This window comes from Calypte anna, chromosome 1 (assembly GCF_003957555.1).
Source record: "Calypte anna isolate BGI_N300 chromosome 1, bCalAnn1_v1.p, whole genome shotgun sequence".
In the NCBI taxonomy this organism is placed as follows: Eukaryota; Metazoa; Chordata; class Aves; order Apodiformes; family Trochilidae; genus Calypte; species Calypte anna.
The window spans coordinates 87,454,552-87,514,314 of NC_044244.1; the positions used below are offsets into that span (position 1 = coordinate 87,454,552).

Below are 59,763 nucleotides of genomic sequence, written 5' to 3' on the forward strand. Positions count from 1 at the left end.
CACAAACCAGAACAGACAGTCAAGAACTCACCAAGTCAGCAGTAAGCAGTGATGCAATTTCTCCCTGTGCATAATGGATACTCTTCCATTTGAGAAGGTCGTAATAATGAGGAGCCAAGAAACCCTTCATGTATTACAGGTATGTTAGGGAATCCTGTTGGACTGTGGCATTTCCAGTCAATCAAGTCACAGTATCTTACTTGTGTAGCATAGGAAAACAAAGCGGAGGATGATTGTTTGCAAATACATAGTATTATGTACAGGTTCACATCACACAGCTGAGGGGTGATATGTATTTAAAAAAAAACCTAGGTAACAGAGGAATATATTCCAGGAAAAACATACTAGTAGTGTTATATCCACCAGTACTCTTACCTTCACAAGATCGCATCTACTGTGTAAATAAGAATTATTTAACCACCAGTGAATCACTGATAACTCAGAAGCAGAAGTAACTTAACAATGCATTATAAACTATATCAGGGCATAGATGTCCTTCAAGGATCTACTAAATATTATGAAACTAATGCTGATGTGTAATTCCATGAACCCATCTCCTGGTCTGAAGGAGTGCAAGAGGCTCAAGTCAAGATGGTTTTAAATAGAATATTACACCAAATTATCTGAATTTTGTTGTGTGCAAACATGTGTGTGTAGTAAGCTTGGTTAAGAAGAGACCTAAAGTGGAGTGCATCTCTGCTTCTTGGAGTAGGAGAAGCAAGATAGTAGAAAGTAGAAGCAAACTACATGTGGTGGAGAATAGCAGCAGAGGCACAGACTTTCAAAACATGTATTTGTAAGGTACTGATGAGTTGGATGAGGGATCAGCAATACTTCCATTGGCTGTTACAGAAAATACTGCAGCAGCAGCACGAAGATCGCTAGACTTCATAAAAATGACCCTACTGACTTTGGAGTTAGTAGGGGTAATTTTTATGGGTAACTTTTTATGCAACAGACTTTGTCGCGTTTTCAGCAAAAGTCAAAGGAGCAAATAAGAAGAACTGACAAACTCTGGTGAGTGCAACTTAAAGGAGAGTTTAGTGAAACAGGATTACCAATTCCTTATTTAAAAGTAGCCTTGAATGAGTGAGTCAGAAGGGTTCTACCTCACTGCAGAGCCCCGGCAAGTGCCCTGGCTATTTTCCTACTGTTGTGATTGCCTGTCAGAAAGTTTTTTGTTGATTTAGGAAGCTTTCCACAGGCTTAGGTAAGAAACCAATTCCCCAGCCTCCTGTTGAGGGAGTGTCTCAAGGACTCATGTACTCAATAAAAGCAGAAGCAATAATAATTTGGGAAGAGATGGAATGAGTGAGCATCAAACAGATATTCTAGTCCTGCACATAAGAAAGTGATAACAGGTTCTAACAAAAATATGTAATGCAGAAGTAGAAAAGGGCTTGGAACCTCACCTGGACTGTAGACTGACAAAAATTGTGACAGTACGATTTGAAGCTACATGATATTTAAATCAAGCCATTGCAACCTTCTCATCTGGGTTTCCTCAGAAGAGGTGTGGGATTTTAAGATAACCCAAGGAATCTCTAAACCTGCCTTCACCACAGTGGGACAAAGCTTTAACAAAAAGAGTACCTCACGAATTACCACTACCTTCTGGCCAGGAGTGCCATACTAACTTAAGCCTTTATTTCAGTAACTACTGTAAAGTTTTGTGTCTGAGTCTTCGAATTGGTAGGCAGGCCCTCCCTTTATTCGTAGTTTTCCTTGCTCCTGAAGACACATAAAAGGGTGAAAGCATATATATCTACAGGAATCAGTCGCCAAGTGAAGCTGCTCCGCAGCGGGGCAGCAGATGCCAGCTACCGGGCCCTTCCCTCTTGACTTTCCCTCTCCCCAGAGTTTCTCTCCGGCCGGGAGACCCCCGGGACGCGGCGGGACACGCCACGAGGCAGCAACCCTCGCGAGAGCTGCGAGCGAGATCTGGGCGTTGCCGGGGCAACCGCGGGAGAGTTAAAAGCGGCGTCAACGACCCGACCTCCCTCCGCTGGGTGGAGCGGCCCTGAGGCAGGGGGGAGCTGCACATTCCGGATTAGGGGTCTTTTTAAAAATAATAATAATAATTATTATTGTTGTTGTTGTGTCTTTTTTTTTCTCCCGAAGGTTTCCCTCTGGCAGGGAGGTGACAGGGGAGGGGTAGTACAGGCGACGAGGCGGCAGCCAAAGCGACGGCCACCGCCCCCGGTTATAATGAGCGGCGCCGGGGAGCGCGGCGAGCGGAGCGGGTACGGCGGGAGTGGCACCGTGGCTGAGGCGTGGGGCGGCATCTTGCGTGGGTAGGGTGTGTGGGCAGGCCAGGAGGTGAGGTCAGGTGAAGTCATCTCCCTCCCAGAAGGAAGCTTCGCCATGGTGTCCACTCGCCCCAAAGCCGTGGCCAAAAAGAATGTGGCGACCCAGACAGAGCTGCCCGGAGGCACAAGCAGAATGTCTGAGCCTGCCACTCCTAGCAGCGGGAAGCAGTGACAACACCTGTGTACTCGGTCATCAGGTGAATGATCTGCTCAGACCAGTGGTAGAACTGAAAGAGGAGGTGGAGAGATTGAGAAGTACCTGGGAATGTGTGAGAGAGAGATTAGTGGAACCACACCCTGCACGCCGTGAGGCAAAGGCAGCAGGTGGAGGCACCACAAGAAGCAAATCGTCAGCCCTCTTGTCACCAGGCAAAAGGAGGGGACTGCAGAGATGGGGTAAGCAGGTTCCCGTTCAGTGCAGCAGGCGAATCCCTTCCTGGCTTCCCCCTGCCATCCCAGTTGGCCTTACACAGCAGATACAAGGCTCTGGAACTGGAGGACCTGGCAAATGAGAATATTGATAAAGGTCCATCCAGGGAGTCGCTTGAAGCAAGCTGCCCCATGCATTAGCGCTACTGCTATAAAAAAATAAAAGGAAAATAATTCTCACAGGACATGGCCCTCCGAGGGGAAGAGTATACCAGCCAGACCCATCCTACAGGGAAGTCTAATGCATCACTGGATCCTGGGTCAGAGCTGTCACTAGGAAGCTCCCTGGTCTGGTATGACTGATTACTGCCCATTACTGGTTATGCAGATGGGCTGTGATGAGATTACCAAGAGAAGTGCTAAGGCAGTATTAAGGGACTTCAGTCTGGAGTTTAGCAACCATGAAATGGTTAAATTCTCAATCCCTAGCGAAGTAAGGAAGGGAGCTTAGCAAAACCTCCACCATGGAATTCCAGAGGGCAGACTTTGGCCTGTTCAGGAAATTGGTTGAGAGAGTGCCTTAGGAGAGTGTCTTAGGACTGAAGGATTTAATGACCTGCTATGGCACCTGGGTAATCACAAATCTATGGGGCCAAATGGAATTCACCCAAGTGTGGAGAGAGCTGGCACATGAGCTTGCCAAGCCTCTCTCCATCATTTTTAAACAGTCTTGGTTAACAGGGGAGGTCCCAGATGACTGGAGGCTTGCCACCTATCTACAGGAAGGGCCAGAAGGAGGATCTGGGGAACTATAGGTCTGTCAGCCTGACCTCAGTGCCTGGAAAAATTATGGAGTTCATCTTGGATATGCTTACATGACAACTGCAGGACAGCCGGAAGATCAGGCCCAACCAGCATGGATTCAGGAATGGCAGGTCCTGCTTGACCAACCTCCTCTAATGCTACGACTAGGTGGTCCACCTAGTCAAAGAGGGAAAGGCTGTGGACATTGTCTATCTGGATTTTAGTGAAGTCTTTGACTTTACTATTTGAGTACTTTCTCCTACAGCATTCTCCTAGAGAAACTGGCAGCTCAAGGCATAGGCAGGTGTAGTCTTCACCATGTTAAAAACTGTCTGACTGGCTGGGCCCAGAAAAGTTGTGCGTAACAAAGTTAAATCCAGTTGGTGGCTGGTCACCTGTGGTGTTCCCCAGGGCTCAGTTTTGGAGCCAGTCTTGTTCAGTATCTTCATCAGTGATCTAGATGAGGGCACTGAGTGCTTCCTCAGTAAGTTTGCAGATGACAGCAAGTTGGGTGGGAGTGTTGATCTGCTTGAGGGTAGGAAGGCTCTGCAGAGGGACCTGGACAGGTTGGATCAGTGGGTGGAGGCCAGTTGTATGAGGTTCAGTAAGGCCAAGTGTCAGGTTCTGCGTTTCAGTCACAACAACCCCATGCAATGCTACAGGCTTGGGGAGGAGTGGCTGGAAAGCTGCCTGCAGGTGCTGGTTAACAGCCAGTTGAACATGAACCAGTAGTGTACCCAGGCTGCCAAGAAGGCCAGCAGCATCCTGGCCTGTGCCAGGAACAGTGTGGCCATAAGAAGGGAACTAATCATGCCCTGTACTCAGCACTGCTGAGGCCTCACCTCAACTACTGTGTTCAGTTCTGGGTCCCTTACTACAAGAAAGACATTGAGGTGCTGGACTGAGTTCAGAGATGGGCAGCCAAGCTGGTGAAGGATCTGGAGCACAAGTTGAGGGGAAATCTTATTGCTCTGTACAACTACCTGAAAGGAGGTTGTAGTAAAGTGGGGCTTGGGCTTTGCTCTCAAGTAACTAATGATAGGACTAGAGGAAATGTCATCAAGTTGCACCAGGAGATGTTCAGACTTCAGATATTAGGAAGAATTTCTGTACTGAGAGAGTACAGGCTTTAAAAATTCTCAGAAACTCTTGAAAATTAATCCATGCTGATTTGATTTCAAGTGTTTTTGAGTCTTAGCCTGTACTAATTGTGCTACGATGTCAGGACAGCAAACAGGAAATCAAACTTGGATTGTGACTATTTTATTTGTGTGGCAACAGATGACACCACATAGAACCTGGAACACAGCTGTGAGTTATGTTGTTGTCTAAAGCACCTTTAGGGAAATCCTGAATATTTTGGTGGAAGAGGGAGAATTCTGAAGGAATCTGCTGATGACAAGGGTTCAGCTAACATAGGAAATCTGGGCCCTGCTAAATGTTGCTTGCTACTGGCTTGATAGAGCCATTCAACTATACAGCACTGATTACAGGGCATGCTAGAAACACCTGTGACCTGTGAAATCCCAAAGCAGAGTAAAAATATTTTACTTCTTTTTATTTCCCTCTCCCACCTTGGTCAGGTCCCTGTGTGTACTAAAAGGATTTAATATCCCTGACCAGCCTCATCTGGGGTCTCCCCTGACATACTCATCACAGGCTGGAAGCCTGTCTAGCCTTCCAGGTTTCCTAGGAATAGCTGGGACCCTTCACCTGCCCTACTCTGCTCTGCCCTGTCCCTCCTCCCCACCCAAGCTTGTCAGGGATTGAGTGGCTTTCTGTCCCACTCATCCCATCTTGCCTTTCAAAACCACCTAGCCTCATAGGCAGCCTGAACTCAGATACCCAGTTCCCAGTCTCCCATGTCTTTGCTTTCTCAGCATTCTTACCTCTGTGTCCTCTGAAATAATCCTACAAAATCCCTGTGAAAATTCCTGTATGGTGTGAGAATGCATGTTCCTGGGAAGCGATACTAGTGTTAGGTTCCTGAGTGCACTACTGGACTCTGATGGCACTGACCAGTCTAACCCAGGGCCTTCACAAACAAACAAAGACACACGCACATATATGCCCTGCCCATAAGGATAAGAGCCTCATTTAACATCTGTCTTGGTCCTTTAGTTCCTGCTTGAGGTGTTTTGTAGGACATAATCTTTTAGGTCAGCTACAGCTATGCTTGTGTTTGGTCACGGGCTCCAATAATCTAGAGCTTGATTTGCTGACTGGCTGCTAGCTTGACTTCAAACTTGCCTTGTTGAAATAGACCATTGTTATCATCTTTGGACACCATTGTGATCAAAGGATTAGCTTCCAAGATTGACCTGAGACCTGTTTCATCACCACAAAATTGCCTGACAAGCTAGGCTCTTTCTTGAACTTGACCATCATCACCAGCTCTGCCTGCTCACCATATTCAAGTACTGTGGGCCTGTATCCTAGCTGATGAGGCCCCCGTACTGTCTGGTGTAAAGTCACATTCAATTTGCTATCCTTTTATGTGCAGCCAGCCCTTGCTGCTTCCTAACACTTCCCTCACAATTTAAGAAGTCCTATTATTCAAATTGCAGTATTGAAGATTGGCCCACTGAAGTCTTGATCTGCTCTGAAAGTTTTGGCAGTAGAAAGAGATCATGGGAAGAGGCCAGATCTGACTTTTGTTCTACAAAATAACCTTCATCCCCAAAATGACCCACTGCTCCTAGAAGTATTAAAGTATAAATAAATATATCTGCTTATGTGAACTTTTTCAACAGAAGAGAAATAATCACTGAAAAATGGTGGAGTTCACTTGCAGTATCTGAAGAGCTGCTTATAGAATTTTCCTGGTAGAAAAGTGAAAAAGGAGCCAGTGGTTTCTTGAATTAACTATTGGAAGGTCTTTAATTAGGTGAGTATATTAGAGTTTGATCCCAAGAGTTGAAAAAGTTCTCCTCTGAAAAAGAGCAGAGAAGCTAGAAATGTTCCTCTCAAGTAGGTTATCCTGAAGGATATTCATCAAAGGACTTGCCCATAGGCAGAGAAAGTATTTGTCTGTTAGTCATCTTTGGTAAGGTTACTCAGGGAAAGTTCAGGTTACTGCATTACTGTGTGAGTAATCCTGTGCAGGCATGGTATTACAATAGTTAAGATACTCAAAGGCTGCAGCATTCATCGTCCTGAGCTTCTGGGAAAAGGACTGTTACACACCTCATGGAAAATTTTATGGTAGAAACTGAAGAGTGCTATATGCAAAGTGGGACTGATTCAGGGAGAAGGCAGTGAGCCAGACTTTAAAGGACTAAGAGAGGAAATGACAAATCTCCTGTAAAATGGAACTGGTTGATTTCTATTTGATGTATTTATAAAAGTAACTGCTAAAACTAAAATAATTTATTTGTAAATTTAGTTACTTATTAGCAATTAGTAATTAAAATTAAGTAAATAAATTAAACATTACCTTCTCTTCCCCTGGAGAATGTTGAATGTACCAGAAAGCTGTTCCCTAAAACAGACCTGCATAGATTAAAAACTGAGTACAGAACAAAAGTTAGTCTGAAGTCAACTCTTCAGGTACACAGTCCATACTCCAAATAATGAACCTGTTATCTTTGGGTCCTTTTTTTTTTTTTTTTCTTGCCAGGGACAGTTTAATATTTCAATTATGATCTTCTGAAGCATATGAAGCTTATGTTTGCAGTGACTACTAACTAGGTTCTTAAGGGGAAAGGATTTCCTTAAACTACATCTTAACCAAGGACATTTCTTTTGTTGCTTAAATGATCCAAAATGACACTTTTCTTTAAGTAAGCAAAAATATTGCGTGTTGTTGAAGGGAGTATATGTAATGTGACATAAATGTCACAACTTAACTAAGTACCACAAATTTAATACCGTAAAATGTTATTAGAATAGAGTAACCTCACTTTTCTCTGATTTAGTCCTTACGTCTCAATATGGAGGTGGCTCCCAATACATCCACTATCAAGAAACACAATCTCAAGGCTAAATCTCATGCTCAACAATTGAATAAAACCCATAAATGCATATTTTATTGCAGCTATTCCCAACCATCTCCATAGAGCGTCCTAGTTTTTAGCCTACTTGCCCATGAAACACAAGAGTTGGTGTAGACATGGTACGTATGGGTTGACCTTCCTCGTGCCTTGTGTATTAATCAGCAGAGGCTGACTGCCCTCTACTGGACTGATGAAAGTTCCTTCACATTTTTTATGGTATCACAAAACATTCAAAGGACACCTTCGATCAGCTTGCACATGACACCCAATCGGTTGCCAATCGGGAGAGCAGGGCTGCCATTCTAGAGCCGCTTGGCCAACAGGCCAACACAGTGGAGTTCAACAAAGACCTTTATTCAGTCCTGGGTCTGGGAGAGAAAATTTTCTATATAGCAGTAGAGCCTAGGGAAAGATTGGCTGTGGGCCATCTCTGCAGAAAAGAGTCTGCAAGACAAGCGTAAGCCTGCAGTGTACCCTTGCAGCAATGGAGATCAAGCACATGCTAGACTGTATTAGCAACACTTCATATTAAAAGAAATCTTTATTCCTTTCCATTTCAGAGGGGGTTACATGGTAAATAAGAGACTGCATTCAGGGCTAGGTCCCCCCTTGCAGAAGAGATACTGGCAAACTGGAACATGTCAAACAGAAAACCACTAAGATGGAAAAAGCTATTCAAGGACAGACTGAGGGAGCCAAACAAAGTGAGGTTTTGTTTATCATTGAGATAGCTAAGGGGCAGGGGGATGGGCAAGGGGAAAGCACACATCTTAATTATGGTTCTGACTTCAGGGTCATAGAGAAGACAGAGTCAGATTCTTTTCAGAGGTACCAAGGACAAAAGTTATTAGCTTTCAAACACTGCACTGTCAAGACAGAATGTGAAGTCTTCATTCTTTGAGCTTTTCAAAACTCAGTTGGCACTGCTCTGAGCAAGGAGAATACAGTCTTTTAAAGGCCATGAATCTATAGAAGTGCTTTTAAGAATTAAAAATTTAAAAACACTTCAAAATTCACGTTTTGTTATTTAAAGTATGATGTTCCTGTATCATTATATCATCCTGATCTATCCTGTATCATTACCATGTTAGTGCATGTTAGAGCTGTGCAGCTAGCAAAATTATTCCACTGTCATCTTCTTCAAGTATTAGCCAAAGAAGATAATGGAGGTGAACCACTATCCAGTAAATGTGACTGTTGTTCTTCAGGGTTTTCTGTTTGTATTTTCAGCACTTGCTGAGACCTGAATACTGTTTATAAACACACAAATTTGTGATACAGTCATGAGCTGTTATAATTAAATCAGAGTTGTACTTACAAGTAGCAAAGAGCTAAAGCTGCATCTCTTCTTTCTACTGCAAAATAATGTTTAAAGACTGACCTTGGGAAACAAGAGAAAATTCACTTTGTAGTATAACATTTTTAAATTTAATTTTTAAATTAATCATTTAATTTGTGAACTGAAATGTATGAGGTTTGGAGGATTTGAGTTTTGCTAATATATACTTTCAAGATCTCAATTTGCAGTTAAAAGAGAGGAATTTGCCTTTTATATCATATGGAAACAACTGTCTTCACAAGATGTACCCTCTACCAAATAATTTTAACCTTGACTTTTGGAATTGTTTGGAATATTTACATCAAGGGTAAAACCACACTGTATTCATCATGTATATCTCTGGATACTAGCTAAAGCATTTTGTGTGAGAACATCCTACTGAGAAGCCACAGCAGTTCAGAATTCAGTGTAAACTGATATTACAGATAACTAATTTAGAGCTAGCATGGGTATCTCACCATTACAAACTGGAGGGTTCAACAAGGACCTCTGCATATGAAAGTCCCCTATGAAACTTTCTCCTTACTAAGATATGTTCATATTAAGATCTGTACAGACTAAGATCTGGTCTCCTGAAACACGCAAGATCTTTTGCATTTATAGTTAGGGAGCAGCAGCTTTGCATCTGCTCCTTGTGATTTCAAAGTCAACTTGCTGGAGGTACTGGAGGTCATTGTTCTCCAAAAAACCTGAAATGGTAGCACTGCATTTTCTGGGAAGAGACCTCTTGAGATATCTGGTGTAAAACACTAAATCAGAACAGCCGAAGCTTTTAAGTAGTTGATCTTCCATTAATACGGCACAGTAATCAGCATTCGGGCTCAGATCTTTGCCCATCTTCTGGTTTTAAGCCTAAGATCAGAGGTCACATCTCCAGAACTGCTGCAAGAACATTGTTGACCTTCATTCAAACCCTGAGGAAAAGACCACAAAGTATTTTTCCACCTGAACATCCCCTATGTACCCACGGCGTTTTTCCATAATTTGCCCTTTGGAGTCACCAAGTTTACTGAAAAAGAAATACTAACCAAATACTTATTCCATTTGGCTTCTTCTGCTTGTGCAATTGCCAAGGAAAATTGTTACATATTAAAGACTTCTCTGCCTCTTAATTTCTTTCTGAAGGCAACTGTAAATATTGGCTCCCAATCTATTTTCAAGTGAGGCTATATACAAACTTTATTTGAAAACTGATTATTTCTATGATGGGCCAGATCAATTTAGTGTTTTGGTTACAGTCCTTTAGAGGTACAATGTCATCACTTCCTCTTTTCTTAGACTATGTAGTGTTTTTAATCTTTCCTCATTTGCCAATTTTGTTTTCCCAACAGTTTGAGATATTTTCATTTCCACTATCTAGTAATAAAACTGTGATATATGTTTATTTTACAGAAATATTTTAATCACAACTTGAGGTGTGGGAATTATACACTAATGCTTATAAAACCTGTAGGAATTACTTTGTTAGCTCTTTTCCACAGTTCAGAAAACTGCTAATTTACAGACCCATGAGTGCTCTGCAACTCTAAAGCTATTTCATGGACACTCTTAGCTCCATAACATTTTCGTTAAAAGTGACTTTGAAAAGGGTTTATTATCATCAAGGAGAAGTTGAGGACTGGTAGCTACTTATTATTAAAAAAATATGGAAGCAACAACACCAACAGTATAAATTTAAACTGTATAAATAAGCTTCTTATCTGAAATGGCAGTTCCTTTAGCTGCTGTAGTTATGTCTGGAACTATGTATACTCATTTTTTTCCCATAATATGATGGACACAAACTTTGAGCTGCATTTTAAGTTTGCATGCTGACATACACTGAGTGTTTCATAAAGGTAATTTGGTGATGACTCTAAGAAATGGGGCTTCTTCGCATTACCTGCAGGAGATACCTTAAGAATAAATAGATAAATTATAATATGCTACTAAATTTCAAGCTAGTTTAACACTAAATAATTTAATAGGTCAACAGTTTGCTATCTGCCCTAAGGGAGTGATATACATAGAAACACTGAAGGAGTAACTTACCATTGGGCTAATAAAATATAATTTTATAATTTTAAGAATGCTTATCACTACCAGGAAGCAAATATAATTTCTACCATTTTATCTTTTCTGTCAGTTCTTTAATACTGCCTACGCTCTGTGTAATATATTTTCTTCTGAAACTATATACAATTTTATACTACTAGCATATTGATTATGTTATTTAGAGGTAGCAAATATACCAAGACATGACTTGAAAGTCAGAGGAAAAACCCTAAGAATATATCTTTTAACTGTGTCATTGCACATGAAAGTACACTCAGAAGGCACTCAAGTAAGTCACTAAGCATAAGGCGTTTGAACTTTCTCACCCTTGGGACTCATCTTCACAAAAACACTTACGAATCTGCTATCTGTGGAAAGAAGGAGGAGGAACAACAGCAAAAACCTTCAAAACAACCTCTGCTATTTGTTTCCCAGGGCTCAGCTACAATACCCACACAGAGAAACTCACTAGGAAGCTGAGCTCAGTGCTGCAGTGGTGGGCATGGCTCACATTCCAAAACACCCAGCTCAGATTACAGATTGGGCGTCACTTTATCAAGAGTATTATGGGAAGAATGTACATACCAGCAACTTCTGCTCTCTGCTGTAATGCTCTCAGAGTTTCAGACAGTAACCAGGCTACAGATGCTCCCTGTTATTCCCCCCGTGCGAAGAAGAGAATAAGGGAGAGAGATTTTAAGGTGGGAAGAAAAAACTAGGGTAGGCTTAATTAAGTAGTAATAGTGATCATAAATTACAAATGTATATAAAATACGTAGATATGGAACACGCCCTCCTCAGTTGGTAATTACTTCCCACCCAGAAAAGTCCCCACAGCAGATGGGGGTGCCCAAGTCCAGGGTCTCAGGGGCAGTTTGCAGCAGTCTTGGAACAAGCAAGCTGGTCCTACTTGGGAAGGCAGGAGGTGAACCCAGGTAGCACACCAAGCAGAGAAGGCCCCAGAGAGTGCACTTGGGGTCCATTTTATACTGAGCACCATGGGAAGCAATACTGGGATTGGTCCATTTGGGTCACTTGGCCCCTCCTCACCTCCCGGTAAGCACAGCTGCTCCCATTATAACCAGCACATCAGCAGTCTGGCACTTGCTGGTGGTGTCCCTGGCAGGGTTTTTCTACCCTGGTCCTCTCAAACCGGGATAAATTCTGAGAAAGCATGGCAGTATTATGGAGTACTTCTGACACAACTGCACTTTCAGAGCGTGTTGCACAGCAAATATAAATAGAGGAAATGTCATCTGTGGCAGTATTGATGTATTGCCATTTTGGAAGGAATATCTGTAAAAGGAGGGCCCCAGGTTTAAAAGAGCTTTATCCAAGAGATAAAGAAGGTCAAGCACATTACAGAAGATGCAGATAATTCAAACCATCTCATATCAAATCTTTGCAGCTTCAGCCATCACTTGTACAATCTGTGCTATGACGAAGTTCTCAGTCCAAATGCTTCACGGTGGGACACAAATACTTCTCTCTCCCTCTCCAGACAACTCTGCTTGCACAAAACAAATAATTTACCAAGTAATAACATTGAAATACTCACTTTTGGGTTGACTGTTTTTGTTTCAGCACACTGAAAGCATAAAAAAAGAGCACTCTAGAACTTTTAGAGTACTGGATTGTGTAACTACCTACGTCAGGCTCTTTGGAGATTATTTGTAATATTCCCACTTAGTTAGTTTGCATGCAGATACTACTTAGGCAAAAATTTGGCTTCAAATTAAGCCATTGCTGTTTGCAACTGACTTCTTTTCAAAATCAAAATACAGTTATATTTAAAGGGGCAGTGCAATTTGTTACATTGCCTCTTTCATTATAGTGAAATGATATTGCAAACCCAGGATTAAAAGTATCAAAGGAAGAAACAGTGAGACTGGACAAGTAAAACTTCCCTGAATAGAGAGAAACTGGAATATCTATCCCTAATATCTAAATTCAGATGTGGAATTCTATGAGGTTAATTACAGTGTTCCATGGCTAATTAGAAAATGCTATTAGAATAATAAGTCTGAGCTAAGACTAATTTTCTTAGTAATCATATTTTATTTTTTAAACACAGAATTATTTACTTAGTTTTTTAGTACTGAATACTCGTCTTTGCTAGTAAGAGTGACTAAAACATATTACATGACACAGATTGCTCACCTTCAGGTGTAGTTCATAGTAACACCTCTGACAGCAGTCAACTGATATCAGAGTCTTTCTAACAAACTAACTACTGAATTATCTTGGCTCTCCATCTTATCATTGTACTGCCCTCATTTACCCCAAACCAAATTACAGCCTGGAAGGAGACTGCAGCACTGATTTGTGTACCTTATCTAATGAATAGTTACATCATATGGTCAACTCTGGAGCAGTTTCAAGAGAAATTAAGACAGAAACTTGGATAATTGCCCATTCATAAAGAAAACATGTCAGAACAATGTCACTGACATTTTGCCCGGGGAGAAAGAGAGTCAAGGACCTGCAAATGCACCTCATGACTTTTACACTCCCATAGTAGCTAAACTATTCCTCTTCTCTGTACTTTCAAGAAGCACATGGATAGTTGCCTCACATTCTCATATGTATATACCCATATACATATATGGGTATATGTAGCCTTCATCCATTTGGAATACTCATTCTATTGCCATAATGATACATATTAATTTATTTAAGAATGGCTATTTAATTCAATAATCATGAAATTGTACCTTTTCACGCATAGGCCTCAGGTCACAAATTAAGAAAAACGTTAATATCTACATCATAAAAGCTGAATGAAAAACAGAGGGATGGATATGAGCAGATGCCATGGAAGTGAACTTAAATTGCATCATACAAGATATACAATGTCTTCTGCAGAAAGACCTTCGAAGCCTACATTGCACATCAGACTGAGTCCCTAAACTTTGCCAGCATTTTGTAAAGGAACTTCCTAGATTTCATTACTCAAAAAAAGGACCCTGAAAATATTAAGCACACATTTTCAGAGAGCAGAAGGCAATCAAAATTTCCTGTATTGTATTTGTTATAATCTTAAAGATAGTTTATTAATTTTAATTTTTAACTTGCTTAACAGTGACATAATGAACTAATAAAACATAATTACAAGTAGAGTTGCTTATCTCACTTAAATCTGGTTCTTTCAAAATCAGTGCAGTCTGAATTAGTGTATAAAGTAAATTATCCTATTACAGTTCATCTGTGTAACCTGGTTGGGAAGGATTATCTCCCGGAGGTGGCTCTTTCTCTTAGTATTAAAGATGACTAGATTTAATACAAGTCTGTACAGCTAACAATTAAACATCTAAATTTCAGTGAGATGGCTTAGGGCCCTACATAATTTGCCAAAAGTATGTAAAATATTAAGTCCTATGTATCTTTTAAACATATTCCTAAGTACCTGAGTTACTTTTGACTTAGAATCTTCCATAACCTCTAAACAACTTTTCTTCAGCACTCCTCATAGATGCTGTATAACTTTCAAAGTTTCTAATACTATAAGAAGCAGACCCAACTCTGAAGCTGTGCAGACAGTCTGATTTCCTTTTCCAGAATTCACTCTATATAGCTTGAATATGCTTCCACAGTTATTCTTTTTAATAACTAATAGCAGTTAAGACAGGAACAGACAAAACCAGAAATGGCACAAGCAGAAAATGAGAAGAGAAAGTGAAAATACAGCCCATGCTTTAGTGGGAATCCAATTGACACAGGGTTTTTTTTTTTATGATCAACCTTTTAAATAATCATCACTCCCAGCTCAGGAGCTTTTAATTCCTTTTTACTTTGTCATGGTGAGATAGACAAAATCTCTGGTATAAGGAATTTATGCTCATCACTTGCATGGGATGATACCACCTGCCGGCTGTTAGCTGCTGTTTAGAAAAAAACAGAGATTTTAATTTCCAGGATCCAGTATTAGTTTTCTCTGTACTGATGACCTTAGAAGGTATGAATTCTACAAAGAAAGCGCCTTGTTGTGTAATGCATTTGACAATCATGAAAACCAGATTCCAGCAGGCTACTTAACATTCTGATAATAAGCATGACAGAAAAATTAAAAGAACTATCTGCAAGAGGGGAACTTGTTTATCAGAATTTGCAGTGCACTTTTTGACTCCCTGCAATGCCAGACCAGCAACCATAATTTAGACCTGTCTGCAGTCACTTCACCACAACTGTATGTGGTCTGGTTCATCTCAAACCCACAACTTCCAACATACATCATTCTTGTCCTGCCCAAGCATTCCCACCCAATGGTCCCAAAGAAGGTTTTCCAGCCAGTTCACTCTGTCCTGCCCTGCACGTCTCCACTAATTTCTGTTCTGGGATCTTCACACAGTTTTGCTTGTGCCATTCACCTGTACCTGATTCCCTAGCTTTTGTAGTTCTTGGCACTCTCCAGGTGATCTGCTTTCACTCATTTCTGAAGTCCCCCATTACAGACTGGAGTATCCCCAAGTTTTCCAACTCTATCAGTTTTCTGATCGTGGCATCAAAATTACCCAGTGGGTGTGCATTTAGCTGCCTGGCACTGTCCTGTTCTCTGAGGAATACAGCCTTAGGGTAGGATGCAGAAATTTACTGATTATGATCTTTCGGTCCATTTCCTTTCTTTCCTCCATTGGCTCCTTTTTGCCTCAAGGCCCTCACTTGCTCCATCTTAGCAATGACTTTACAGCCTCCTCCACCTTCTCATTACAAATCCAGTGGGGTTTTGACCTCTCATAGGAGAGTCATCTGATGCAGACAGTGATAACCTTCCTGGTGCTGCCAATTGTCCTGTGCTTCACTGGACCGGAGAGCTGCTTTACTAGATTTCATGCACCATCTCTTTCAACCTGAGAAGGCAGAAAGCATACATTAACTAGTTTGTCTTATCCCCCTCCCCCATCCCAATCTGAGAGTAGAGGCCAATGTGCTGTACTGGCTTGGATATTTTGGCTGTCTTTGCACCTCACAAGTGGATCATGGTGGAGAATTACTTAAGGGAGGAAAATAAGAAATATTGAGTCAAAATCCCTAGAAAGAGAAATTGTTGCTGTAACTCTAGTTTATCTAATTGTTTTACTTTATCCATCTCTCTCATAGGCTGCTCATTTCTCTCCAGTATGGATCCACTGTACAGACAGAGGAATCTGTAGCCGCTGTACTTTTCTGCCTTGGAGCCTCTACTTCAGACTTCAGAGTCCCAGGGCAGTCCTTTGGACTACACTAAGAATCCACTCCATTGGGTTCAGAAATGCACCTGTGTCTCTTGGTCTGATTAGAAAAGCAGAGCTTTAGGCAGAAATCTGTTGTCCAGTACAGCCAGTGTGACAACAAAAAGACCAGAGCATGTGGAGTCAGGTTATTGAATAGACATCAGTCATTTTCAGAATCAGGAAATGATGCTAACTTACCAGCCAGGGGAGCCTAAGCACAAAAATACTCAGTTCAAAATAGTTCGAATTTAGGCACAACATCCAGCAACTTTTTAAACAGTTTAAATAATTATTCAAGATAGATTTGTAAAATGTAGAGCAATCTTTGACCCCCACATGGCATGGCAGTGCAGTGCTGACAAGAGGATGATTCAATTCTGGGAATAGAGATGAAGTGGATAAAAATATCAGTATCACTTCAATTCTTTCTGTCTTTTTTTGCTCTTTCTTGTGATGAGTGCATAAAAAATTTTATACATACTGGCACCTGCACATGCAAAACACTGTAACAGGGAACATCCAGAGAAATATGCATACAAGATCTGAGACTGACAGATGAACATCCTACTACTATCATTCCCACTGAGTAAAAGCTGATATGATAGACAATCTGGTTCTGTTCTCAAACCTTTTTCTTTTTTGGAAATGATTTTGCATTTTGATGTTATGAACTTTTTGACCATGGAGCTGTGTTTAAGGAGCACTGCTGTTACATCTTTCTTATATCACGTTTCATCTTAGTACATCCTTTTCCTATTTTCATTACACATATTCTTTGCTGGTGAACATATATATAACCACAAGTGAAGGAAGAGTCAGAACTTTATGAACCCAATCAAGGATTGCACAGCCACCCTGTTGCTTCTCAAGCCCATGGCTTCTGTTGAATTTGTTGTGTCCAGCACTCAGTAAAGAGCAGTCTAGCCTTCTTCTGTCCTGCCCTAATAATTTGTTTCTACTGCCTGGACACAGACCAGCATTTGTGTGATGCACAGTTAACTGGCTTCAAAAATCAATCCCTAGAAAAGTCACTTAATGTGCCTCATTAAATGAAACACACCAACACTAGTTGCAGAACACTAGGAAAATCCTGTGGCAAAATCCCTTGGTAAGGCAGAAGCCTGTATTTATGCCAGAATGTGATGTTACTATGACCTCAGTAGTAGTATGAGTTTCCACTTACATACTTTGGTTAAATAAAGAATTTCAGAGGTGCAGGTGAGGACTTGAAAGTATGCCACATTCCCTGTGAGGAATGCAGAACACCTTTGAAATACAATCTTACGCTGTATTTTATACAGATTCCTTTAGATGTAGAGACCTCTGTAAAGAACATGCCTGCTGAAGTTGCTTCACTAGTGACACTGCAGGAACGAAAATTCCATGTTCCAGTCCCACTCCCTCTTACTCTGTCTGAGGTCTTCTGTCTTTAGATCTGTTGAAGCTTCTGTCCTTCTCCTGTGTTGAAGTATATAGCTACTGATACCTGGTACAGTGATCTCACTCCTTACTACACACCATTCAATAGGAGACAGCATGTAAGAAATAGTCATGTACAAGTATGTAAGAGTAAAACATGTAATAGTCAAACATTCAACTTAAAGAAAATATTTCCGAAAAATTTATCTTCTAAGTTCCTGAAGTCTGGTTCTAATCATCACTTTCTGGGCTGAGTGTGAAATCGTTTGAAGACTAGCTGGAAAAAATCCTTTAATGTTTTGGACAACAAGCTGATGACCCAAGACCACCACCTGGTGTGTAGAAGTCTCAGTGTGTGTAATTCAGAGTGTATGTATCTTTGCATGTGCTTATTTCTGTAGTGACTTCCATAGGCCTCGGACAATTAGTATCGTGATTTGACAAACTAAATTCCTGACCTGCCTGAATTCCAGACAGGTTTTTGGGCATCTCAGAAAAAGTGTGAAGATCTTGAATAAAATTACCTTAGTAATAGAAAATAAAAGGAAAAACAAAAACAAAAACAAACAAACAAACAACAAAAAAGGAAAAGACAATGGTAACATAAAAAATGTAAGTACACTCAAGAAGCATGAATGGTATTTGGTACAGCAAATGATAGCTGGAGTTAAATGTCGATTTGAAAATAATAAGAACTTCATCTCACAGACTACATGGTGAAAAGTCAGGATCAAAGTCCAGTAATGTAGTCTGGAGAAATTATTAGAGTGGGCAATTTGGTCTGGCAAAGCAAATGCCAAGGTTTAATATGAGAATTCCCACCCCCTTTCCTCCCCCTCTTCCCTCCCCCCAAAAGAATAGGTGCTGTTCTGCATCTATGTTGTTAGATCACCATCTAGAGGACATTGAAAACCCATGCTTATTATTCTACTGTTGGCTTTTTAGTTGCTTTTTGTTGTTTTGGTTTGTGTTGGGTTTTTTTAGTGTTTTTTGTTTGCTTGTTTTTTGTTTTTATTTATAATTTATTTCTATTCACAGAGGCTATGTAAGCCACTGGGAAATCAGAAAGTCATTAAATTTTCCTTTCCCCTCCACTTGCACCAGTCTTACAAAACATTCTCTGTACATTTTCAGTTAAACACTACTTGTAATGGGGACCTACAGAAACATTCAGGATTAAGTGTGATTTTTCACACTGGGTGGTGTCCCATTGTTATGATGCTATCGCTCTCATTCTGTTTCTTTTACTTTGATCAGAAACACACTCTTACTGCTTCCCAAAAAGCTTTCACACTTTTTTCCATGCTTTGGGGTACTGTTAGCTACCCATGAGGCAAAGTCCACAGTGTTCCTGGCTAACAGTGTGCGACACCTTCGTGTGCCAGAAGTGATGTCACAGTGCGTGTGCCAGGGAAACCGTGGTGCTAAGGAGATCTCAGCTCCATTAGCTGGAGGGGATCTGGAGAAAGAAGTGTCTTGAGCTAAACACAGGAGAATTGGATGGGGGGCAATCCAGCCCTGATAGTTTTCCTGGGATTTACCATCTATCTGATGGCTATGTTCCAGCCTTCTCACTGCCTAGACTTCTCTAATGCCTTCATGCCACAGGAAAGCCAGACCACGACTGACACAGCCACAGATGAACAGGATGAGGGAAACAGTCCTTCTCCAGCAGGTAAGAGTATGGGGTTGAAATGAGAGAATGAGAAAGAGAGCAAGTAAAGGCAGAAAGTGATGTAGGGTATGGGCACAGAAACTTTTTTTCCCCTAAGACAAAAGCAGAAAAATGAAAAGGTGCATGTGTCAAGGGGCAGTGGGGGACAAATGGTCCCTAAGAGTGTTAAAACAAGGATAGCAGGGAACTGGGATTTTCCTGCCAGGCCCAGACCCCACTGCCCTGAGCAGGATAAGCAGCACAGACCTGGGGATGGTAGTAAGGGTCAGACAAAAGATCACCAGGGAACTCCATGGTGATGAGATGGGTTTGAATTCAATGAGGAATGGCAGTCAGTGTGAGGATCACAAGCAGTGACAGCAATCAGCCCATTGATTGCCCAGGCTTACACCTAAATGGGGCAGAGGGTGTGGGAGGGGGCACAGGCTGAGGCTGATCATGGCCATTAGGGCCTCTTAGAGCACTCATGGCCCTCACTGCAGCCTCCCCTCTCAGGAGTCCTCCCTCACACCCTATGGAGCTTCAGAATGGCCATGCTGTAGAGTGATTTATTTGCTATGGGATCCCACATGGAAATTGCCAAGGGTAAAGAGCTAGGAAAGGGATGAGAAATTGGGAAATGGGCATGGCATGGCATATAGGGGGTCTTAAAGCCTGGGGAGAGGAGGCATGATGTAAAACATGTTGCCCATGAGGAGCTTTGGATGTTCAATGAGCTTGAAATGAGTGATCCAGGCCAGCCCTGGGGAGCACCAGAGTCTGGGCAGCTGGGAGGGCAGGGGGATTCACTGAGAATCCTAGGAACAGCTCCCAGGGTGAAGCTGCTACTTCAGAAAGGATCATAGATCCTGCTCAGTGGTGTGCTCAGTTCCATGGGGTTCCCCTCAGTGTTTAAGAAAGCCCAAGCTAACTTTAATGAAGCAGACAGTTCCAATTCCTTTCTTAGGGAGAGGGAGACATCTGCCAGGTGAGTCCATAGTGATAAGAATCAGAATCATAGAATGGTTTGGGATGGAAGGGACCCCTATGGCTCATCTAGTCCAATGCCCCTGCGCTAAGCAGGGACTTCCTCAACCAGATCAGGTTGCTTGGAGCCTTATTGAGCCTCACCTTGAATATCTCCAGGGATGGGGCCTCAACTGCCTCCCTGGGCAACCTGTTCCATTGTTCCACTACCCTTATGGTGAAGAACATCCAATCTGAATCTACTCTTCTCTAATTCAAAACCCTCATCCTATCACTACAAGCATTTGTAAACACTCCCTCTCCAGCCTTCTTGTAGGCTCCCTTCAGGTACTGGAAGGTTACTATCAGGTCTCCCTGGAGATTGCCAGGCAATCCGAGATCCCTTAGCCTCCTCTTTGTAAAAGAGGTGTTCCAGCCCCTTGATCATTCTCATGGAACACCTCTTCTGGACCCCCTTCATCAAGTCCATGTCCTTCCTGCACTGACAGCTCCAGAGCTGAACACAGTACTCCAGGTTCTGCAGGGCTGCTTACTATCACCTCATCCCTCAGCCTGTAGTGATTGTTCGATTGTTCCAGCCCAGATGTAGGACCCTCTACTTGGTCTTGTTGAACTTCATGAGGTTCCCTTGGGCCCAGCTCTCCATCTTGTCCAGATCCGTCTGAATGGCATCCCATCCCTTTGGCACATGGACAGCACCATTCAACTTGGTGACATCTGCAAAACTGCTGATGGTGCACTCCATCCCACTGTCTCTATCATTGATAGTACTATTAAACAGTATAGGTCCCAGTAGAGAGCCCCGAGAGACACTTTTCCCTCATCTCCATCTAGACTTCAAGCCATTGACTACTACTTTCTGGATGCAACCATCCAGCCAATTCCTTATCCACTGAGCAGTCCACCCATCAAATCCGTACCTCTCCAGCATGGCAAGTAGGATGTTTTGAGGCATCGTATCAAAGGCCTTGCAGAAGTCCAGATAGATCACATCCATAGGTCATCCCTTGTCCACTGATGCAGTCACTCTGTCATAGAAAGCCACCAGGTTTGTCAGGCAGGATTTGCCCTTGGTGAAGCCATGCTGGCTGTTTTTGTTAACTTCCCTGTCCTCCATGTGCCTTATCAGGCCTTCTAGGAGGATCTGTCCCATGATCTTCCCAGGCACAGACATGAGGCTGGCAGGTTGGTAGCTCCCAGGGTCCTCCTTGGTACCCTTTTTTAAAATGAGTGTAATGCATCCCTTCTTCCAGTCACTGGGAATTCGCCTGACTGCCAGAACTCTTCAAATATTATGGAGAGTGCCTTGGTGACAACACCAGCCAATTCTCTCAGGACTCTGGGATGCATCTCATCCATTCCCATAGACTACGTATGTTCAGGTTCCTCAGGTGGTCACAAACCTGATCTTCACATACAGTGGGAGGGACTTCACCACCCTGGTCCCTGCCTTGTGTTTTTTTAACCTGGGAGATGTTGAGAGAGAAGTTGGCGGTGAAGACTGAGGAAAAAGGGACTGATGTCTGCCCTTGGTCTCATCTCTAGTGAGCCTGGTTTTATCCTCTCCCCCCTTTGAGCCTAGTTTAAAGCCCTCTCAGGGAGGGCAGTTAAGTCCTGTGAGAAGATCCTTTTCCCATGCTGAGATAGGTGTAACCCATCCCTTGCCAGCAGGCTCTGGTGATGAGAAAGAGTGGAGAAATTGGTGAAATGTGTATGTGTGAAAAGGAGGGAGGAGAAAATCAATGTCAGAAAGACACACTGATGGGGAAGACTGTACTGAGAGAAGATAAGAAAAATTTGCAAGTGTCAAACCACAGGGTCCAGAGTGGTCCAGATTCCAAGGTCCAGAGTAGTCCAGATTCCAGTCCCCAGTTCTGCATTTCTAGGTGAGGTTTGCAGATTCTCAAACATACACATCAGGAAGCTACACTTGGAAATTATGAGGATGATATGGGGAGTATGAGCATAGAGTGAATATATACTGAGTGAGGAAGAACAGAAACAAGAAAAGGACAAGGGAAGCAGAGTGGGTATGAATTAAAAACTGCACAGTATGCAGGTGAAAATGAACACATAGTAAGGGTGAAATGGAGTTGAAAGTTTCGAAAGCAAGGAGAAAAAATGAGGGAGGGAAGCAGAGCTGGAAAGGATCCAAGTATGAAAGAGAGAACGAGTAGAACACTTATGTTGTCTCCACCCACTCTTATTGCAGACATGGAGAAAATGGAGGAAACATTTGTGGCCTCATCAACAGGGGAAGGAATGAAGGTGATCAACATGGTGCTGCATGAGGACTCACAGAGACTGAGTAATTCAGCAGTGAAGAATCTGTTGCTAGATCTGGCTCTTCTGTTCACTGGCAGCACTGTGCTCTTTTTTTATGTGTGATCTAAAAAGCACAAAATAATTTCTGTGGTCATGGATGATAACAATTTGAACATCTACTTGTGCTTGATGATCACCTACTAGGTAGCACAGATTCTCTTCAGCATCCATATTTCAGGGAATTTGCAAGACTTGAGGTCAAGGACAGAGACTTTGTACACATATTGAAAGTATTTTCTTCTTTCCTTAAGAAACACAATAAATTCTTAGTCTGAGACACATGCAATTTTTTTCGAAGTCTCCCTCTTTGCACTCATGTTTTTTGTGTAAAAACATAGTAATAATAATAAACAAGAATTGATTCAACTCACCAACTTCAAGAGTGATTGTGTCTTAAACATAATATACATAAATTTGTCATACATTGTATGAACAAGAAAAAAATGCACATTCTAGGTCACTGTACCCCCCCACACTTAACAAGACAGATATAAGAAAAGTTAAATACTCCTCAAAATATAGACAGTCAATAGTTTTTTCTTTTGCTATATATTAGAAAGAAGTTAAGTAGTCTCAGTACATGGAAATGTATTATACACAAGGTCTGATATAATTTTAATTGCTGTTAGCATCTCAAAGGAAGACAGTCGGGCCATGCTGCTACAACAAAATTGATTAAAGAAGTGGAGGGAGATAGCATTTTTTTTTTCTCTGAGGCAAACACTTTATTAATATTGTAATTAATGAAAACAAAATATCTGATCATTCTTTCTTGGAAAATAGTTTGCTGCATTGGTCAATACTTGGAAAGGATTAACAGTTTGTTAAGATTTTCACAATGTTTAGAATGCTCTTGTAATAAGGGTTGTTTCTCCTTGCTATCATCTATTCCACAGAAAATCCCTAAGCAGCCAATATAAGTAAAGTGAAAATACTCCCATAATCAAGAACACTTTTAAGATTATGCAAAAGGTAGGAATATTTTGTATACATATTAACTTTGGTAAGTTTTAGAACATTGGTATAAATTTTCTAATTATCAGAATCTGAAATGGATGTAGTTATTAGGTTGCTCTTGAGAATGTGCATTAAGCGCTTTTACTGCTATCCTAAAATATAATCTTCTTCCTCTGAAGTAAATAAATACATAAAATTCAATTTCAAGTAGAAAGTAAAATCCTACAGCAGCTGTAGTCTTCTGTTTGGATGGTACATACAGATTAGAACTTTTTATGAGGGAGAAAAAAACAGGTTCAGGTCAGAGAAGTTCATGGGATTTTAATTGTTCAGTCTTCAGAGACTTCAATAAACCCTTGTGACTGTCCCACACTCCACCCTCAACCATATCATCAACCCTAAATGGAGACTGAAAAATTAAGATCTTTTTTCTTGAAAAGAAAAGGAAAGATTATATATTCCCAGCTCCCAATACCCCTCCCACCAATGGGAATGCTTCTCTCCTTCCTCTTTTGTCACTTAAGAGTTTTGCTGATGGAACAGAGCAGAAAAGGCCTTCAATAACCTTCAGTATTAAGTGACTCACCTTTCAGCCGAGAAGCTGGAGCCACTGTCTTTCCTATACCTTCCTCCATTTCTTGGCAGAAGAGAATTCTTTGCTCTCTGGTAAATGGCATGTGCAATATGCATAGTAACTTATAGGATCTGCCTAAGAGCCAGTCTTATATGGACAAGTATTAGAGCTCCAGCTTATTGCCCTGTCTATTCAACGTGACTGTGAGTCTGTTAAAGCAGACAGGAAATGCACTGAACAGAGGTACTAAAAATTTAACAATCCTTCTGTTTACAACTCCTCAGAAGTTCTTGCCCAGCAGAGACTTTCTACCTTGGGACATGGTTGTCACATCTGGGAAAAAGTGCTGGAAGCAATAGGAGGAGACCCTCTCCCCCTGTGAGCTCAGTTTAAGAATTTTGCTACCATCAACTGCTGATGAAAGGATAACAAGAAGAGAAAGGTAGAGGAGTGAATAAGAGCACCCTAAAGGCCCTAAGAAGCTGGTCATACTTTCATGGTTCAGACCTTCCTCTCTCTTGTATTGTATCTCTCTTCCTCCTTTTCAGTGTAAATCACCAGATGTGGCACTTCTTGTCTGGATTCATTGGAGATCCACTGGAACAGTGGAAGTGCTTTGCAAAGTCCTGGCTATTGCTAACAGGCCCACAGACACGAAGTGGCAAGGGACTGTGTGGATCAGTGTTTAGGGAAGATTGTAGTTTCTCAGGATCCTGGTATCCACACATTGCCTGAAAGGAAGTAAAATAGAAAAGTCAGTTTGGCTGAGAGTCCTCATGTGAACATTAGGTATCCCCCTGACTCAGAAGAACTGGTGGGAAGAGTATGTAACTTTAATGGTATTAAAATGGAAATCCAAGTCTCCACTTGAGATTACTGTTGAGATTACAACATTACATCAGTGCCATGGTCTAGCAACCGCAACGGTGGTTCAAGGGTTGGACTCGATGATCTCTGAGGTCCCTTCCAACCCAGCCAATTCTATGATTCTATGATTCTATGATTCTATGATTCTATGATCATTGACAAATGATACAGTAGCTGCCAGATAGCCTCTGAAATGCAAATCTTGCCACCCAGATCCAATAATCTCTGATTTTAGAACATGTCATTACATGCATAAAACTTTTCCCTTTGCACAATTACAGTGACATACAGGGATGTGACTTTTCTGCGCACAGAAATCCATTCTCTGTCATGGGGAAATCAACTGCACAACTATGCACAGATGCACAAATATGTACAAACCCATAAACCAGGTTTCCACAGAAATCTTGAATTATGTGTGCATGTACTTCTAGTTCTTTATGTATAAGCAACTTCTGAACTCTTTTGTTATACTATCAGTCACTCAGACTGACATGACATCTAGACACCATGACAGAGGCAGAAGAAAGAGATTATGAGGTTCATCTTTTCCAGTAAAATACCACTTTCTGTGTGTAAGATTGCTCACAACAGCAAAGAAGTACTTAGAAACAGTCAGTGAAGCATTGTTTCCCTGATATAACTTGTCTGCTACAGATTAATTTTTGTAGATTTCAGAGCTTTGTAAAACAGCTCTTGGTAGATTTTGGAGCTTTTCAGGCAGGCCTTTTGTTTGTTTTGAGATTCATAACAGGCTAGAGTCCCTCTATGTAAATTTTAGCTTTCTAAATGAGATTCTGGATCTCCCAGAAAGATCATTCTCAGTTCTGTAAAAATGTGAAAGACAATGTAGAATGAGAGGTACACTAGTAGACTAGAATTCATTACATGAGCAAAACTGAGGTAGAAAAGCTGGTCATGTGAGAGTCCAATCTTAGGTAAATCCTCTTCTTTGTTCTTTTTCAGCCAATTCTTATAGGCCTGTGGAGAGAGAAAATTAATAACAATAACAAGTCACCTTTCAGTAGTGTCTCAAAACCATGTCTTCTATCAATGAAATATATCGATCTGATATAATACTGAAGTATCAATATATATCAATATATCAATCTGGTATCATCTGATATTTATTATATATTTAAAAAATTAGCAAGTCTCTATATGTCTTGCCTCGCTCTGATGCTGGACATGACCCTAATAGCTATAAGATGGTAGAATCGCAATGTAACTCCTTGGCTTCCTTTTTCAGACACTACCACAAAAACATCATCATGAGAGAACATATGGTGACTGCACTATGAAGGAAGGAAGATGACTTTCAAAGAAAGTCACAAACACTTGAATAAAAATATTCAAAACCTCCCAACATTCTTCATGCAAAAATGTAGCAAGTACCATCTGAGACGTAGATATCTCAGAGAACCCTGCACTCAGTAACTAAAATGCTGAACTACTGCATCAGGAAATGAAAAATACTCTCTAGAGTGAAGTGTTGCTGAAAACATCATTATGGAGTAATTTTACTACCACAGAGAATCCTGCTTCATGTCTCATCTTAGTTCACCAAGTATAACATAAACATATAAATAATAATATGCTTTTGTAAACATGACATAAATTGCAAAATAAAGAAAGGTCCACCCAAGAACTGGTGAAGGGGGCAAGTGGTCTTACATGGAAGTAGTGAGGTTATGAGCAAAGCTTTGTGTGTCTGGAAGAGCAGAGGACTGCACTGATGCAGGCATGCAAGAAATCTGAAACTGGAGCAGCCTGAAGGAGAGGGATGCAGCAGAGCAATCTTGTGAAATCTTGGTGGCAGCTGCATTGTGTGGAGATACTCTGAGATTAGACAGATGAGTAGGCTAAAATACCTGGTAAGCGATGGTGAGCCCTCCAGTGTCAGCTGTATTCTCCAACAGTGTAAAAGTGCCATTCACCTTATAGCTATAGCTTTCATACTGTTCAATCAAGCAGTCTGTAGATTTCTGTAGTGCACTTCTGTCACATGTAGGACAGCCCCCAGGCAGCACTGTGAGTAAAAAAAAAAAAATCCTAGAAAGTAAACGTATTTCTGGAATTGATCTGTAGTCCTCATATTAATCACTGAGTCATCTTAGTAGTAAGCATGGCCTGGAATGGGTTTCCCCTTAGCATTATCTGCATTAATATTATATGTATACACCAACATAGGAACCATGATTTAAGACCCTCTGAAGGAAAGTAGAAGAGTAAACAAAGACCTCAGTCGATACCCACCATAACCATAGAACATATGAAGAAGTTCATGTGCCATGAAGACACCAATGGCTCCAAAGTTCACAGCACTGAAAAACAAACATTAAAAAAGTGCTTTTGAAAAGAAAAAGAGAGCAGGTGAGCATTCATTAAAGCCACTGAGCACAACTGTGGGCTGCACAGGAGCATTCTAGTCTGAGAGCACACAGAAGGACTTTTTCTTATCTCTCACACGAGGTACACTGTGAAAATGCAAATACAAGTATAAATTACTCTACTGATGCTTAACATTTTACCATGGTCTTGAATTAAGTATTTCTAGCCAATAATCCATCACAATAATGAAGAGTCTGTGACTGAGATTCTGCCTGTATTGACTGACATATATTATGTTTATGTCCTTATTTACTCACTTCTGGATAAAATGCTGCAGAAACAAGTGCAATGGCAATCATAAGAGATGGTTGGAGTAGCAATCCTGCAACAGTTGTCCAGCAAAAAAAAAATAGATAAAACTGGCAAAGCAAATTAAAACCATAAAGGTTTGACAACAGTTACTCAGGCCTAGCATTGGTTATCTTGTTTCAAGCAAGAGATTCTACTAGAAATCTCAAGCACTTCTTTCCAATCAGAATTTCTATGATTTTATAGATGTAGTCACAGATGTAAGAGTACACTCAAAATGCATTTCCATGATATGAAATGCTAGGCTCATTCTATCTTTACATGCACTGATTAATGTTGCCAAAGCATGAAATTATTGTTCTAGATCATTGTTACACCACTGGGAACGCAGTAGGAAGTGACAAGAACAGCACAACTCATCTTCTCATAGAACTGCTCTTTCAGAAGCTCTGTAGCTCGTAACTTCTTACTGTTGCCCAGAGAAATTGTGGATGCCTCATAACTGGAAATGGTCAAGATCAGGTTGGATGGGGCTTTGAGCAATCTGATCCAGTGAAAGCTCTCCCTGCTTATGGCACAAGGTTGGTCTAGAGAGCTTTAGAAGTCCCTTTCAACCCAAACCGTGCTGATTCTATAACAACTGTACAACTTTTCTGACTTGCTTTAAGTTATCTTCACAGTCATCAGAACTGGCTTTTGTCAGTAAAGTTCAAACTCTACAACATCATCTGAGAAAATTCTATTGTGACAACTCACAAAAAGCTGATCAAGTTTGACTACTCAACTGGGATGACAGTGAGAAAAATGTGTTTTACCAACACTGAACACAAAAGGAATAAGAAGCTGTAGACACTTTTTCAGTGAGAAAGAATACAGTGAAAGTCCATACTACTGGAAAGAGTATTTTTTTCCATTCTTCTTTTGAAAGGACTAGAAGATACTGTATAAGTAGTGGCAGAAGATTACCAGGGAGAAAATAATTATTTTTAACAGAGACATGTTTCTTTCAAACTGCAGTCTGGAATTATGATTCAAGAACATAACAGAATGGTCTACAGAAGTGTCATTGTTGCAGGGGAAGAGAGCATTAAAAATGCATTTGCTTATTGGAAAAGTTTTCTGATAAAAAAGGAAGATAAGAACTGTGTTTGATCAGTTTGAAAAAGACTTCACAAGAAGTTGCTCTGTAAGGGTCCTATTTTTTCTGGGTTAGATTTCAGAAATTCTTGAAATCTGGAAAGTCAGGCAAAGGTGAAATGTCTTCTATGCCCTTTTGCTTTGAAGTAATAGTATATATGTCTCAGTTTAGTTTCACCTAGATTCTGATTTTGCTCCAGCAGAGTGCACCAGATCACACTCTTTGAGAATTCCTAAGGCAGTATCCATATGGCTTTAGAAAATGTTATTACTCCTGCCCCCAGCCCTCCTTTACTGTGTCTTTCTGGGATGCAGTAAGAAAAAGAAGTTAAAGAGACCCATCAAGATTATTTCTGCAAACGTGATTAAGCCAAGGCACTACATTCAGTTCCATCTCTGCAGCCCTTCCATACCTGGGAAACTCCATGTGGAAAAAAGGGCTGCGGAACATTCCAGCCGGGAAGACCACGGTGTGCTGCCTTATTGAGTAGTATGAATGCACAGCCCAGGGAGACACATGCCAGCTGGAAGAAATAAAACAGAAATGAGAGAATGTATTGAGTCCTCATGTCTTGCTCCTTTCCTCCATTGGGTATGTAGAAATGGTCTACTCAGTAAAACTGCTAATAAAAGCAGCAGCAAATTATGATGTTCATCTTAGTGAGTAGCCTTAGTTAAAAGTATAATAAACTTTCACTTGTGTACAGATGGTCAGAGTTAGTAGTTTATCTTTCATACACATGAAGAGATTTACCCTCACAACTTCCTATCAAGTAAGTAAGGATTAGTAACCTCCTGTAAAGTCCTGCACAGAGTACTCTTCAGGCAGTGTAAAGTCCCAAACATGCCTGTCAATGCTGCCTTCCTTCTATAGCATCCACCTCTGAGGTGACACTGCAGGCATTCATGCCATCACTGTGCTTTGCTTTGCTGCAAAGTTCAGGAAAACCATCTGCCTCCCTTACTCAAGGGTCCATGGGCAAAAAAGTTTCCTTTTTTTTCAGGAGCTTAGGGCTCCCCCAGTAGTATTTTTATTTCATAGCTTGGGTTTAGGCTGAATAAAAGACAAGCTGCCAGATTCAAGGCGTGGTTTTGTTTTGTTTTGTTTTGTTTTGTTTAAACAGGATGCAGCAATACAGAGTTGCAGCAAAGGACAATAGCACCTTGCCTTGCATCAGGAGAAGTGCTGCCAGCAAATCCAAAGAAGTGATTATGCCCCTCTATGAAGGACTTGTGAAACCACATCTGGAAGTACTGTATCCAGTCCCAACCTCATCCCCTGCTTGCCCTCCCACTCCTTTCCCTGTAAAAGAGAGGTATAGGCATACAACTGGACACAGTTCTGAGTGACTTGCTCTGGCTTATCCTGCTTTGAGGCTGGACTAGGCAATATCCACAGGCCCCTTCCAACTCCAGTTAGGATCACATAAGATTAAACCAGAATCATGAACTGTTAAACTTTTCAGACTGGTGTCTGGCACTTACTTATCCTGTGAATGTTGCTGAAGGAGTTTTAGGTAGGAATTTTCCCTCAGTACATTCAAGCAAGCCACCACATTGAGCAAAAACGTGTCTTCATTTATCTCCAACTGCAGGAAGAGACAGGATATGTGACTGACATAGGGCATGAGTGAGGAATGGACAGTATGAGAAAGAGGAAAGATCCATGAGTCAAAAAAGGAGTTAATCAAAAGACAAGCTGATGAGCATTTGTGTTATTTTCTCTGCCAGTTTTAAAGACCTTCAATTTAAAATGAGACAGGAAAGCTATCTGCAAGCCAAACAGAACATACAAGCAGGTCACAATCAATCTCTTATCAGGGCGGCCACTTTAAATAGGAGACAGCATAGGCAGCTATACAGAAGCAATAGATAACTCTGGGCTCTTATGTTCCTAGAAAATGAACAGTAGGAAAAGTGCACTGCTCTGGAGGTCACAGACTCTAAACAGCAGGTAAGACAGCAGTTGGTACAGGTAAACTGCCAATAATGAGGCAGGCATGTTTACATTGTATAGCTCACATTCTGGTATTCCAGGTTCACTTTGGCAGTCTGGAGTATGTGAGCTGGATAGCCAATCTCCACTTGTAATTCAGAAATCTAAAATAATAATAAACAAATAAATTAACAAAAAGAAACATGACCAAGAGGAGGCTTTACATTCTAGAAGTCTTTTAAAAACTATTTCTGAACAACCTAAATATGATCTGTGAATCAGACCTTCAAAATTACTTCTACTGTTTCAACAAGGCATCTTCTTTATAGTTTTTAACTTCTCTAGATGTATAAAACTGAATTGTATCTCAATACAATTAACTCAGTATCCTTGGGCAAACACTGAGGCTCTTTATTCCTCCATATCATATGTGTGTGATGTCCCTTATTGACCATCATATTGATGGACACCTACAATTTTGTGTGTGTGTAAGGCATCTATTTTAGATTGTGTGCCTGTGGAAGCAAGTAGGAATATGTGAAGGTGCAGGCCCCTTCCATTCCTTCTCCAAAGGCTTCATCAAAAGGAAAGCCTCAGTAACTTCTGCCTTCTGCACGCACCAGTGCTTTAGCCTCTTGGCGGGTCTGTTCATCCATCCACTCCACGTGATTCAGTTGGCCATAAAGGGCATCTCGGATCTCAGAGAACATCTGCTCAGCCTGGCAGGGAGAGAAGAAGGTAGGGTCAGAACTGCAGAAAACCATTGCCCAGGCTTAGCAACCATCTTCCTATGTTGCAGCAATTTAACCACAAACAATGGGGTGTTTCCTAGTTGTTACTCTCTTGTGATGACAGAGGAGGTTTCAACAATTATTTGGGCTTAAGTTATTGGGAATCCAGTGGTTCCTCATAGGGCTCACCATTCTCTCCCACACACCTTTTCATCTTGCTTCTCACAGTAACTAAAAAGGAAACATAATTCTTTTTCATTCAGAACCTGTGAGGCTTTGAATAGACCAAATGATTGCCCCACTTCTTCAGTGAAATGAAAATTCAGTATCCACAAGTATTTCATGCTGGGGTCTCCCTGTCTGACATTATGGCAATCTGAATCTCTTCACAAAATTATGTTTTGTTCATCAGCTTTGCACTTCACTAGACACAGTCAAAGATTTCCCATTAACTTTTATTTGAATTACTTTTGTCACTTTTTTATACACTACAAACTCTTCATAAATATTAACTTCCTCCAAATGGAAAAGGAACACTGGTCATCAAAGGAAAAAAAGCATATCTTTCACACTGCAGGCAGGTGTTCCTTTTACTGTGGACCCACTCAGAATGACTTGACACTGATTTATTTCTGTACAATTGGTCATATGATGGCGTAATTGCTTTGCAATTGAATATCTTATTTAATTATGTCAGCTTGGTGATGAGTACTGTTAACACTAATTGTCAGTGCAGGAAGCACACTGATTTTGCATGTATCTGTAGGACTGTCTTAAGCATTGATGCTGCACACATGATTTTCTAACAGTTAAGATAAAGATAATAAATGGTATTTTAGCACTGATTATTCTAGCAACAACAGCATTATTTTGTTCTGACATCTTTTATTCCCAAAAAGGAAGGGAAGTGCATAAATACAGGAATATGTAAAAAGGTGTAAAAGCTACACATGATTTTGCTGCTTTGAAGTGGTCTTAAGTTGGCAAATTATGAGTTATGAGGGGTTATGAGGGTTATGAGAATGAATACCTACACGTTTCTTGGTCTGCTGAGGGAAGATTTCCTGCACAATCATCTCCCCTAGAACTGGCTCAAAGAAAGAGCTTGTGTCAGTCAAGCACTTCCTCCAGCGCTCAGCTGGGATCTGTAAGAACAGAGAAAGAAACAGAAACACATGAGACTCAGGACAAAGAGCTGGGAAGACAGTAAAAAGATATGTAAATGCAATCAGTGGTCTATACGTTCTTATCTAAAAATGACACCAAGCTACTTCAGAAAACTTTCATCAAGTGAAATACTGAATTTCTTGAGTTACTCATTTTCACACAAGATTCATATTCTAGCTGAGACAAACACATAGAAGGTGACCATCTATCTGTTGTTCTGCAGATCACTGCACTGGATCTGTGCAGTGATACTGCACTTCTCTCTCTAAAAGTGTGTCATGTCTACTCCCACATTTCTTTGATATAAGGGAAGGATTTTATGACCCAGTGAGAGTGGTTTTCCTCCCCATATCTAAGAAACTTTATCCACACAAGGTTTCAAGAGAACATCCAAAAGGTGTGTTTAGGATGTTCAGCTGCTGGACAGTCTGAAGAAGATGGTTAAAGGCTAACTCACCATCCTAGATCCCATTTTTCCATAAAGAATCTCAGATAGCTCCAGGCGTGCATCTTGGAATCGACTGTCCAGGGCTGGAGACAGATTCCCAACCAGACAAACAATCATATAAATGTGAAGGACCCTATAGGAAAATGTCATTTAAAAGACTGACGATTAAAGTCTGGTCACCATAAGCACAGAAGCATGGCAAGTGTCAAGAGGAGTAATTTGAAGCAGAAGAATCCTAGTGAGCTAAAAAATTACAAAGAAGTATTCTGAATGGGCTACGACTGGGGATATCAAAGGGGGATGATTTGAAAGGGCAATCATGTCAATCATGACTTGACGTGAGCCAACCAGTCTCTCCCCAGAACACCATGAAGAGTCAAAGGGTAATTGTCTGATAGAGAATATGATTCTTTATGGCAAGAAGGAGGAAAAGCATTGTTAGGACTGGATGAAACTTATGGACTATTTTGAGAGGTCTGTTAGATTCTGTGAGGCTTATTATGGAATGTTTATCAGAAGGACCAAATGCAGGGGAAAGCAAGGATCATGATGGACTGGTGGGAACGTGCATGGGAAAATGGAGAGGATAGGTGGTAAGAGTTGTTGGAATGGTTGAACATAAATTTTTGGCTTACCAGGACATCTGTCTAATTGAGCCCTGCACACAGTCACCAGAATGTCCTAGCTTACTAAATGGTGCTTATAAGTAACATTCTACCCTCTTTGTGGAGGGCTGGAACTGGATACCAGAGAGACAAGGAGACTACTAGAGGGACTTTGGTTCAAGCTAGGTGCTGGAAAGAGCAGGGTTCTGGGAACTGGCTATTGGAGGGGCAAGAAGTTTGGACCAGGTACTGGAAAGAGCTGTATGTAAATTTATAACAGAAGAGACCCGAGTACCAGCTAGGGCTGCAAGACTCAGAGGCTCATTTATCCAGGCTTCCAGCACCTATGGACAGCAGGGGATCTGTGGTCAGCTTCCAGACAGACTGAATATTTAAGACCAGCTATTGGAGTGATCCATATTGTGTATATATTTACATTTCACTATTATAAACCCATCTTGATCAGCTAGAGAGAAGGAACAGGATCAACACTGTTCATGTTTGTATGAGCACTAAGGGTGGGTGGGTGCCTGCCAGTAATGGCCCCATGTTCCATCTCCATTGATCTGTGAAACGCATGCCCGTATTTCTGCATGCGTACACAAATGGGATCTGCATGTGCAGGTTTATTGGTGGTATATGCTAAACCTGTGGATGTAAAGCCACAGCAGCCTTGCAATTGATAGGCTACTGGACTATCAGCAGCCTATCAGAGAATCCTTTAATTTATGGTATCTGAAGTTAATATTTCTTGAGGCATGAACATCTACAGCCACAGATATTAATTCCTACCTTTCATTGGACCATTGCTGGATGAGCTGTGACATGTTTTGTAAGTAATCCATGTCATGCACTGCTATTGGTTGAGAGATGTTCATTGGCATAGAATGGAAGACAGCCTGGAGACATGACAGCCAGTCAATAGCAGGTGCCTTTTCCTGTAAGTAAAACACAGCTTGCATGCTGAGCTGAATCTAAATGACTAAATGAATCTAAATTGACTGACAAGGAATAATAGGGGAACTCTGATAGTCTCTCTAGTACTTGTTAGGACATACATTCAGCACATTAAGCTGTTTTTATGATTACAGTAGAAAGGGAGAATTGACTTTTTAAAATTGAATTAGCACCGTGGAGGTGAGAGTTGTAGGCCTGAAAAACCCAACTGCTGTCAAGAAAAGAATGTAAGTTAATAAGTTATTTAAAGCTCAACAGCCTCCAAGTGTAAGTTGCAAGAAAATGGCATCTATACAGTGTATCTCACATCTCTTTCAATCTGGATCTTCAGCAGATGTAATTATGTTGCTCAAATGCTGAGGCAAAGATACCTGTAGCTCTCCAATGGTAGTGCGGAAGAACAGCATCCCCCTCTGCTGTCTTTCCTGCAGTGGAGTCACAACTCGCTGGAGGTTAGAGATGAAGGACAAGGTAAGGGAAAAGCAATCAGTGAAATCATCCTGTGGCCTTCCAAGTAGGCCCCCCAGTTTCTCCAGATATGAGAGATACACACGAAGAACCTGCAATACAGAGCACATGACCATTGGGAGAAACATGACTGTAAATCAGTAAACCCTATTCATCCACCCATCTATCCATCCAACCATCCATTCTGAACATATAAGCTTTAGTCTTTCAAAATGACTGCAGTCTTTTCCCTAAAACTGTGTTTTTCACTGCAAAATCCTTATGGAATACAGTTCTTTCCTGTGGAATATAGTTTGCCAGGTACAGCTCCTCTATCAGTGAAGAGTGCCGAATTCCCCAAATGTTATTTTTGTCCCAGTTTACAATTATATTAAATACTAGAATCATTTTAGATACTTAAGTCTGCCATCTTTAGAGTCAAATGAGAAACAGTGAAGTGATACAATAAACCAATATTTTTGATGGATTTTCTTGCGTCTATATTCTTGAAGTATCAAAGGAATGCTTGTGATGGGTACACAGGTTTACTTTCTTTGAGGACTATTCTGAAAGAGCCAGAAGGAAATCATGTTCATTTTTATAAAGTTCAAAAAATGAAAGAGCTGTGATGAAATTAACTTTGTTGCAGTAACCCCCAAGGTCAAAGAGCTTGTTTCCTCAGCTTAGGTTAAAACATTTTAAAGTAACTTAAAAATGCTAGCTACTCCTTCCCCAACACAAGGATTTTAAGTTATAAAGCCTTAAGAGTAACAAGAGCATTTTTTAAAACATTCATTCAATGTGAAACCTAGAGAAAAACTCGAGAAAGGTTCATGTTACTTAGCAAATACAAATTAAAACTAGCACTACAAGTTTTAAACCTGGCATCTTAAAATGGTCTACATTTTATAAACTACCTTTTTCAAAAAGTAGAGAGTTTTGTACATAGGTTTTTCTGGACACATTTTCAGAGGTCACTGACCATAACCTATTGAAACAGACCACTTTGAATCTGGAGGCAGTTCAAGGAGATCCCTACACCAAACAGCTGTTTTTACCTTTCATCAGTTTCTGATATGTTACCTTAGGATAATTTTTCTCTTTGAATTTACTCTCAGGTGGAATCTCAAACTCAGGATGGTCAATCTGCAGACAGGAGTAAAAGCAAAACATATCGCTATTTCCAGAAACACAAATGGATATACAAAGATATGCTCAACAGGTTTTCTTAATTTCTGTATCACAGAATTTGAAATGTTAATCATTTGCTTTTACTTTGGGAAAATGTTTTCTAAGTAATTTTTGTGGATCCATCATATCTTGCAGCTTATTTAGAAACTGGTAACAAATCTGCAGTGAATGATATTCAAAGATAAACCATGTTAAATACTTCTACATGGTGCACTGGTTTAAATCTCTTCATATTAGCTAATGAGGCATTAGATTTTAGATTGGTATTGAAAACAGTGTTGATAACAAAGAGATGTGTTAGTTTCTGCTAAGCAGTGCTTACATGGAGTCAAGGCTACTCCTCACACTGTCCCACCAACAAGTAGACTGGGGGTGCACAAGAAGCTGGGAAGGGACAGAGCTGGGACAGCTGACCAAAGGGATAGTCCACACCATGTGACATTGCATTCAGCAATGAATGTGAAGGTGGTTCACATTCAGGAACAGGAACAATGAAGGCTGAAGGAGGTTGTTGAGGGCTGCCATTGCTTAGGAACTGTCTGGGCAGTGATCACTTGGTGGTGAGTAATCAAGGTGTTTGGTTTTTTGCATCACTTATATTTCTTTTCCTTCTGCCTTTCCTTCCTTTCCTTTTCCCTTCCGTCCTTTCCTCCCTCCTTCTATGCTCCCATCTCTTCCTCTTCTCCCTTCCTCTCTTCCTGCCTTCCCTCCTGCCTCCTTCTTGCCTGTCTTGTCTGCCTGCCTTGCCTGCCTTGATTCCCTGCCTCCCTCCCACTTTCACTTCTTCCCTTCCTCCCTCCCTCCCTCTGGCTTTCTTGCTTGCTTTTGTTTATAAAGCTGTCTTTTTCTCAGCTCATGACATTTTGCACTTATGCCCTTCTGATTTTCTCTTCATCCTACTGGGTGGAAGACTGAATAAGATGCTTGGAGGACCTGAACAACTGTGTAAGTGTGGTGCTTAGCTGTCTACCAAATCTAAATCAAAATACTGAGCTGGCAAAATTCATAGTACACTACCTGTATCAGACACTTAGCACTTAACACTCCATTATTGTACTAACCACACCCGTGGACATAAAAAGAATCCACTCTTCCACACTGAAGTACATTCTACACTGTCAGGCAGAAGGGCGAGAGAAAATAAGATATTAATTCTTCCTCATCTGCTTGTTTTCCAGAAATGCTTTTTTAATGTAATAGCATCAAGAAGTTTAACTGAAATCTAGGAAAGCTTTCCTCAGAGAAGAACATAAGCTTAACTTGGATTGTGTAACTCTTTACTCCCATTGCTTCCTGATAAATTCCTTTCTTTAATTCACTCACCTGAATAATATTGGTATAGTGGTCAAAAGGACTAGGTCCTACATGGACTCTGAAAAAGGGGAAGGTGCCATATCTGCCCATGAGAGTCTGAAGAGTTTCATTAAAACTTTTTGCTTTCCCCATACCTGTGATACTCCATCCACCAACCTGGAGAGGGAGAGAGAGAGAATGACACCATGTGAGAAAATCCCTCGTTTGATTCATATTTTTAATTTTTTTTTTTCATACCTATGATCTCAGTCATTATGACCACTGAGAAGCAACAAAGCAAATAGCAACAGGGGAAACTCTAAGATTTCTACAGATTTCTGTTAGTTTTAAAATTACCTGTCCTTTTCACTTAAGCAAAGCAACAAAATGCAAAATGACACAAGGAGAAAGAATTATTAGTATGAAGAGAACACAGTATCCAGAAAAAAAAGCAGAAGGAGAGAAGAAAGAGGTGTCATTTTTCTAAAGCAGTTCAGAAGGACCACCAGGGATCAGGTATTACAGTCCCACCTCCCTGACAACCAGATTCACAGGGGGGCCTACAGTCACTGCTCCTTCTGGTGGAAGGTTCTTCATCCTCCTTGGAGAAAGGGCACTGATGCTCTTTGCTGTCAGGAAGATATACAGCCCTACCTGGCAATGAGAGGACTGTCTCAGAATGCTAAAGAGAAGCATTTTCCTCTTTGAACAAGCTCTCTTGAAGCCTGGAGCAGTGGAATGCCATCAGATCTCAGACACAGAAATTTTGCCCATTTTTCAAGGTGTTCCCTGATACTTAAGTCAGATTCTATACAACAGAGCTTCTGAGATTAAAAGATCCTTCTGCATTATTGGTTGTTTTACATTCCAAAAGTTATATGCAAGGTCATTCAAGTGCCTGATGTCAGAAAATCAAATCTTGAAACAACATTTAAAGCTAGAAGATTTATACTTGGAAGCTGTGCTGTGAGCCATGCTTATTTCAGTCCCAGATGCTCACAAAATTCCATCCGGTGGGACCATATGACCATAAATTCACACTTCCCATTTACCTGCAGAAATTATCTTCTAGAAAGGAGAGGTAATGGCACAGACACTTGCCTGATTTAGGAGGTCCTTCAATGGTTGAGTTCCTTGGGATTCTATCCGTTGGGTATCCATGCAGGAGCGATAGAACTGGACTGCCTTCTCCTTAGCTGAGCCTCTTAACCCAGACTGTCGGCCCTCTAAGTAAAGAGAAATTAAAAACTACAAAAGTGGTAGTACAAAAAAAAAAAAAAAAAAAAAAAGTTGGGGTAGCATTAAAATGAGAGAAAAGTTGTATGAATATAATATGATACTTTCAGTCAGAACAATTCAATATATACATTCATACTTTCTAAAGTCACTCAGAGCAAGAGATCTTCTACTGCCATGACTCTTCCTGAGGCCAAATACTTAAGTTTCTTTTCAGGAAAGCAGAAAGGTGGTCTTTTGTTCCAGGACATATGACCAGAGTGCACATTCAGACAAACACATTAACAAGAGCAACAGGAGAATTATTTGGGGTGCAGTCAGAATTTTTAAGTGTGACTTTCATCTGTTATACTTGGCAAGGGGAACTGAAACATTTAAAATACAGCTATTGTAATATAAAATGCTCAAGAATAAATCTGCAGCTGTAATGGTAAAAGGAGTAGAATGGACTCAGTCCCTGTTAGGAATGATTGTGCTCTCAGTTATTAATATCCTCAGCTGTGACCAAGAAAGATGCTGAAATTAACATACCAATCATCTATCCCTACCTAAAAGCCTTTTCAGGATCAGCTGGTTTTCTTCCAACAACACATCGAATACATTTAGTGATTCTTCTGTGGTTCTGCTTGACTGTTTGCTTTTCCAGCTTCCACAGGCGTATTTGTAGAAATCCTCACAGGGGTCTACAGTGTCATTCCTAGAATTCAGGAGTCTGGACAACAGTGTCAGTCTTTGCTCAGCATCACAGGATCCTGGGCAGGAAGTAAATAGAAGAGAACTGAGCAGTGACAGTGGAGAGTGAGAGGAACTCCGAACAAAACAAACAAACAAAAAAAGGCAAACATAAAAAGTGTTGAACTTCTTGTAAATTTCTACTGAATATGGAACAAAGTATGTTCTGTCTTTCAATTCACAAGAAGATTGCCTTTGCTCTTTGTAAGTGAGATTCTTTAAATAAAGGCCAGGTAATCAGTCCAGACATGGTTCATGCGATCTAGCCATGTTGGATTATTCTGCCTTCTCAGTGTGCCTTCTCTGAATCAGTCAAATTTGGCCAAATTATAAACAAGAAGCAGCTGACGGTGTCAACACATGAAGAAAAAGAAGGGCATAACATATTAAGAAGTATGGAGATAAGTCAAAAATGTGAAGGGATATGTGAAGCATGGTATATATTTCTCAGCTATGACATTTGTTAAAACAGGACAAAAACTTTCTAGCACATCTTGCTTTAATTTAAAACTCTATCTAAACTGCTGCCAGTCACTGGGTATGTGTTCTCATTTTGCTTCAATGTCTTGTATCAACATGAGATCAGATTAATTTCTAACTGAAATAAGTAATTTGTAAATTAAAGTAAGACTTTGCATACTACGATTTCAACAGCTGACACAGGAGGAGGCAGGAAAAGTGGAAATAGACCAGATCTAAACAAGCCACTTTTCTCTGGTCTCTACAGTCAATGGTCTCCAACACACAACAGGGGCTGAAGAAAGTGTTAGGTTAAGAGTCACTAATGTTTATTTTGTGGCAGGGAATGTCTCTATCCACCAATATAAAAGCACCGTCAGTACTGAACATTTAATATACATAAACATGGACAATTTTGCAGACAATTGTTTAGAAAATTTGAAATGCAAATCAACTTTTCTGATCTATACTCACAGCTCCCCCATTAGCAAGAGATTATGACTCTCCCTTCTAAACTATGACTGAATCGGTCTATGCTAAAAAAGTAGGACTGGACTTACTGACTCAGAGATGGAAAGGTGGAGGGGGAGCTCCAAATCGCAGATTCAGTCGTTTGTTGGAGATAACTACAGTCAGAGCACGACACAATGATGAGATGCAAGAAAATGTAATGTTCTCCCTCAAAACTGGGGCCATGTATGTTAAATGGCAGGCAGAAAAGGAGAACAGGTATGGGGATCTCTCCCCACAAAAAAAGGCAGAACAGTGTCCCTTTTCTACTACTGGTGTTAGAAGATTCTGAAAGTCTGATTCTTAACAGAGATGCTAAGCCTAATACACAATGAAGAGAGAAAGGAACCTTACAAATAGGGTGAAGAGGAAGTAATGAAAAGAAAAGAATATTCCATATTATACCTAGACCACAAGTCATCATGATGTATGTGATAAGTAGTGTAAAGCCAAGGAGAGTACTGAGAAGAAATGTACACAGAAGTAGGCTTTTCCCCTGAAGACATCGTTTGCTCTTTGCACCTGTTTTCAGCTCCTGGTCAGAGGTCTGAAGAGAGAAAAATAAGACAAACAGAAAAAAAAAAAAAAAAAAAAAAAAAGAGAGAGAGAGAGAGAAGAAAAATTCATATTAATCTTAACACTGGTCACACACTCCATCTTCCATCTAATCTTCTAGAAAATCACCCACAAGACTAGTTCCAGAATGACAACAGTTATGCAAGTCACCTATGAGACTGTAATCCTGGGGTCCTTCTAATCTCCTTAATTTCCTGGTTTTTTCCAGCTCCAGCTGTTGCTGTACTTTACAGTGTTATGAATCAAAAACTCAGTTTGCCACAAGGAGGCCCGTCCCTCCATAGTTCCTCCTGATTTATGGAATCACATTGCATGAAGGTACCAAAGCCTTTCTGAGCCTTTAAAGCTAGTAACTATGACTGGTGCTTCTTTATTCTGTTACATCTAACAACCTGAGCACTAATTTCAGATCTCTCAGGAAGTGACTCATACATCCTTAGCCCTTTAGTTCAGTTCAAGCAGGACAAAAGATTTGCTCTATTCTAAAAACTGCAGTAAGCTGTAAGACACAGAGAAGTTCTTATACAAAGAGAGGTCTTATCTCACATAAATGTAATTGTAATCATAACCTAGGTCTGTCTTTTTAGTCAGTGGAGAAGGCTAAGCACCTGAGGAGCTCAGCTTCTATGTTATACATCTTTCTAAAATATGAAGCATCCTTTAGAGTTACCTGTTTTTTTCTCCACTGACTGCAAAGGAAACTAGATGACTATATTAAGGCACATCCATAATGTCTGCCTTGATAAAGTTAATTAAAATGACATTTATTCTGTGTGTCCACTTCTTCTACCTATTTTAATGTTCATAAGACTGAAGAGCAGCAGACTACAGGGAAGTCAGCATAGTAATGGATGCTGGTAATGCTAGAAAGGGAAAGAAAGAAAAAAATTAGATGTGGAATAACTGAATAAGAATATACAGTCAGGAAAAGGAGATACAGGGGAAAGAAAAAAAGAAGGTAATGGAAGGATGAGGGATAAAGAAATCATATAGAAAGCAAAGAGTAAATCTCATAGGTGTGAAAACTGATGGAAATGCTACTTTGAGAATCTTGCATGCTAGTGTCAGGACCCGGCTGGGACTGTCCCCACAGCCTCCCTGTGCTCTGGGCCTTGGAGTTCCTTGATAAAAAGCTAGAAGTAGTCTCAGTAAAGGTGCCCATTCAGCACTTGAGAGCTCCTTTTTTGCTGCTCTCATGCATGATCTCCATCTGAGCTATGCTGCACCAGCAGCCATGCCTAAGACGGGTAATGTATCCCAATAATCTGGATCCTGACCTTAACCTACAGACTTGATTCCGTAGGTTTGACCTTGGGCCTGCCTCATCACAATGGATTTTTCTGGCAACCCATACTCTTGGTTGACCCTGGCTACTGTTACCAAATCTGCTCTACCCCTCCTCAATTCCTGTACTGTGAGGGTGCACTCCTTGCTGGGAAAGTCATCATTTCTTGTCTGCCTCATCATGACTCAGGTTCTAGATTTTCTTCCCTTGTCTGCCCTTACATGCAGCAGCTAAACTGCATTTGTCACCACGTTCGATATCTATCTTCTTTGCTTCAAAAACTGAAACCAAAAATCTTTACAAAAATTAACATGAAGAAATTAAGCAAAATCCTACAAGAACTAAGTACTTCACAGAATATTCCTGTTCACCTGAGGAAAGGTTCAGGAAATTAATGAGTCTGCTGTTAATTATCTGGCCTAATATGCTATGTACAAGTCCTTTACAAAAGCATGAACAAAACAGAAAACACAGAAAGAAACAAAACAACAGATCTCATAATTTTGTATATTTCAAATGTGTATTTTATTTGTCATTAACAGTAGGCTCTCAAAAGTCAGTTTACTTGCCTCATGGAAATGGCTAACAAGGGTTAAATACCTAACTGCTTTTCTCCCTTTAAGAACTTATTCTCTAGACTTCTTCAGGCAGGATACAAAATAAGTAGGTGGAGAGCAAGTACATACAAGTTAATCCTGGCATTAAAAGATGGTGGATACAGAACATGACCATACTGGCAAAATACAGTGTTGAAAATGTAAAGAAGGAAATCCAAATTCCTTTCACAAACCCCTGTTATAAAAAAATTAGCATTCAAATACAGAATGAGTCATGGGCCAATAGTATGGTAGGGAAGTGATTTTAAAAAAACTGCTTGGGTGAAGAGTAAAAAGGAAAATTATTCTTAAACCTTTTGGTCCTCATCTCTCACCAGACAGAAGAGAGCGAATGATTTACATTCACAATGCTCCTGTCTTCCCTGCTGCAATACACTTCTTGGTTTTTGCACTGAAAACCTGGCCTATTCCTACTATTCCTGCCACATGCAGTATATGGAATAAACAAGAGGAGTTGGGAGATGTGCACATGCCTCCAGGGCTGTGATTTTATTGGCATCACAGACCCCTGGTGGGATGAGTCCTATGACTGGAGTGTAAGAAGAAAAGGATACAGGCTCTTTGAAAGGACAGACAGGGAAGACAAGGAGGGGGGGTCATCCCCAATGTCAAACAAAAGCATGAAGCTCTGCCTGTGGATGGACAAGGAGCCACCTGGAAGTTTATTGGTCGGGATTAAAGGGAGAACAGGGACAGGGAACATTACAGTAGGGGTCTGCTAGAGGCCACTGGACCAGGAAGATTGAGTGGGTGAGGCCCTTTGTAGACAGATATGAATAGCCTCCTCTTCACAAGCCCTGATTTTCATGGGGAATTTTCATCACCATGGTTGGAAGGTGATGCATAAGCAATACAGGAGATTTCTAGAATGCACTGATGATAATTTCCATCTCCAAATGATAGAGGAATGATAGAGGAATTAATGAACACATTCGACTGTGTTCTTACCAACAAGGAGTGGCTGGTGGGGAATGTAAAACTTAAGGGCATCCTTGGCTACAGTGACCACGAAATGCTGTAAATCCTTAAGGCAGTGAGGAGCATGCACAGCAAGCTCACTACCCTGGTCTTCAGGAGAGTAGACTTTGGCCTCTTCAGAGAACTGCTTCCTTGAGTACCATGAGTTAAAGTTTGGAGGGAAGAGGAGGCAAAGAAAGTTAAAGTCAATGACTGATTAAAGTCAATTATTACCTTCTCCAAACTCAGGAGTGATGCATGCCAACAAAGAGGAAGCCAGCTAAAAGTGCCAGGAGGATGCACGGATAAATCAGGAGCTCCTGGACAAACTCAGACACAGAACGGAAGCCTACAGAGGGTGGAAGCACAGACAGGTAGCCTGGTAGGAATACAGAGAAATTTTCCAAGCAACAAGAGATCAGGCTAGGAAAGCAAGTGATAATGGTTTAATCTGGAAGAGGCTATATTTAGAACAGTTGTTAGGAAGAAATTCTCCAGTGTGAGGGTGGTGAGGCACTGGCACAGGTCGCTCAGGTAAGCTGTGGCTGCCCCCTCCCTGGAAGTATTCAAGGCGACGCTGGATGGGGCTTGGAGCAACCTGGTTTAGTGGGATGCACTGCAAGGGCATGTCCATGCAAGGACATGCAAGGGGGTTGGAACTGGATGATCTTTAAGGTCCCTTCCAACCCAAACTATTCTGTGATTCTATGAAAAACGTGTAATTTTAATTTTTTAAATTTTTTCATTAAAACAGCTTTAAGAAATCTAGACAAATACCTGCTCTTTTAAATACCTGGGCTATATCCTTGTCAGATTGTTTATCTGGTATGCACTTCACTTTTATGCCACAGATGGACTAAGTGGTTCACACAATACAGGCACTAAAATACAGAGCCCTTCCTAATTAAGTCACCCTTGGTCAGGGAAGTGTGGATTTATGGAACTGGAAGTGGAATAGGAAAAGTTGCAGGGCACAGGATGCAGGAACATTACCTAGCTTGCAGGAAGCCGAATCACTTTAATTGTGGTATATTTAGAGGCCTGGTTGCCTCATCTAGTATGCTCCATACAAACAGACAAGTGAATAGTTTGAGCAAGCCTGTGGAAAAGGATAAAGAGTCTTTAATCTCTAAAGAGCGTTTTCATACAAACCTCACTTATGAGTAAGTGAGCAGAATCATCAGTATTTGCACAGATTGCTGAACTGCTATTGCAGTTTCAGATCTTTCATGATTTTAAGGATGTGCAAATGCTCAAATTAAAATGGCTTTGCTTTAGCTGTGAGATCAAATGTCTGTAAAATGATGCTTCTATGAAGTGATACTTCAGTGAATTCTGATTGTTACTAATTGTAATTTGTCACTTTTAATTTATATTGAATGTAAAAGCTGACTTATAATTTTCCTCAATTATAAAATGCATAATTCCAAATTTGTGCTATGTAAGTCACCCAATTCAAATGCAAGTATCACCTAGGACAGCCTCATCTTTAGTTATCACTAAAGAAAGAACTATTTGATACAACTAAATCAAGCCAAATAATGTTATTTTGATTCATAATTTATTTCTTTCTGCTTGTGAGGCACTTCTCAATTCTGCTGGGAGGCTGAAGTTCCTCATCCTAATACTTCCTCACCTTGTACTTTTCCTGTGTTTAATGCTGGTGCATAAAATTAAGTATCTAACTTTTAGGCTAATAAAGTAAATTAAACTAAAGAGATCCAAGGCAGCAAACGTTGAATTTATTTTTCATAACTATTTATGAGAAAAATTAGGGGTATTATTTCTCAACCAGTATATTATTAATGAATTACTGACTTCAACTGTTACCCAAATTCTGTTTATCACATTGGTCATGTGGATGACATGTTTTCAGATTAATGCCCTGATACTCACAGAATTTTCAATGTTTTCTTAAATTTATCTTTTGTCAGCAAATGACTTAAGACCATAAATTAAGCATAAATTAAATTCCATTTGAGAAATTATATTTTGCTTGTCTTCAAAAGTTAGTGCCTGCTAACATGAAAAAATAAACAGAAAGTCTGATGAATTATATTCTGGACTATTAAAAGGCAGAAGTATAACCATGACCAAAAAATATTTGAAATTATGATTGTCATCTGATATTTATCACATAAAAATATGATAATGGATATACAAGCCAAACATTTCTGCAAATTTTTCATCCAGAAAAATGCAGGCAAGATAATTTATGAAGTGACTGCTTGCCTTACAGCCTCTGCTCTTGCAAACCTGAACAGCCCCCAATGTAATAAAACATGCCCATTAATTTTTTATATTAGTTATTTACAAAGAAAACTATTTATCACTGTTGTTCTTCAACATTCTGTGTATTTCAGCAATCCTGAATTAGCAGTTCAGTTCAATGTGATTTGTCTGTAAATAAGCAATTAACACTTTACTAGTTAATATATATATATATTAACATAGTTATATATACATATATAGTTAATATGTATGACATCAAATTAGAAAAATGACACTGTACTACGCTGGGAGCAATTAGGCCTACCATGTCACTCGCACATTTAGAAAACTATGCCACTTTTACCTGCAGTTATTTGTGAGGAAAAAGTTTGCACATTTCTGCTTAAGTCCTTCCTAATTTGTTTTAAAATGGGGATACAACAAATTAAGAGGCAAATAATCAGATTATTCTTGTTGTTATTATTACTACTGCTTGTCGGTCAGTGCTTCAAAGAGCTCTGAACACAGCCTCAGAATGTCCATTAGGGTGGATAACAAGAAGGGGAAGAACTCCCAAATCCTCGCACCACACACCCTACTCCAGTAATTCTAAGACCTAGACAAGCCCCTTCTGGATAAAACTGTCAAAACACAGTTTTGACACTTCTCCAGTTCCCTGGGGCAACACATAGGGTAACTGTGCCAGGAAAAGGGAAAGAGAGGGGCCCCAACAAAGGTACCTCAGCTAGATTGCAAGGCAGATCCATTTCCTTACCTCTGGAAGTGTTGTCATCCCTGTCACTGTGCCGGCTCTGCCTCTGTGGTTGCCACAGCAGTCAGCTCTGTTTACTTGCTCACTATCAGTCTGCCGTGCCAAGACACACTTCGAAGCTCAGGGACAATCTCTTCTTCCCAGCTTGGCTGTTTGCTGCGGGGAGGAGAAAAGAGAGGAAAAACTCTGAGAAAAACGCCCTTAAAGAAAATCAGAGGGAGGGAAATGGATGCATTTCTACAACACCCCACCCACCTTCTCCTCCTAACACCTCTGCTTCTCATAAAAATGTGGGTTTTGTTGCCTTCTGACACTCATGTCTCTTTCTGGCTCTTGGAGCTGAACTGAAATCTTCTGGAACAGAAGAATGTGATTCTCTATCTCCCCCGGCCTCTTCTCAACTATTTGCTTTTCTCTCCAGCAGCCTTACTCCCCTACCCACCCAACAAGCCTGTTTAGGTCTGATACTCCCACTGCTAATAACCTGTTTCAACCTGCTGCTTTGCGGCCTGGAGGCCTCTGACTATTGCCAGATAGCATGGATTATGGATCTAGCACTCCTCCTCCCATAAAACAAAGGACAATGTGCAGATTTTTCTTTTTGCTCTCTCTCATCTGCATCCAAAAGTCCATTCAAAGGGTAGCACAAATCCACTTCTGATTGTTTCTCTTTTGCATTTGGAGACATAAATTAAATCATTCACTATTGATTCTACCTAAAATTGCTCGTTGTTTCTCAGATAGTGGCCAGCCTGTGTTTTTTTGCTTCCTTAAGGCTGTATATTGGAAGGTTTTGGGAGGGTAGTCTCTCTGCTTTGAGGAGGGGGAAGCAGGATCACTTCCCAGAGACATTAAAAAATTAGTTGTGGATGTTGGAAGTTGAGAGCCTTCACAAGTGGCAGATGGGAACTGAGACATGTTGGAGACCTCTTTGTTGTCAGCTTCCAAAAAAATAAAATGAACAGAGTATCAAGAACTGTTTACCTCACCATCTTGCTAGTTTCTCAGGAGAATATGATGTCTTGATTCACTATCTGAAGATAATTAGATATCTGTTCAGTTGTCCAGAGCTTACTATATCTTTGATGTCTATCCTCAAGTAAAAGTCTTCTTTACATCTTCACCAATTTGATTTTTTCCCTATTCCTGTAATGGTTGCATAATTTCTCAACATCTAAGATAATACTGTGACAACAAACTTCTTAATATGGCTGAAACTAGTTACCTACTCCTTGTTCTTTCTACCTCCCACGTCACGAGTAGCTATGTCAATCAGCTCTAAATACTGTAAAAATGTCCTTGAATACAGCAAAAATGGTCCTTGCTGACATTTCTTTCCTTGCAACGGATCGCTTCCCTTCAGCTTAACATCAGGATCCTATTTGCAAGTACTTGTTGCGTAAATGATTTAGATTAAACTTAGTGGAAGTAACAAGACACTACTCTGTAGTCCCAAGTGTTGCATCACTGTGAAGAGCATTACTGTGATCCTAACTCTCCAACAGATACCGAGATGCTTTGTTCATTGTGGCCTAAATTTACAGCTAGTTAAATCCCAAATCTTTGTGGAAAATGCCACATTTGCTTTTGAACTTTTTCCATTCTTCCCTATTTTACATCTTTTCTCACAATAGCTACAGTTCTGGAACTCTCTTTATAAACACTCAGGTAATTGTGCTGATAGTATAGACAAAGAAATGGTACACAAATGTGTATAGAAACCTGGCTAGGTTTAAATGTGATAAATATAAGTGATCATACAGTGGAGATATCTTTTGTAAACTGACTAGACAGATTTGTTTATGACAATTTGCAATTTATTTCTCTGTCTTATCTGTGGGTTTGAATTCTTCCATCTTCCTAATTACAGCATCTAACAGCTCCCAAGCTTTAAGTAATGAAGTTAATTTTACATCTGTTTTCTATAGTGAACACTGTCCAGGCTTGCTCTGGACAAGGAATTTATTGACTTTTTGATCATAAAATGGCTATGATAATTTTGAAGACAATGTAATTTAAAATAAAGAAAGTAAAAAACCTTGCCTGAAGTATTCAGTTTTTCAATAAAACTTGAGAAGACCAAAAAAAGCCTTTTGGTCAATATGCCAGTGGTATATGATTAGAAGTAATAAGGTTTCCTGAGCCAGTATCTTTTAAACAGGGCTTCTTCCTCATCTTAATTACATGTAAATTTAATGCAGAATTTGACAGAATGTTATGTTGATATCATTACACTATATGGATTTCACACATACTATGTGGAAATATTTTGAACATATATATATGGACAATACTTTCCAGACCTTGTAAACTAATTGGTACACATCTTTAAAACTAGTTATATCACAGCCTCATTTTAAGTGTGAACAGAACATTTCAGGAAATGAAAAGCACATAATTTTCTAAGTGAAGATCACGAGTCTTTGAATTAGTGTGTGTTTCAGTGGTGCCATGATGCTCAAAATCTATCTTGCAAGGTCTAGCATGGAGGTGATACTCCTCCTCCTAAGTCAGCCTAGGCCATAACAAGGTTATAAACAGGGTCTGACTGACACTACTGGTGGTTTCCACTGAAAGAGTGTGCTCCTGTCTAGTATTCTGCTGCAACAGAGTTTATTCAATAATTCAGTTGTAAATTTGAACTCTTATGGAATACAAACAGAGCACATTCAGACCTGGCAGCAATAAACCAAGGAAGCATATCTTGAATTTCCCACACTACCAGCTGGGTATGAAAGCCTTCAAAAAGGTCTGCATTAGAAGGGATTTCATGATGTCAGTGTGCAGTTCAACATCTTCATTGAATACACAGCCTGTAGGTCTTTGGTGATCTTGTGAGCTGAATACGTGAAGAATACAGTAAAGAAGAATATGGTGCAGTAGGTGTGTAGTTTTGTTTTTTCGTTTTTTTTTTCCTGCTAGCACTGAAGTTTCTTTGAAGACACCTTTGTCCATTATCAAAAGCTAAGACAAAAATTTTCCCTGTAAACTTTTTCTAACTACAGAAGCAGAAGGAGGGGTTGTGGTGGTGTGTGTATGTAGGGGAGACGTCACAAGTAATCCTTATCAATTGATTCCCTTCTTATCTTCAAGGCACAGATGACAGCTCTGCTCTCTTGAGTCGACAAATTAGTGAGAGGACCTCTGGCCTTTTTCTCTGTGACAGACTCTTCCTCCTCTTTATATAGTGGACTAGTTTTTTGAAATGTAATACTGATCAGCACATTGAAAATAATACAGTGCTGGACATGCTTTCCAGCTGTCAGACACTGAAATGTTTGATTACAATTATCTATTAGATTTAAATAAAAGTATGTTTCAAAGAAATGTGGAAATATCAAACATGTGTTTGACATATGCTGTTGCAAGCATTTATTACACATTCAGGATGGTTAGGAATCTAGGCAGATTCCAGAACATTATTTTCTTTCCTGAAGTGAAAATAGTTTGAGACTTGAACTTTCTACATTCTGCGATTCCCCTGCAGCAGCTTGCTAAGGTGAAGTTTTGCTTCATATATTTGTACTCCAGCTTCAACCTTTAAAAAGAATGTATGAATCATAGACTGCACAAAAATTGCCAGCTTTATGTATTAAATGAAAAAAAGAGCATTAGAAAAACAAACTGCAGCAATCTTATATCACTGGCCATCTTGAAAAATCATGTGGAAAGGTTATCACTTACAAAGAGACTGTGGGTAGTTTTAAAATAAATTTGTCTATATAAAGCTTTTTCTAGCTCAAATGGTTACTGATGGTACTGCCAGTGACCAGTGTAATATGAGGCTTAAAGCAATATGAAATAAATTTGCATTTAAATGAAAGATTGTCTTGCAAAGATTAGTACTAGTTTTGGTAACCATTAAAAAGCACAACTGTGTTTTGAAAACATCAGAAACTATGTGGAGTGTTGACTTTATTTGTTAAAGATACAAAAATGCAAAATCTCCAATTAGCTTGCAAGAACAACTGATTGACATCAGGGAAGATGGAAATTTACTAGCTTAATTTAAATGAGAACTTTTGAATAAGTGGTGAATGGGACTGAAAAATGAGCATCATGAGTTAGTAAGCACAGCCAAAAATATCCTTCTTCCATTTGGATTTATATGTCTTTATTGAGATATCTTTTTCAACTATGACATCCATTAAGACCAAGTATTGAAATAAATTGAACATAGAATCAAACCTTTCATTCACTGTATCACAAAGTGTCAAACAAAGAGTTTAAAGAATAGTGAAGCATACTCAGTCACATAGCTCTGACTAAGAATAATTAATAATACTTCTAGTGAGAACAAAAAATGGGTTTGTACCATTAATAAATTAAAATTTATTTAAGCAATATTTTTATTTTCATCTTTAATCCTTTTAAATTTCTATTTTGTGTGTGATTTATAATGTGCACAATAAGTGCATGTACATATGTATAGAATATGTACAATGATACATGTGGGTAGGCATGTAATTAAATAAGTAAATAAATATAAGGGGTCCATGTGCAAATGTTTTATATTTATAGGGGTGCATGATCAAAAAGCTTGATCACTCTCTAGGCAATCATAGATTACACTAAAGCACCTGTAAATTCAAACCACAAAAAAACCCCCAGCATTAAAAAATGTTTCAAAATATATTCAAAATAGGCATTTAAAATACAAATATAGGCATGTGAAGTGGGACAGGAATTCTCTCAGGTCTAGAAAAAAAAATTAAAATTTCCTGTACAAATTACATATTTTGACAGAGTCCAAAACTCAGCACATTATCATTACATTAGGACTGGAACTTTACCATCCTTTTCAGGTGTAGCAGGGGTTTACATTCTTTCTAAGTGATCATTTTAAAGCGGCCTTCAGGGGGCACAGAAAAGGCATCCAGGACCACCAGGCAGCTGGCAGTGGTTTTGTGGCCTTATTGCTCAGTACTGAGGTTCACATTCATTTGGAAATGCTTCTGTATACTGAATCACCCTCTGGATGTTCAAAAGTGAGATGCTGAAGTCCCTTTTCAGCACATTCCTTCACATCTCCTTGAAAAACTTTAGGGATTTGGTGGTGTTTCCCAGCCACCTTAGCCACCATTGATTGCTTTGAGGTGGCTGAACTGAAGGATCTGGAACCCCTATTGTTGAGTGTTGTCTGGAATTTTCCAGCATTTGGGAGTATGTTATACCACAGCCTGGCACTTTTAGGTACTGCCAGCTCCTCCACCCTAACCAAATAACTCAGGAAGAGTCCAGCACCACTGACTGCCTCATGCTCACTGCCTTTTTGGAATAAAGCTGTGCCTGGCCCAGCACCCTTGTTCCTTCAGAAGGAATTTTGCATCCATGGGGTGCCATTCCTTCCCTGGCATTTTTGGGCAGAGGTGATTCTGCTGCAATCCCTTTTGTAGATTTGCTTAAAATTTGGGGTTTTTTTGTAGCATTTTTTAGTGTGGCACCACACAGATGCAGGTCAGGATGATCATGGTATCCTTCTTTTAAGCATCTCTGCCTCTTTATAGAGGATCATCAGTCAAAAGTGAGATTTACTGAAGGAGTGATTTTTATTTTTCAAGGATGTTGGTGATCTGTTTCCTAACAATAAAATTTTAGAAGTTCAAGAGTGTGTGCTCATTCAGAGGTTTTCCCATCTTCTAAGTCGTAAATCTTGAAATGATTTTTTTAACCCTTTTTAAGGATCAAGATTTCTGAGACACAAACTAAGTTCATAGGATACACATACTTCAGATTAATAAGTAAATATCTGTTAAAGGTATCTGGTTAACTGTTAGATAAACATACAGAAAGCAATCAGAAAAACAGTGACAAATCAAGAACTTGGCCAGCCTAATCCATCTGAATCAGTTTCCTCTAAAGCCATTGAAGATAACTAATTTAGTAATTGCCCTTGCTGTAAAACACTCAATGGTGAGTCAATTGTCTTTTGAATGCAATGCAAACAGAGGGAGGCTACTGCATAAAGGAGTACAGAAATTAAAAATGGGGAGCTTTCTTGGGGGAAGAGGAGAGTTTTGGGATTTAACAATGGAATTTTTGAAACATAGAGGACGAACTGTGGGATGTTAACAGGGACTGGAAAGGATTGTGTTATAGGGGAAAGTGGAGAAATGGGGAAGGGGAGTATGAAAGATGCCATTGCACATAAGCAGTACACTTTTCTGGCCAGTCCCTGCACATGGTCACTACAGACTGTCCTCTCTTCTTACTAAAATCTTACTGTTTTCATGTATGATGTCTGTCTGTACTATATGTGTGGTCTGCCAGTAAACTTCAAGATGAACTCGCTGGTGTGAAGAGTGAAAAGTTTAGGAGCTCAGTACTGGAGAATCTGAGGGTCCAGAAGCCACCTACCAGAGACCTGATCCGCTGCTTTTTTATCTGTGCCTTCAAATTCAGAGATAAAAACTTTAAACATATAGAGAAAAAGTTCAGAAGCCCTAGCTTACAAAAAAGGAACAAACATAAATATTCACACTTAAGGTAGTATGTTGAAATTTCAAAGAATGGTTTTCATCTTCAAAACTGAGATCCTGGGATTTAATTAAAAGCTAATGGTGACCTCACTGTTCTTTAAAGCAAAGGTCATAGCATAATGCACCATAATTAATGCAGCTTTTCAGGAGCTATTGGAACAGTTGTTCTGTCATTATTTGACTGCATACTCATTATGAGGTACCTGCAGGACAGTTACCTCAAATTAGTTTTATTATACCTGGCTTGAATGAACAGTGATTTAATGACTACTTGCTATTAATAAAAACTGGATTTTAAAAAAATAATAATCATACTAAAATATTTAATTTTTAAATGAAAAAGCAGTACAGAAAGAAATAATGGCCGCAAAAAGAAACCACCAAAGTTTCCATGTAAAAATTAAAATGTTTCAGGGAAAGTGCATTGAAAATACCTGCCTTTGACCACAATTCAACAAAGTCATTAAAACTTTACTTTCAATTTATGTAACCCTTGGAGACACAACCATTTAGTAGATTATAGGGTCTAAATGTAGTTTATTATGAAACTGAATGGCATCTTAAGTTTTCTTACAATAAATCATATTGGTTCACACTTGAGCCCTCCTTTAGACATATATATGTCATATATGTGTATTTCTTCAAAGTACATTTTCCTCAAGTCATACTTATTTTGGAAAATCTCTGACTGCCAGTTCTCCAAAAGCATTTGGGCCAACAATTATGATATGTACAGCTAACTTTTGAAAGTTTTTTGAAACATGAGTTTATAATGATTCACAAAGATAATTATCACTCAGGTTGTCCTCATTTCAAATGTTTGTTTAAACCATTGTCAGTTTGAGATACAGAGATTAATCCTTCTCAGAGCTCAGGCTTATCTTAACCACATGAAACATCTAATTTCTCTGAAACTCAATATCCCTCCAGCACAGCTCAAGGAAGAAAGGAAGGAAGTGGTTTCCTTCCTAACTGCTTGTTTTCCTTCAGGTACCCCCATCTTTATCTTAGCATTAAGTATATTAGCTCCATCTCTTAGCTCTGTGTTTTGTTTCAAGATGGCAGCAGTTCAAAGATGTATATACTTAGATACCCCCAAAGCAAGTTTTGAAGCATCCTGTATTAACTTTGGACCACAAGGCATGCTTGCATGTGTGAGTGTTCATCTTCCTCACCCACACTCATAGACATATGAGACTGAAGGCCTTAAGATCTGGAGGAGCCTTTTAGAAATGTGTGCAGCCTTCTGTACACATATTTTTCTGTACTCATTCTAGCTAAATACATTTAATAGCATGATAGGACAAATACTGAAAAATTTTGTTTCATTTGTAAGCCTAGCAGTTTACCAGATAGGTAATGAGGGCACCATCTGGTGAGCTGAGAGTACAGAGCAACTCTTCCTGAATGCTGCAGAGCAAAAGATGCCACAGCACTGGGGTAGTAGCTCCTTTAAGTGCTCACCTTCAGCATGCTGGGGACGCTGACAGGGGTAAGCAGCCTTCAGAGGGCAGCAGGAGCAGCTGCAGGGTGACAGTCACTGGGATGCTGTCTGGTTGTGCTAGGTAGAGAGCAGCTACTTAAAACAAGAAGTGTGCTGTGCTCTGCCAATCTGAACTGGACAACTGCATGCCCCTGAAATCAAGAGTGGAAAACAGAGCTCTATATGGATACAGTTCTTGTCTTTTGCTGGGAATACTGTGCCAGCATATAGTAGAAGGAATTAAAATAATCAGGCAAAAGCTGTTTGCCTCACTGTTGTGTTGTGATGAGTGACCCATTTTAAAATTCTAAGTTTTAATGTGCAGCAGCTGTAAAGTCATATATTCAAGACAACTGTGTCCAAAGGAATTGGAGGTAAAGATTATTGCTGCAATCTGAAATCATGGGATAGGAGTGTCTTGTGGGACACCTGCTGGCTTATATACCAGCTCAGGAACTGAATTTCTGTCAGAAAAGCCTGTATTGGGTGAATTTGCATGAATGAGCATTGCCTGTGTGTGTGAAGAGAAAAACAGTTGACAGAAATCACGTTGATGAAAGGACAAGCAAGTGCTAAGAGGCAGCACGTAGAAGTCTCTGAAGAATTCATAAGGTCTGGAGACTGTCAGTCCTGTGAATCCACAAGAACAGAAAAGCTCAGAACATTGATATTCTCAAGTCTGCTAGGCCCACTAGGACATAATGATACCATCAGCATGTTATATAACTTAGACTACATCCTAGGATGCAGTGACTTCTATGTACAATAACAGAGCTATATATACACATCGGCTGAAAAAGGGGTGGTAAAGGATCTTTCTAAGCTCAATTAGCACCCCTCTGCTTTGGGTGGGCCTCCCATCTCTAGCTCTAAGCAGGTGTTATTGAGTGTTTGAGTGTGAAATAATAATTAAGAATGCTGTTTGAAAAGTTATCTGCAATTAATAAAAATTTGAGTCAACAGTTTAACTAGTAAAAAAAAAAAAAAAAGTTAAAAATCTGAAAAAACAGTGATTGTGATCTTATTCCTTCCTGACTTGAACATCTATCAGGAAAATTTGCAATTCTGCTCCTGAAATGATCCTATCCTTGCTTGATTTTCTAGGATTAGCACAGGTTTATCAGTGGTTGTCTACTTGAGTCCCATCTGTACTTGACATGTCCAATAAATAATCCATTAACAATGACCATTTCTCCTTCACTGACCTTCCTTGTGTTTTCTTGGTTATGGTGTAGGGAAATCTGAGATTTCATGTGTCTGTAGGAGACAGTCAATCGTCAAGTGTCAGGTGAAAATTCTTTGTCATTTCTATGAGGCAAGGCCTTTTTTTCTACTCTACAGCCATATCCTCTTGTTCATATTCAGATCTACTTCTCTGGATAGTTCCAGGAAACAGAAGGGGTTGTAGAACAGCTACATGTGTTACTATGTATTCTCTATGTTTTTACAGCGAAAGTATGATTTATACAGAAGGTCTGTTATAGTAATTCCTGAATTTTGGAGCAATGGATTTATGGTGACCCTCATCCTCAAGTACTTTTCTTCTCTATGGAATGGTAACAGGTCTACTTTGAAAACTATTTCCCCCGAAGAACAATCTGAGAGATAACACAAAAGGCTGTTGGTATCATAAGAGTGTCTTCCTCATGAGAAGAATTTAAAAAACCCAGAGCCTAATAACAGAATATTTTTGAGTTAAACCCAAAACTCAAGTCCTAAAATCCAAAGTGGAAGAGTGTTTTGATAGAATTAGTGTTGCTGTGCAGCATACATGGGTATGCCATGACCCAGAATGCAGAAGTAAAACCTGAAATTAGGAATACACAAAAAATACAGTCCAGACAAATGAGGGGCAAGTGAGGTGTGGGAAGGATAGGAGCTTTAAAGGAAAAGGAGAAATACAGCTCATTGTAGGAGAATGAAGCTCGAAAGATTCAAAGAGTTCTTTCTAACAGAAGTAAAAGAGAGCCTCCTGAATATTTGAGGCAAGCCTTCCATCTCTCATATATATACAGACATCATATTAAATGCAGCATAGCTTTCTGTGTCCCTATTTCAGATAAACTAATTTTTTTTAACAGAGAGGGCTGTTCAGAAGAATTAGGACAAAAGGCATACTGTAGACTTAAGGACCTCTCAAAAGATACTTTTAAAGAAGGAAGGAACTAAATGAAAGCAAATGTAAGATGGGGATGGAACTTGCCTTTCAAAAGTCCTCAGGAAAAGAAAAAAAGAAAAAACAAAACCAAAACCAAACCTAAAACCATTCAAATTTTGAGAAACTGACAATTTTGTTCTCTAGACCTTTCACCAGCTTCATTGCTCTTCTTTGGATGTGCTCCAGCACCTTGACATCTTTCTTGTAGTGAGGAGCCCAAAAGTGAACACAGTAGTCGAGGTGTGGCCTCACCACTGCCAAATACAGAGGGGAAATCACCTCCCTCGTCTTGCTGGCCACTCAGTTTCTGATACAAGCCAGGGTGCTGTTGGCTTTCTTGGCACAGAGCTTTCTAATGGGTCTTTTTAGCCATCTCCACTACAGCTGCTTCCTAAGAGATCTCCCACTAGACAGCTCCACACTACCAGGTCTTGAAAACTCTTTTAGAAAGAAAGTAACTTACAGATGACAAGGAAGGACTTCCCTTGCTGACTTCCTATGCTATATATCTAATCTTAATATGCATGGAGAGGGAACATCCATGCTGCCATGGGGATGAGTGCTGGCGGGCATCAAGAAGATCACAGAGCTTTTCAGGTGCAGGAGAGAGAGATGGGAGGGACCCTGCTGGTACCCCTACACTGGACAATAAGCAAGCAAACACAAGAACTTATTCTCTGTCCATGGCTCAAATGCTGGTTCAGTCCCTAGCTTTGTTCCATACACTTCAAGGGAAAAATAATGATTTAGGGGGACTCAGTGCTAACACTGCGTGTGCAAGCCAGTCTGTGCCACTTGACATCAGACACAGGAATCAGCCCCTGACCAAATTTTACTTAGCACTGTAGACAATGCTTGTGCTGACTGCTTAAAAAATGAGATGAACCTCTAACCACATCCTTCGTTGTTTGCTCCAGGAGATGAGAGCCTCAGTGTCTCCATGGTACTTGCAGCCTTAGCTAGGTCTGTGTGAAAACAGACCCTGTACACCTCTCAGCTCTGGGGTTGTGACACATGAGGCTTCCAGGCAGTTTTACTGCATGAACCACGAATCTTACCCTGCTTCAGAGCCAAGCTGCAAGAAATCCTCTTGTGTCAGTTCCCTATGCTGCATTTCTTTGCAAATGCAAAGTGGCAGAACTGAGGATCACTGAAAGAGGAGATGACCCTTTCTTCTGCCACAGTAATCTCTCACTATATATATGATATAAATCGGAGATTTCTTCCACTATGTATGTCCATTCTGAGGGAAGCTAAGTATCTCCTATATTTGGATAGATCCCCAAAGCAACAAAGCTTCATTCTCTGCTCCAACCATATTGGATCCCTGCCACATATCTACTTTTCATCTTCCTTTCTTGCAAGCTGGGGTCTTCCCAGTGCCTAATTTTTGCTTATCCCAGTAATGAAAACTGAATCAACACCAGATTTGTCTTGCAAAACAATGGAGAAATAATTCTTAGCCAACAATAGGAGCCCCTGGAAGAAAGTGCTGTCTGGGGAGCAGAATGTCTTGAAACAACTACATAAACAGCTGTTGATCAGTATCCCCAGACTGAATTTTCATTTCTATGGAGAAATATTCTTCATTCTGCTATCAGAATGAAGAATGTAGGGAAGTCAGGCAATTGATGCTAGTATGATCTTTTTCATGCAGTAGAGAAAATTGGCTCTTCAATTTCTTTCTGCATTCTCATGCAGTCTAGCTATTGGCTTCAAAAATTCAGTTTATTAGGGCTCATGTGAGGGTCTACTACTTCTTTCAGATTATGGACACCAATACTTGTTACATATTCCTGTCCAAGGGTGTGTGCTAACCAGAGTCCCTTCATCTCCATATGCAATGAATTTTAGTTACAAAGTTGTGAAGTTTGTTCTCAAGCCCACAATGCTGAATCTTATCCCCAGCACATTCTTTTGTATGTCTCCAGACCACAAGGGTTGTTTTTTTTTCCATATTCCCAAATATTCTGCATCTTCTTTTCTGGCAGGGAAACCAGTTCTGAAAGAAACGTCACAAGCAATACAAACCATCCAGAAGTCACAGAAGCTCATGTGGAGTCAAAAAAAGAGCACAAAGAATTCAGAAAATTTCTGTTCACATTGGGAAAACTAAAGCAAGTATACTTCAGTATTTCTTCATAAGTCTTGAAGTTAATTCCTAGTCCTCCAGACCTACCTTATGTCTTGCTATCAGCTGCTCTTGTTTCAAACTTCTAAATCCCACTATTTGCACCATTTTTTTGCTGTCGAGAGGTCATCTACTTCCAAGGCCAACAGTGGGAGGAGAGTGTGTAGAGCATCACGGAATACGTAGCATCCATGGAGGTGGATGTATTTCCAGAGGGATGAAATAGATGGCAGAGAATCTTTAACAGACAGGTACTCAGCTTATAAGAGGTGAACTCTGCTTTAATGACAAATGCAAGATTTCTGCTCAGCATTCCTGTTTCCAGGAGAGGAGAGACGGACCAACCCAAGTGAATACTGATCCTGATGAGATCCCCCTCTGCAGTGGGAAAGAGAAGAGAAGGAGACTATCAGCTTCTCAGCTGAGAATTCTGGTGCCCATGGGCACTGACATGTACCTGGTTACTTGGTCATAGTGTCCACGAAGGAGACTCTGGTCATCAAGGACCTGAATGCTGAGAGATAGACCATACCCTTAGATTTTCTGGAGTGGGTTTAAAATATCAGTGAGAATTCTGTTGATGGCTACTAATCAGTAGAGTGCTAAATGAAAACACTGAGCCTCAGTACAGGAACAGATATTATACTGGATACCTTGTCTATTGTTAACCCATCTCTACGGTTTTTCCCCACTCTCGATTTTCAATGGAGTGCCATTGACTTTCTGTTTTTCAGAAGTTTCAATCAAGAAGAATCAGGCTGC

General features: G+C 40.1%; 1 protein-coding gene across 1 annotated transcript; it reads right to left on the reverse strand.

Annotated features, from left to right (window-relative positions):
- Positions 1-23,049: 23,049 nt before the first annotated feature.
- On the reverse strand, positions 23,050-46,902 carry KEL (Kell metallo-endopeptidase (Kell blood group)). Its single transcript, XM_030453717.1, has 18 exons — positions 46,754-46,902; positions 40,738-40,879; positions 39,180-39,383; positions 38,497-38,621; positions 37,426-37,572; positions 35,995-36,057; positions 34,836-35,024; positions 34,300-34,445; positions 32,912-33,035; positions 32,322-32,432; positions 31,177-31,275; positions 30,643-30,720; positions 30,106-30,209; positions 29,034-29,144; positions 27,100-27,167; positions 26,715-26,872; positions 25,732-25,824; positions 23,050-24,707 (listed from the first exon to the last, which is right to left on the reverse strand). The coding sequence occupies exons 1-18, from the start codon at positions 46,769-46,771 to the stop codon at positions 24,531-24,533; spliced, it is 2,157 nt and encodes a 718-aa protein (XP_030309577.1). The 5' UTR covers positions 46,772-46,902; the 3' UTR covers positions 23,050-24,530.
- Positions 46,903-59,763: the final 12,861 nt, after the last annotated feature.

Coding starts and splice junctions, on each gene's coding strand:
- KEL (XM_030453717.1), bottom strand. Junction 37,573..38,496: donor TGAAGGACCTCCTAAATCAG/GCAAGTGTCTGT, acceptor CTCCCTCTCCAG/GTTGGTGGATGGAGTATCAC. Junction 24,708..25,731: donor TCTACCTCAGTTTTGCTCAT/GTAATGAATTCT, acceptor ACTTCCTTTCAG/GCAATGTGTGGATACCAGGA.